The 72,089-nt window shown below is 42.3% G+C and overlaps 1 protein-coding gene across 1 annotated transcript; it reads right to left on the bottom strand.

The window, feature by feature from the left end:
• Positions 1-22,507: 22,507 nt before the first annotated feature.
• Positions 22,508-46,821, bottom strand: CDC42EP5 (CDC42 effector protein 5). The gene is made up of 3 exons (XM_075191579.1): positions 46,695-46,821; positions 45,958-46,270; positions 22,508-25,502 (listed from the first exon to the last, which is right to left on the bottom strand). The coding sequence occupies exon 3, from the start codon at positions 25,487-25,489 to the stop codon at positions 24,569-24,571; it is 921 nt and encodes a 306-aa protein (XP_075047680.1). The 5' UTR covers positions 25,490-25,502; positions 45,958-46,270; positions 46,695-46,821; the 3' UTR covers positions 22,508-24,568.
• Positions 46,822-72,089: the final 25,268 nt, after the last annotated feature.

Below are 72,089 nucleotides of genomic sequence, written 5' to 3'. Positions count from 1 at the left end.
TGTTTGATGGGGTTGAGGTCAGGATTCTGGGCTATCTGTCAAGTTCTTCTACACCAAACTTGGAGAACATTTTTCGATGGACCTTGCTTTGTGCACAGGCACACAGTCATGCCGATACAGGAAAGGGCATTCCCCAAACTGTTCCCACAAGGTTGGAAGTACACAATTCTCTAGAATGTCATTTTATGCTGTAGCATTAGATTTTCCTTCACTGGCCAATGAAAAACAGTCCCAGAACATTTTCCTCCTCCACCAAACTTTAAGGTTAGCAGTATGTATTTGGGTAGGAAGCAATGTCCTGGCATCTGTGAAACTCAGATTCATCCGTCAGACTGCCAGATGGTGAAGTCTCATCCGTCACTCCAGAGAACAAGTTTCCACTGCTCCAGAGTCTAGTGTCAGTGTGCTTTACACTAATCCAGTCGATATTTGGCACTGCGCATGGTCTTCTGAAGCTTGTGTCTGGCTGCTTGGCCATGGAAACACAATCAATGAGGCCTGATGAACAGTCCTTATGCTGACCTTGCATCCAGAGGCAGTTTGGAACTCGGTAGTGTGTGTTGCAACTGTGGACAGTTGGTTTTTATATGTGAAGTGTGTTAACACTTGGCTGTCTCGTTCTGTGAGCTTGTGTGAGGTCTACCACTTAGCTGCTGAGCAGTCGCTTTTCCTAGATGTTTCCATTTCAATATAACAGAACTTACAATTGACCGAGGCAGCTCTAGCAGGGCAGAAATTTGATGAACTAACTTATTGGAAAGGTGACATCCTAAGACAGTGCCACATTGAAAGTCACTGAGCTCTTCAGTACGACCCATTCTGCTGCTAATGTTTGACCATAGAGATTGCATGGATCTCTGAGGAAATCACCTATACGGTGATGAAACGCGTCAGTAGAGCAACAATAATCTGTTGGCTGAAATCGAGTGCCATTTTTATATACACAGTGCTTCTTTACCAGCAACCGCTAATCTCTCAGCAAATTTCGGAGAGTCCCGCACAAGACGGGTGCGCACCTCTATGACGTCATGAGTGCGCAAATCCATGCGCTACTGTTTGCTGACTACGTGGAGCGGATAGGGGCAGCGAGTGGAGCTTTGACTATATACCTTTGACATCTACTAACCGGAGGAGGTTCATTTAATACAGGAATCGGAATATACCGACAAGGTACTGGTCTTGCGTTATCATGCCAGGGATCTGGTAAGAGACTTTGATATACCTTTTACTATACCATTTGGAATCCTGTTACCATCTATGCAAGATATCCTCCAATAACACACTGTTTATAGCTCCACACTGCGGCTCCACGATCATTGGGAACTCTGTCTCCGTGCAGCATAGACCATATAGCGCTATATATCAACAAGAGAAGTGGTTGCAGAAGTTGCTGGACTGGTTATATACCAATATATATTTTCTTGATGATTTGAACATCGTGTAGGTGCACCTACTTTGTCATATGTTCTAATTGGCACTGATATCCCCAACATGTGGTTATATTGTGTTTACCATTTTAATGTGGATTTTAGAATGTTTTAATAAATATACCTTTCTATTGTATATACCGTGCATGAGTGCTTTGTGGCAGACCTGGTATTCCATCGCTTACCTTGGGTGTTTATACTTATACTTTTTTGGGGTGCAGATCCCCAGCGTTGGTACCTCGTCTGAGCAGTCATTTTTATTGCCGGAATAAGTTTCTATATTTGTTGATACTTGTGTGAATGTTTGAAATTGTTTCTGAAATTGTCATTGAATTTCTATTTTTATTCATACATTTTTAACATACTAATGTCACACATAACTAGAGATGGGCGGGTCCGGTTCTCCGAGAACCGAACCCACCCGAACTTTGGGTATCCGAGTACCGAGCTGAGCAGCTCGGTACTCTCCCGCCAATTCCGAATCCAAATCGAGGCCGAACGTCATTGTGACGTCGTCGGATCTCGGGACTCGGTTCTCGCGATACTTCAACTTTATAAATACACGCCTCCACAGCAATCCATCGCCATTTGACAGAGGGAGAGAGCAGGGTGTAGTCATAGGCTAATTAGAGCAGGGACAGAGAAAGAATACAATATTGTTCTTGCAATTGCTCTAACCAAAATCGCTAGTGCAGAGAGGAGGATAGAGGTTTATTATTTTTTCTTCATATTTGGCACTCCCCAGCGCTTTTGGGTTGTCCCCCATAATTGTGCATTAATATTTCTGGCTGTCAAAAGTCATATCTGTCAGCAGTATCTACTCAATAAATGTTAGCACTCCTCAGTGTTTTTGGGGTGTCCTCTCTAATTGTGCATTAATATTTCTGGCTGTCAAAAGTCATATCTGTCAGCAGTATCTACTCAATAATTTTAAGCACTCCTCAGTGTTTTTGGGGTGTCCTCTCTAATTGTGCATTAATATTTCTGGCTGTCAAAAGTCATATCTGTCAGCAGTATCTACTCAATAATTTTAAGCACTCCTCAGTGTTTTTGGGGTGTCCTCTCTAATTGTGCATTAATATTTCTGGCTGTCAAAAGTCATATCTGTCAGCAGTATCTACTCAATAAATTTTAGCACTCCTCTGTGTTTTTGGGGTGTCCTCCCTAATTGTGCATTAATATTTCTGGCTGTCAAAAGTCATATCTGTCAGCAGTATCTACTCAATAATTTTAAGCACTCCTCAGTGTTTTTGGGGTGTCCTCTCTAATTGTGCATTAATATTTCTGGCTGTCAAAAGTCATATCTGTCAGCAGTATCTACTCAATAAATTTTAGCACTCCTCTGTGTTTTTGGGGTGTCCTCCCTAATTGTGCATTAATATTTCTGGCTGTCAAAAGTCATATCTGTCAGCAGTATCTACTCAATAAATGTTAGCACTCCTCAGTGTTTTTGGGGTGTCCTCTCTAATTGTGCATTAATATTTCTGGCTGTCAAAAGTCATATCTGTCAGCAGTATCTACTCAATAATTTTAAGCACTCCTCAGTGTTTTTGGGGTGTCCTCTCTAATTGTGCATTAATATTTCTGGCTGTCAAAAGTCATATCTGTCAGCAGTATCTACTCAATAATTTTAAGCACTCCTCAGTGTTTTTGGGGTGTCCTCTCTAATTGTGCATTAATATTTCTGGCTGTCAAAAGTCATATCTGTCAGCAGTATCTACTCAATAAATTTTAGCACTCCTCTGTGTTTTTGGGGTGTCCTCCCTAATTGTGCATTAATATTTCTGGCTGTCAAAAGTCATATCTGTCAGCAGTATCTACTCAATAATTTTAAGCACTCCTCAGTGTTTTTGGGGTGTCCTCTCTAATTGTGCATTAATATTTCTGGCTGTCAAAAGTCATATCTGTCAGCAGTATCTACTCAATAAATTTTAGCACTCCTCTGTGTTTTTGGGGTGTCCTCCCTAATTGTGCATTAATATTTCTGGCTGTCAAAAGTCATATCTGTCAGCAGTATCTACTCAATAATTTTAAGCACTCCTCAGTGTTTTTGGGGTGTCCTCTCTAATTGTGCATTAATATTTCTGGCTGTCAAAAGTCATATCTGTCAGCAGTATCTACTCAATAATTTTTAGCACTCCTCAGTGTTTTTGGGGTGTCCTCCCTAATTGTGCATTAATATTTCTGGCTGTCAAAAGTCATATCTGTCAGCAGTATCTACTCAATAATTTTTAGCACTCCTCAGTGTTTTTGGGGTGTCCTCCCTAATTGTGCATTAATATTTCTGGCTGTCAAAAGTCATATCTGTCAGCAGTATCTACTCAATAATTTTTAGCACTCCTCAGTGTTTTTGGGGTGTCCTCCCTAATTGTGCATTAATATTTCTGGCTGTCAAAAGTCATATCTGTCAGCAGTATCTACTCAATAATTTGTAGCACTCCTCAGTGTTTTTGGGGTGTCCTCCCTAATTGTGCATTAATATTTCTGGCTGTCAAAAGTCATATCTGTCAGCAGTATCTACTCAATAATTTTTAGCACTCCTCAGTGGTTTGCGCTCAGAATGGATTCAAAGCAGTCCACATATGATCTAAATGAGCAACCAGGTTCTGTCACCAGTCCTGATGTTAGTGTTCCCAGTACGTCATCTGGCCAAGGCGATGTCAAACAACAGAGTGTTTTCAAATTAGTGCAAAAAACAAAAACCAAAAAAAAATTTACTGTATTGAAGCGAAAAAGAAGTGTAACTGAGCAAAAGTTAAGTGACGATAAAAAAAAAATTGCAAGCATGCCATTCTACACACGCAGTGGCAAAGAGAGAATGAGGCCTTCACCTTTGGCTATTAGTGGCAGATCCCAAAAAGTTACCCAGGCTACAATTGGTGCACAACTACTGTTACGCGTCAAAGCTGAGCTGCAAGATACCAGTGAGGCATTACAGGAGAATATTTGCTCTGATTCACAAATGACAACAATCCCTGTGGAGAGTCCATCCAACAGTGGGATGTCTAATCGTGAGCATTCTGCTGATGTGTGCCTTAATAGCCCGAGTGTAGCCGGTGATACCCAAATTGAGGATGCCACTTTGGAATTAGAAGAGGATGAGGGGGAGATTTGTGTAGGCGACGAGGGCGCTAATGATGATGTTGATGATTATGATGCAGACAGATACCAAATTGCCTTTCTCAATTTCTATTTATATTCTAGATTATATAACGGCTGAATAGTTTTCTATTTTACTCCTAGTGGAGAGAGGATCTGATGCAGACAGATACCAAACTGCCTTTGTCCATTTCAATTTATATTGTACAGTCTATAATGGCTGAATTTTTTAGTATTTTATACAAGTGGAGGGGGGGCTAGAGAGACAGAAACCAAACTGGCTTTCTCCATGTCAATTAATATTGTACAGTCTATAATGGCTGAATTTTTTGGTATTTTATACAAGTGGAGGGGGGCCTAGAGAGACAGAGTGACCCCAAACTGTCTTTCTCCATGTCAATTAATATTGTACAGTCTATAATGGCTGAATTTTTTAGTATTTTATACAAGTGGAGGGGGGCCTAGAGAGACAGAAACCAAACTGGCTTTCTCCATGTCAATTAATATTGTACAGTCTATAATGGCTGAATTTTTTGCTATTTTATACAAGTGGAGGGGGGCCTTGAGAGACAGAAAGCAAACTGGCTTTTTCCATTTCTTTACATATTTAACTATAAGTGTAGGGTGTAATATACATTCAAAGACGATGGCTGCATTGCCAATATGCATAGATGGAGAGGAAGACAATCTGTTTTGTGTGTAGAATAGGCCTACCAACGAAGAATTAAACTGTTTTTTTGGATGATTTATTACCTCAACAATTAGATTACTTGTCTCTAAAACAGTTGGAGCACTAAATTGGGTTAATTTAGGCCCAAAAACATGGATTTTCCCAAAAAATAGCAAAACAAAACCAAACAAAACCAAAACCAAAACCAAAACACGCAATGGCGGTTTTGCAAAACCAAAACCAAAACCAAAACACGACGGTAATCCAGATCCAAAACCGAATCCAAAACCAAAACACGGGGGTCAGTGACCATCTCTACACATAACTAATGCTTGTCTGTTTTAAAATGTTATGTGCGTGTTGTCTAGTTCCTTCATGCTTGCATACATTTTCATTGCGTGTTATGTTTTTTAATAGCTTTTAAATGTCTCGTCTATGTGGTCTACTATGTATGCCTATGTAGCACTATAACTTTAGAAGGATTTTTTTTTACTATTATTAATTAATAAAATTGTTCTGTTTTTTACATTTCATGTCATGCTTACTTTTATATATTTTTATAGAAATTTGAGGATGAGCCTTTGTAGATCCTTTCTAGTTGTAAATATGTCTCTAATGTTTAATGTGCAAGGAGATTACAAATTCCGCAAGGCATTAGGTAACTGATTTTGTCTTTTCCCATCCTTCTTTCTTACATATGGCCAGGCGCGGGCTGGCAGGTTTCAGCCCGGTGGGCGCACAGGCGGCCGCATTACATGACACGCGATGCGGCCGCCGGCAATATAAAGAAATTATTGCATACACGGGGGGGGGGGCGATGGGGGGCGGCGGCCGTCCCGAACAGCCATTAGACTGAGCGGCCCGGGTGCCCGCTGCCCCCCGGTCCAGCCTGCCCCTGCATATGGCCAGGCAATGGCATGATGAAGGGCCAAAATCTAGAGGACGACAGTAATCGTCCACTCCGAAGCCGGCTGATACACCGTTGCTGGCCCAGGGAGCGTGTCCTCAGGCCACTTCAGCCTCTTTGGGATGTCTGATGCTAAGATGATCCATCGCTATTGGTTGCCACCTCATGTCCTCATAAACACCCTGCACATTGAATACAGTGACCTATAGCCTTTGCACAACATCTTGACATCAATACCGCCGCTGACCAAACTATTGGCGGTATTGCAATTCTGTGCTTCAGGGTCTTTTCATATCACATTGGGTTAGCGTCAGGAATGTTCCAAGCCACCTTCAGTCAGGTGCTGAAATTGTGCTAAAGATTTCCCTGTTGCGTATCCGGCAATTCATCCAACCTGCACTCGATGAGGAGTCCCTTGTGCTCATAAAGCGGCGGTTTGCTTCGAAGTCAAATCAGAGAAGCCAAAGCCCTGACTTGGCCCTGGTTGCTGTGCCTCTGTCGGTATTCTAAAATTCTAAATAGGGGCTGGGGGGGGGGGCAGTCATTAGTAAAAAAGCATTAAAATCGGTCTAAACTGTCTCACATATGGCATTGTACTCACCAATATTACACATGAGGATATTAAAGTTATGCCTGAAAAAACTATGACAATATTTTAGAACTTCCACTCTGAGATCGTAAATCACAAGATGGCAGGGCTGAATGATTGCCTCTCCGGCTGTTATATAGACTATGCAGGTGCATTCTCCTGCGATTGTCTGTATTCAAACGACTCGATGTTGTCACACCCCTAACTGCCTGTATACGGATAATTATTAAGATTGACAGCTGAAAGTCAGCCATTTTAGATATGGTATATAATGGATTGTGAAGAAACGTGCCAACACTCATACGTGGCCTGAGAACCAATCAGCGAGGAGAATGCTGAAAAGTCTCATTCTCTTGCAAACATGCAGGCTGCTACCTTCTCCCCTGCCGAGCTGCGGGTACTGACTGTAACAATGGACCGTTGTTTTGAACCCACAGCTTGGTACATAAGCAATGAAGATAAAAATAATGCCTACAGGGCAGTGAAGGTATGTCTGCAGTGCAGGTTTGCCCGTAGACTCAGCATTGTCCAGTTACAAAGACAATGGAGCAACCTGAGTAGGCAGCCAGAGCTCCTCTCTGATTGGAGGGCTGAAATTGCAAGACGTAACTTCACAATTGGTATTCATTATTTTAAAATATTTTTCAAGCTAAGATTACGGTTATATCTGGCCCATTACAAAGCAATATGGCTTATAATAACCTTCATTGGACAAAGTCCAAAGCCTGCTATGTAATAGTGGTGTTTCAGAAGCAGTATGTGATTAATATAAACCTACCAGGTCAAGTTCGTATGAAAGAGGTGTAGAAATGTATTTATTTGACCAATGGTGGTCCATGTGTGGTAAGGATATTTTACATAACATTATCTGGATGACTCTATGTATGTGTGAGACAGAGGTTACCTTTAGAAATAGACTGTGTCATATTTATTCCAACAGAATACCTACACCAACGCCGCATAACCCACTGCCACAAAAACAGAATCAGGGTGGGCCTCGAAGTCTGATCAGGTGGATACTACCCCCAGAGAGGTAAGGAGTCTAATGGAAAGAGAGATTTTCACCAGGGATCCCCACAAGAAAATATGGGCTTAGCAGCTCTCTAACCGCTGATTGCTGTTCTCTAGGGGGCAATGAGTGAGACTAGATGGAGGATCAGGAGATATTGGTTATAGTAAGGATATGTCAGAGTGGTGGAGTCGAGTCCAACAGGAAAGTAGAAGTTCAGGATTATAGAAGAGAGCAATAGTCTGCAGGAAGCTGATGCACTGGGGTCCTGATGAGCTAGAAGCCCTGGAACAGGATTAGCAGAGATGCACAATGATCTGCAGCGTAGCAGCAATGTCTTGACTGCAGAGGTGATGCAGGTATACACAGGAAAGCAATAGACTGCAGGGTGAAGAAGCGCTGAGTTCCTGATGAGCTGGAAGCCCTGGAACAGCATCAGAGGAGATGCGCAATGATCTGCAGAGTAGCTGCAGCGACTTGACTTCGGAGGTGATACAGGTATACACAGATGAGCTATAGACTGCCGGGTGATTGCTGAATCATCATCATCATCACCATTTATTAATCCAGAGTACAACGAGGTGGAAGCAATAGAAGCCAGAAGAGGAGACGTCCTAACAGGTAAGGAGATTTGGAAGATCTGGAAACCATACTAAGGAGGCAGGTGCTTTAAATAGGCAGGCTGATAGGTACTTAGCCAATCAAGTGAATGTAGGGAGTTTTGAAAAGACCAGGTGTGTGCATGCTCAGTTCAGAGCAGCCAGAATGAGAGGTTAGCTGGTGAGGTGTGTGAAAGTACCCCTCCCCTTTAAAGGTGGGCACTCCAAGATAAGGCTTGTTGGAAAACTTGGAATGGAATTTTCTAACCAAGGAAGGAGCATGACCAGCAAAATCCACCCAGGAGGCAAAAACCCTTCCAGTCCACCAAGCATTTGATTTTACCCCGTAGGCTCTTTGAGGTCAGAATTTGGGAGATTTAAAATTCATCCAACTGCAGGGTGACAGGAGGTGGAGAAGGGGTTTTGCTGAAAGAGTATTGATTGACCATCAATGGTTTTAGGAGAGAAACATGAAAAGCATTGGAAATGCAGAGAGAGGTCTGGAGCTTGAGCTTGAAGGAGATTTGGGTTCATGACCCGAAGGATTTTAAAAGGGACAAAAAAATTGAGGTGCAAACTTCATGGATGGAACTCGAAGGTGAATTTTCTTAGTAGACAGCCACACCTTGTCCCCAACTATCAAAGGAGGAACAGCGCAAAGTTTCCTATTGGCAAAGCGTTTGTAATGAGAGGAAGCCTTCCTGAGGCATCACAGTGTCTGGGTCCAAATGGAAATAAAATCCTGATGAAGGTTATCAAAAGCTGGAACCTGGGTGGGAGGGTGGGAAGTAAGCCTGGGTAAATATGGATGAAGGCCGTGGACAATGGAAAATGGAGTGCAACCAGTTGACCAGGGCCTGATTAAGGGTTCTGGCCGCCCTAGGCTAATACGGCCGCAGCGCCTCCCCCCCCCCCCCCTCCTCCGAATATATAGGTGTATAGGAACACTCCTGAATATGAATGTTCAGGTGTATTCTCCAGCATTCAAATTTAGACAGATTGTGCCATTGTCTCTTACCTGTTCTTGCTCTTCTCTCTTGCAACTTTATTATCCTCTCTCTGGCTTCTGGAAAGTTGGCGTCCTGTTTTGAAAATGCAAAAATGTATTATAATGCAAACCCTGAATGATTAGGCCCTTTAGTTAAAACAAAACACTCCATTATGGCCAGCTAAAAGTACCCCATTGGACAGGCATATATAAGCAATATCTGAATATTTGTTGTCAATCAAATACAAACCTCTACCAGCCCCATCTCACTAATATTTAGTATTCTAGTGATTGCAGAGACCACCACACAATCATGAGATTCTGCCCCCCAAAGCTGCTCTATTTTTTAAATACCCCCTGCAGCCATTTTCCTTAACCACAACCCCCCCCCCCCCCACAGCCATTTTCCTTAACCCCTGCTGCAGCCATTTTCTTTACCTCCCACCCTGCATCCATCCCCGTTGCAGCTATTTTCCTTACCTCCACTCTGTAGCTATCCCCCCCCCGTCACATCAAAACTCCCCCAGTCACATATATCAGCCCCCCTTCTCTGCCCTCCTTCATACATATCAACCTCTCTCCCTCCCTATAGATTTTCATGGCAACCCCCCCCTCCCACCCTATAGATTTGTATGACAGTCCCCCTCTCCCTCCCTATACATATGCATGACAGTCCCCCCTCTCCCTCCCTATAGATATGCAGGGTAGTCCCCCCCCTCCCTATAGATATGCAGGGTAGTTCCCCCCCCCCTCCCTATAGATATGCAGGGTAGTTCCCCCCCCTTCCTATAGATATGCAGGGTAGTTCCCCCCCTCCCTATAGATATGCAGGGCAGTTCCCCCCCTCCCTATAGATATGCAGGGCAGTTCCCCCCCTCCCTATAGATATGCAGGGCAGTTCCCCCCCCCCTCCATATAGATATGCAGGGCAGTTCCCCCCCCCCTCCCTATAGATATGCAGGGCAGTTCCCCTCCCTCCCTATAGATATGCAGGGCAGTTCCCCCCCCCCTCCCTATAGATATGCAGGGCAGTTCCCCCCCCTCCCTATAGATATGCAGGGCAGTTCCCCTCCTCCCTATAGATATGCAGGGCAGTTCCCCCCCCCTCCCTATAGATATGCAGGGCAGTTACGCCCCTCCCCATAGATATGCAGGGCAGTTCCCCCCTCCCTATAGATATGCAGGGCAGTTCCCCCCCTCCCTATAGATATGCAGGGCAGTTCCCCCCCTCCCTATAGAAATGCAGGGCAGTTCCCCCCTCCCTATAGATATGCAGGGCAGTTCCCCCCCTCCCTATAGATATGCAGGGCAGTTCCCCCCCCTCCCTATAGATATGCAGGGCAGTTCCCCCCCCCCTCCTTATAGATATGCAGGGCAGTTCCCCTCCTCCCTATAGATATGCAGGGCAGTTCCCCCCCCCCTCCCTATAGATATGCAGGGCAGTTCTGCCACTCCCCATAGATATGCAGGGCAGTTCCCCCCCCTCCCTATAGATATGCAGGGCAGTTCCCCCCTCCCTATAGATATGCAGGGCAGTTCCCTCCCTCCCTATAGAAATGCAGGGCAGTTCCCCCCCTCCCTATAGATATGCAGGGCAGTTCCCCCCCTCCCTATAGATATGCAGGGCAGTTCCCCCCCCCTCCCTATAGATATGCAGGGCAGTTCCCCCCCCCCTCCCTATAGATATGCAGGGCAGTTCCCCTCCCTCCCTATAGATATGCAGGGCAGTTCCCCCCCTCCCTATAGATATGCAGGGCAGTTCCCCCCCTCCCTATAGATATGCAGGGCAGTTCCCCCCCCTCCCTATAGATATGCAGGGCAGTTCCCCCCCCCCTCCCTATAGATATGCAGGGCAGTTCCCCTCCTCCCTATAGATATGCAGGGCAGTTCCCCCCCCCCTCCCTATAGATATGCAGGGCAGTTCCGCCCCTCCCCATAGATATGCAGGGCAGTTCCCCCCTCCCTATAGATATGCAGGGCAGTTCCCCCCCCTCCCTATAGATATGCAGGGCAGTTCCCCCCCTCCCTATAGAAATGCAGGGCAGTTCCCCCCCTCCCTATAGATATGCAGGGCAGTTCCCCCCCTCCCTATAGATATGCAGGGCAGTTCCCCCCCCCCCTCCCTATAGATATGCAGGGCAGTTCCCCCCCCTCCCTATAGATATGCAGGGCAGTTCCCCTCCTCCCTATAGATATGCAGGGCAGTTCCCCCCCCTCCCTATAGATATGCAGGGCAGTTCTGCCCCTCCCCATAGATATGCAGGGCAGTTCCCCCCCCCTCCCTATAGATATGCAGGGCAGTTCCCCCCCTCCCTATAGATATGCAGGGCAGTTCCCTCCCTCCCTATAGAAATGCAGGGCAGTTCCCTCCCTCCCTATAGAAATGCAGGGCAGTTCCCCCCCTCCCTATAGATATGCAGGGCAGTTCCCCCCCCTCCCTATAGAAATGCAGGGCAGTTCCCCCCCTCCCTATAGATATGCAGGGCAGTTCCCCCCTCCCTATAGAAATGCAGGGCAGTTCCCCCCCTCCCTATAGATATGCAGGGCAGTTCCCCCCCTCCCTATAGATATGCAGGGCAGTTCCCCCCCTCCCTATAGATATGCAGGGCAGTTCCCCCCCCTCCCTATAGATATGCAGGGCAGTTCCCCCCCCCCCTCCCTATAGATATGCAGGGCAGTTCCCCTCCTCCCTATAGATATGCAGGGCAGTTCCCCCCCCCTCCCTATAGATATGCAGGGCAGTTCCGCCCCTCCCCATAGATATGCAGGGCAGTTCCCCCCTCCCTATAGATATGCAGGGCAGTTCCCCCCCTCCCTATAGATATGCAGGGCAGTTCCCCCCCTCCCTATAGAAATGCAGGGCAGTTCCCCCCCTCCCTATAGATATGCAGGGCAGTTCCCCCCCTCCCTATAGATATGCAGGGCAGTTCCCCCCCCCCTCCCTATAGATATGCAGGGCAGTTCCCCCCCCCTCCCTATAGATATGCAGGGCAGTTCCCCTCCTCCCTATAGATATGCAGGGCAGTTCCCCCCCCTCCCTATAGATATGCAGGGCAGTTCTGCCCCTCCCCATAGATATGCAGGGCAGTTCCCCCCCCCTCCCTATAGATATGCAGGGCAGTTCCCCCCCTCCCTATAGATATGCAGGGCAGTTCCCCCCCCCTCCCTATAGATATGCAGGGCAGTTCCCCCCCCCCTCCCTATAGATATGCAGGGCAGTTCCCCTCCTCCCTATAGATATGCAGGGCAGTTCCCCCCCCCTCCCTATAGATATGCAGGGCAGTTCCGCCCCTCCCCATAGATATGCAGGGCAGTTCCCCCCTCCCTATAGATATGCAGGGCAGTTCCCCCCCTCCCTATAGATATGCAGGGCAGTTCCCCCCCTCCCTATAGAAATGCAGGGCAGTTCCCCCCCCTCCCTATAGATATGCAGGGCAGTTCCCCCCCTCCCTATAGATATGCAGGGCAGTTCCCCCCCCCCTCCCTATAGATATGCAGGGCAGTTCCCCCCCCTCCCTATAGATATGCAGGGCAGTTCCCCTCCTCCCTATAGATATGCAGGGCAGTTCCCCCCCCTCCCTATAGATATGCAGGGCAGTTCTGCCCCTCCCCATAGATATGCAGGGCAGTTCCCCCCCCCTCCCTATAGATATGCAGGGCAGTTCCCCCCCTCCCTATAGATATGCAGGGCAGTTCCCTCCCTCCCTATAGAAATGCAGGGCAGTTCCCTCCCTCCCTATAGAAATGCAGGGCAGTTCCCCCCCTCCCTATAGATATGCAGGGCAGTTCCCCCCCTCCCTATAGAAATGCAGGGCAGTTCCCCCCCTCCCTATAGATATGCAGGGCAGTTCCCCCCTCCCTATAGAAATGCAGGGCAGTTCCCCCCCTCCCTATAGATATGCAGGGCAGTTCCCCCCCTCCCTATAGATATGCAGGGCAGTTCCCCTCCTCCCTATAGATATGCAGGGCAGTTCCCCCCCCCCCCTCCCTATAGATATGCAGGGCAGTTCTGCCCCTCCCCATAGATATGCAGGGCAGTTCCCCCCCTCCCTATAGATATGCAGGGCAGTTCCCCCCCTCCCTATAGATATGCAGGGCAGTTCCCTCCCTCCCTATAGAAATGCAGGGCAGTTCCCCCCCTCCCTATAGATATGCAGGGCAGTTCCCCCCCTCCCTATAGATATGCAGGGCAGTTCCCCCCCTCCCTATAGATATGCAGGGCAGTTCCCCCCCCTCCCTATAGATATGCAGGGCAGTTCCCCGCCCCTCCCTATAGATATGCAGGGCAGTTCCCCCCCTCCCTATAGATATGCAGGGCAGTTCCCCCCCTCCCTATAGATATGCAGGGCAGTTCCCCCCCTCCCTATAGATATGCAGGGCAGTTTCCCCCCCCCCCTCCCTCCCTATAGATATGCAGGGCAGTTCCCCCCCCTCCCTATAGATATGCAGGGCAGTTCCCCCCCCTCCCTATAGATATGCAGGGCAGTTCCCCTCCTCCCTATAGATATGCAGGGCAGTTCCCCCCCTCCCTATAGATATGCAGGGCAGTTTCCCCCCCTTCACTTACCTGTAGTTGTGCCAGCATCGCTCCTCTCCTCAGATCAGCAGATAGGAAGTGAAGAAGTCCTGCTTCCTGACTGCTGCATAGCAACAGGCAGCCTGGAATTGGCTGTGTGTTGCTAACCCCTGACCACCAATGCTTTTGATCGTCGAGCCCTCCACCCCCCTGCGGCGACCCCCCCCACCCCTAAAAAAAAATGAATAAAGAAAAAAAAAAAAAAGAATGAAAAAAATTAATAAATACCCGCAGCGCCGCGCCCCCGGGACCCAGCGCCCCAGGCTGCAGCCTGGTCAGCCTAGTGGTTGATCAGGCCCTACAGTTGACTCGTGGTAGAGATTATTATGGGTGAATTCAGCCCAAGGCAGTAGATCCGCCCAATTATCTTGTGAAGCGGAAGAAAATAGACAAATGAAGGTCTCCAAATCTTGGTTCACTCTTTCGGTTTGACCGTTGTATTGTGGATGGTAAGAAGAGGAAAAGCTAAGCTGGATGTCAAGAAGTTTAAAACAAGGATCTCTAGAATTTAGAAGTAAACTGCCCTCTGCGGTAGGAGACAATCTCAACTGGACATCTGTGGAGCCGGATGATTTCCTTAATGAATAAACGTGCCAGGAGAGAAGCAGAGGGGAGCCCAGTTAGGGGAATAAAATTTTTCAGAACTGGTCTACGCAACCCAAATGGTGTTGAATTTTTTTCTAGGAGGGAGATCAGTAACGAAATACATGAAGATATGTGACCATGGCCTGGTTGGCAGAGGATGTGGTAGCAAAGGTCCAGAAGGAGCTTGAAGGGTCTTCTGTTGTGCACAAGTTTTGCAAGCTGCTACAAATCATTTGACATCAGAGTTTAGGGTAGTCCACCAATAATTCCAGGAAGTAAGTTTGATGACCTTGAGGGAGCCTGCATGCCCAGAAAATTGGGAACAGTGGTACCAGTGCAAAAGTCTCTTACGTAGGTTAGGAGGAACAAAGCTTTTCCCCGATGGTGGTGAAGGGAAGACACATAAGTAGCATGTAAAAATTTTGGATCCAGGATAGGGTGCTTAGTGGAATCTACCGACTAGGAGTCACTGGAGAATGCCGTGAGAGGGCATCGGCCTTCTTGTTCTTCGACCCGGGTCAAAAAGTGACATGCAAATTAAAGTGGGAGAAAAAGAGAGACCAATGAGCTTGTCGTGGATTCAAGCATTGGGCCGACTGAAGATATAACAAATTTTTGTGATCAGTAAAAATAGTGATCGGTAAATGTGACTCCTCCAGGAGGAACCTCCATTCTGCTAGCGCCAATTTCATAGCCAGGAGTTCCTTATCACCGATGGAATAGATTTTCTGTGCTGCCAGAAACATGCGTGAAAAGAAGGCGCCTGGATAGAATCATAACTCTGGCGAGGTCTTCTGGGATCTGCCCCAACTCCTACTGATGAGGCGTCAACCTTGACAAAAAATGGCATAGAGGTGTTGGGCTGTCAAAGGACAGGAGCCATAGAAAATGCTTAAGAAGGCTAGAAGCAGATATAGCATCTGGAGAACAGGCCTTGGTGTCTGCTCCTTTCTGGGTCAGAGCAACAATGGGAGCCACAATAGATGGGTAGTCTCGGAAAAATTGTCTATAATAGTTGGCAAACTCCAGAAATTGTTGAATGGCCTTTAGTCCCAAAGGAACAGGTGAATAAATGATGGCCCAAACTTTTTCGGGATCCATTTGCAGGCCGTCTCCGTAGACAATATAACCCAGGAAAGATGTCTGAGCAATCTCGAACACACACTTTTCAGGCTTCCAGAACAGTTGGTTAGTCCGGAGTCTGGAAAGTACTTCCACCACCTGATGACGGTGGGAAGACAAGTCTTAGGAAAAGATTAAAATATCATCCAGGTATACCACTACTGAGGAGTAGAGAAGATCTCTGGAAATTTCATTGACGAATCTCTGAAATACAGCTGGATCATTACAGAGTCCAAAGGGCATAACCAGGTATTCATTGTGAGCCTCTCTGGTGTTGAAGGCGGTCCTCCACTCATTCCCTTCACGGATTTTGATCAGGTTGTAAGCGCCCCTAAGGTCAAGTTTATTGAAAATTCGGGCTCCCTTAATGTGATCAAAGAGTTCCATCACCAACAGGTGAGGATACCAATTATTGAGGGTGATGGCATTAAGACCCCTATAGTCGATAGAAGGACGCAAGGTATCATATTTTTTTTTCTTATAAAGAAAAACTGCAGGTCCTGTGGGGTGTTTCCAGTATGCAGTTGCTAATACCTACCAAAAGTGGTCCAAGTAAGGGTAACATGTGAACCAGCAACAGGCTCATGATCGTCCAAGGTTCACTGATGCATCAGGGGGACAGCAGGGTGTGTGTGCGTCATTTACCTGGGGAAGAGATGGCACCAGGATGCACTATGGGAAGAAGGTAAGCCAGAAGAGGCAGTGTAATGCTTTGGGCAACGTTCTGTTGGGAAACCTTGGGTCTAGGCATTCATGTGAATGCTACTTTGACATATACCATCTACCTAAACATTGTTGCAGACCAAGTACACCCCTTCATGGCAACAGTATTCCCTGATGACAGTGGTCTCTTTCAGCAGGATAATACATCCCACCACACTGCAAAAATTGTTCAGGAATACGACAAAGAGTTCAGGGCGTTGACTTGGCCTCCAAATTCTCCAGATTTCAATCCGATCGGGCGTCTGTGAGTGTGCTGTAAAAACAACTCCGAGCCATCGAGGAACCACCTCACAACTTACAGGACTTAAAAGGATTTGCTGCTAATGTTTTGGTGCCAGATACCACAGGACACCTTCAGAGGTCTTGAAAAGTTCATGCCTCCACGGGTCGGAACTGTTTTGGCAGCAGGAGTGGGACCTACACAATATTAATCAGGTGGTTTTAATTGTGTATCTATATATGGGTGGGTGTGTAAATGCCGTATTTCCCCATGTATAAGAAGCACTTTTTTCCCTGGGTGCGTCTTATACAGTGCCAGCACTATTTACCTCCAAGTCCACCGAGCTAATGAGGCCGAGACACAGGAAGCGAAGGGATTTACACGGCTGGGGTCCTACACGGTGCTGTCCCCTCCGCTGCCTGCAATTTGTCCAAGACAAGTACGAGCGTTCACCCATCCCGGTACTTGTCCCTTCAGAACCGATAAGCTCGCTCTGTGTATACACTTCTTTTTTGTTTCGTAGTTTCGGTATTAATCTAAAAGAACAAAGGTCCTTCAGGCACCTCCTGTACACTCGCTCTAGTCTCTTCTCTCTCTGAGCTGTCAGTCACGTGACCGACAGTTCCGATGACCGCCAATGATTTCCAATGAGCCAAGCCATTTGTCTACTGCACAGCGTTGATGACAAGAGACAAGTCACGTAGACACGCTTGGGGCGTGTCTACGTGACTTGTCTCTTGTCAACAACGCTGTGCAGTAGCGCTGCCTTCCTATAACTGAATGTGGGACTTTATTGTAAACTCTGCTCTAGACCTGATGTGAGATCTCTGACTAAAATCAGAACCAGACAATCCTCCTGCTTCCTACCATAAATGCAGCATCTTCAGTAGTGGGAGTCCCAAAATTAAGGTGTGTCTTATACATGGGTGCGTCTTATACATGGGGAAATACGGTAATCAAGCAATGCTCTCTATGACAAACCTTGCTGAATAAAAATAAGACTACTGAAATATCTGAGGTTTTATTGAAAGAATACTACACAACTGAAAGTTGTAATTGTTGCTTATTTTTGTACTAACTCTATACAATCAGATTTTCTACTCAGACTTACTGTGAGGAGCACTGATAAATAATGTAGCAATACAGTGAATGAGGCATATTAGGAAAATATTAAAAAAAAATTAAATGCGCTTTAGATTTTATGTGTGTTGCTCAAAATGACAGAAAAACCCATTGTCCACAAATCCTAAAAACCCAATTTTTCAGGTGTAATAGATGGCTCAGCATGGGGGCTCAGTGGTCAGCATTTCTGCCTCACAGCACTGGGGTCACGAGTTCGATTCCTGACCATGGGCTTATCTGTGTGGAGTTTGTATGTTCTCCCTGTGTTTGCGTTGATTTCCTCCACGTGCTCTGATTTCCTCCTACACCCCAAAAACACACTAGTAGGTTAATTGGCTGCTATTAAATTGACCCTAGTCTGTCTGTGTGTGTATGTTAGGGAATTTAGACTGTAAGCTCCAATGTGGCACTATATACATTAATGATGAAGATGATTAAACAGCAGTACTTGGCATTGTCATTTATCCCACGCTTAAAGATTAATATACAGAATATATTTTACCTGAAAATATCATATTCTTTTTATTTTTCAGTAGACTATGGACATATGAAATACAAGAAATTTACTATTAGATTATTCTTGGTGAAACCTTTTTTTCTTTTTTAAATTACTGGTTGTAATCTAGCTCAGGGACTCTTGGATGTTAACACGATCACTAGACATATTTAATGATCTAGTTGTACTTTATTTACAAAATCCAAATCTGTGAAATATTTTCTACATTGGTGGACCCGCTCAGTAAAGTAACTTCACATGCAACTGGAAATATCATGCGATTACTTCACCTCCCCAAAGTAAAGAGGAGAGTTTAAGGTTTAATGCAGGCCTGTCCAACCTGCGGCCCTCCAGATGTTGTAAAACTACAAGTCCCAGCAAGCCCTTCCAGCTATCAACAGGGTGTCTACTGGCAAAGCATGCTGGGGCTTGTAGTTTTACAACACCTGGGGGGCCGCAGGTTGGACAGGCCTGGTTTAATGTTTAATCGTTTGGGAATGTGAAGATGTGGAAGGGGGTCACAAGAGGAATACATTACCTGAATTAATGGTTATAATATATGTGTTAGCTTCTGTAAGCATATATATACTTTAGATTACATTTCTGGAGAGAACGCTAAATGCTTGGGGGTAACTAACATGTATAGACAAAGCAAAAAAAACTATACTTGGATAAGGCTGGCAAAGCGTTCACTTTTTGTTACACATAGGGCCTGAGTTATTAAAGAGAGCAAAGCAGGGAAAAAAAAAAAAAAGTAACTTTGCACTTTGGCAAAACCATATTGTATTGGAGGGGAGGTAAATTTAAAATGTGGAGATAGATTTATAGTTGGGGAATGGCCTGTCCTACATCAACTTTAAATTTCAGTGTAAAAATAAAGCTATCAAGTATTTGTGTGCTGCGTGAAAAAACAGCCAGTATTTATCTTACGTGCAAAATAATAAACTAATTTGCACCCCTTGCATTATAACAGGGGTAGGCAACCTGCGGCTCTCCAGGTGTTGTGAAACTACAAATCCCAGCATGCCTTGCCACCTATCTGCTGGCAAAGCTTACTGGGACTTGTAGTTTCACAACACCTGGAGAGCCGCAGGCTGCCTACCCCTGCATTATAACATCAAAAATGTACTCTTTTTGCCTTGCTCTCCTTAATGACTCAGACTCATAGCATTTATGTAAGTGTTTACAGCTGCGTTCAATCTGCATGTGTTAAAGAAGCATCTGTAATAAAATAGGAGGTTTTCTTATTTTAAGTCTAACACACATGAAAACGCATATGTAAACACTTCTTAACTATATCTCATTGTATTTACAATGTGCTCCAGTTTGACATAAATTTTCTGCTGGGGTGACATGTGTCATATGCACCAAAATGGAGCAAGTAGAATTATATATATAAAAATAAATAATTAAAATAAAAAAACTGCAGCACAACACAAGCAAAACAGACGCAAAAATGTAACGTCTACTCTATAGGGAATTAAAGTGTACTTTTAAATCAAGGAAACCATGCTTTTACATGCAAAAGCTTTGGTTGGGTTATACTGCTTCTATAGAAACATCAGTAATAACACCACCAAGGATTCTGGGAAAGGCGGGGGCTACCACTTTCTAAGTATAGCATGTTATACTGAAATTGTGCAGTTGCAATCTAAAACTCTGGAAATATTTGTTTTTATGGTCTCCGGCCATTACACAGGGACCAGCCATTGCCAGTGAACATCAAAGTCCTGTTGGGGAAAAGGCATTTTTGGTTGAATGTCAATAAAATTGGCTTCCACTAATAGACGTTACTATGCCATACTTGGGCACAGAATGGACACAAATTACAGTCTGAGGGAGCATTTCGATCCTGTCCTCTAAGCCAGGAATGCGTGACCCAGGGAGGAATCTGGTCAGGGCACACAGGTTAACGCTCAAACCTTCTGCATACTATCCATCATGGACGCTGTCTTCCTGTTACACAGCAATACTAGGCACTATTTTGAAGAGCAAGTAAAGCCACTATTTCACATAAATATATATCAAAGGATGTACATTACTGAGCTGAAGAACATACAGGACATAACTGGAGTGTTTATACTTCGGTAAATATCATCATATCCACCATGATCTCTTACTGCTCCGCAGTAGGTTCCCATTTCAAAAAGGCTGTACTGCTCTAACACAGTAGGCGAGAAAGACTAACAGCTTGGCAGGCTTGCTTTACAGTAGAGATTAAGGAATCTTCTACAACAGTTTAGAGTAATATATATATATATGTATATATATATATATATATATATATATATATATATATTATTCAGCTCACTAGAATTGCACTGTGGGGATTGGTGGATTCGTACACAGGGGCAGGACTAGTGATGTCACAGCAACTCAAATGACTGCAGTCTCAGATTTTCAACTTGTTTCATATCATATTACAATACTGTCCTAAAGATGTCGGAAATGTTTTACAGCGTTGGAAAGTCAGTTTAACACTGAACAATGTATTTCACTTTTATGGTTTCAATTCTTGTGTGTATTGGTCCCTTTGAACTCTGCAAACAAAAACGATCAGGGCTGAATGTTGGCCACATCAAATGCAAGTGGGAACATCATTAAAAATGGAAAGGAGTAGGCTATTCAGGGTAGTAAATTATTCATTAGAGTACATGGAGGCATCCTTTGCTGAAATCATAGCTAAAAGAGACAAATAAAAATATAAGTCACTTTCACCGGAAAGAACATTTATTTTACAGTCTAATCTATGGAATTTTATTTGTTTTTTCTGCAGATGAAATCGTACTTCCTTTAGTTTGCATATTGGGACAAATATCTTTTTATTTTGATATTACAGAATGACCAAGAGTTGTAAAAAAAATAAAATGCACTTTGGTCCTGCCCCTTGTTATTAGAAATTCAGTGTAACTCCAAAAAGGACATGCTGTAGAATAAATTTAGCAATATATTTGAAGGAATACCTAGTATATTTATTAGATTATTATAGATAACACAACATTTAAGTTATATATAAATGCTGTGAATAGGAGTCGAGACAATTTTTTTGTCTTGAGAACGCACCCAAGAGGTTTGAAACAGCTGCAACGGGAGCTTTGGTCTGGTTAATAATGTAATGCAGTTTCAGCCTTTGGTTATATGATTTTTCTATTTATTTGGATTGATGAGTGTATTATGCTTTGCAATTTCTTTCTCCTGGACTGTTCAGGTTGAGGTCTGTACCGCCAATACAGTACAGTCTGGCCTAATTATACACCAAACTTAATAATGTGTGAATGCAAAAAAAACAAAAAACACAACAGATGCTGTGTATATGAGCAGTAATAATCTGAAGTATTTGTGTAATTTAAATGTTGTGAGGTACAACATTTAAAGTCCCAAAAGAGGGACAAAATAAGCCACGCCCCCTTCAGCCGATGTCCGCTCCACCTATCTCCATGGTAAGTTCTGACTCTTGTGTACAGCAGGGGTCGCTCTTGTGCTCTGAGCATGCGCTGTATGGGGACTGGACGTCACTGTAAGTCACCCAACTGTCCCGATTCCAGCGGGACTGGTCAGCTGGGAGGTATGGTAAATGTAAAAATTTGGGAGGTGTGAGGCCTCTCTCTTGATTACTCTGCATTAAGCTGGGTACACACTACGCGGTTTTCGTCCAATAGTCGGCTCAATCAGCCGACATACCACCGCTCGTTCAAAAGTCGGGTCAGTGTGTACAGTTACACGATGGTCGAAAGTCTGCCCAAATGGACAATTGTCGCCTCATTTGGTTGGTCGTACCGATTAATATTTTCGTTCCAATCTCGTTTCCGTTGTGTATCGTGTATAAACTTCCGACCGATCCACCACAGTGAGTACGAAATTACAGTCATTGCTCACAACAACATGGCTGTAAAAGGTCGCTAAAGGGACGTCCGCTCTTCCCTTTATCGTTCTAACAAAGGCTAGTGTGTATGCAGTCCATGGACCGAGCGATCGGAACATTGATCAGCATAAAAAGTGGGTGGAAAACTTTGTAGTGTGTACCTAGCTTTAATGAGGCATAGTCCAACAAGCACACACCTTTGTGTGTAAATGAACGATTGTAGACTCCAGCATAACAGGAATGCTGGGTAGAAACTGGTTAAAATAAAAGCAATGATGTCACAGTTCCGCCTTTACAGCCTCTATTGTTCTGGAAAATGTGTTTATTTCCGTTGACCCTTAGATACCACAAACTTTTACTGTACACAGGTGCATTAGAAATCTATTCAGTACAACTCTGCACAATACATGTTTTTGTTTATAACCCTCCGATTTCCAGGTCTCAGAGTAGAAGGGACAGTAACGTCCCATTTTGGGCATGAAAACATAATCAAATACACAACAACAAAATAGAAACAGCTGCAAAACTATTTTAATGCAGAAGACATTTATAGAAAAAAAAATAGAATTAGACTATATGAAATACATTTTTGTGAAGCTTTTTTTTTTTTTTTTAAACCATATAGAGGCTCAAAATTAAAATATTTATAACGATGCACAGGTCAACTAACATAAAATTCAACGGCTTAGTTAGCAATAGTGTTAACACGGGCTGCAAAAAGGAAAATAAAACAGGATCTCAGGCAGGTTGAGATATATTTTCTTTTAGAAATAAGGGATATAAAATGGAGTGAGAAAGAGAGGACGTTATGTGAAACACCTGTAGTGTGCAAAACAATATTGACCATGGCACTGAAATCCATTTATACAGCTGAATTCCTCGAGACATCTGGGCTAGCAATCCACCATTGTTATCTAGTCTGTTTCCTCTTTCAAAGTTTCGTCGTATGCATGGATACACAGAATAAAAAGCTCTATTGTACTGCATAGAAAATACTATGTGGTCAATTCCTGTGCAACAAATAAAAAAAAATGGCAAGGAAATTTTGAAAATAAAACTTTATCTGGTTCACTCTAATGGGACAAGCAGCCACAGGTACAACTGTGTAGCACTTTGTGCGGAATATAAAATTATTGGAAGAAACATCTTCATAGTGTCTACTTCAAGAAATCCATAAGTAATGGGAAGTCTACATGCAAATTATGATACCCCAGCTGGGGATGTAGCACAGAAAGAGAAAACCCATTGCCCTGGCCAATATCTATAGTCAAAACTTAGTGTTTAAAACATTTCTAAAAAAAAAACAAAAAAAAAAAAAAACACACCAACAAAAATAGCAACAATCCTCTTCCAAAATTTTAAATGGGTGAAAATAGTTACAATTACCAGTGACAAAAACCCTCTCTATTTAAATAATAAAAAAAATATTTTAGCCAACTTGTTTAAAAGGGAAACGATTGGTTTTGACTTTAATATTTTCTAGCTAACAAGAAGACACCATTGTTACTTATGGACTTTTCCGCTCTAAGGGGTAAATTTATCAAGCCGCGAGTTTGAAAAAGTGGAGATGTTGCCGATAGCAACCAATCAGATTCTAGCTGTCATTTTGTAGAATGTGCTAAATAAACGATAACTAGAATCTGATTGGTTGCTATAGGCAACATCTCCACTTTTTCAAAGCTGTAGCTTGATAAATTTAACCCTAAGTATCGTTCTCCTCTCAGTTATAAGCGATTAGTGTGTGGCATTCTGAAATCTGAATTAAGAAAGTCGACTGTCCTGTACATGTGCCGTTTGAAAATAAAGTTGGCCTCTGGTGGGCGTAAAAAAAACAAAACAAAACAAAAAAAAAACAAGATAAAAAGAAATAGACGCCTAACCCTGTAGTTATTAAACACAGGTATATTTAAAAATTAAAGTCTTAACAAATACACTTTAGTATGCTGGCTATAAAAGATTTACAGGGACAATTATATTCACGGAAGTCTCCCGTTAACTTGGTTATGGGACCTGAGCTTCCCTAGTTGTCGTTGCACTATAACACTTTGCATTGCAGCCTCACAACAGCTAGGGAGCAGCACCTGTCCAGTCTCCATTGGAATACAACACTTAAATGGTGAAATGTATGAATGGAAATAAACCTACGTATACCCATACTCATCCGTGACATTGTGTCCATGTAATATTAACGCAACCATTTATAGCAAACAATGGGAAAGTTCACTTCCTCCAATTAATGAGAGTCAAGAACATACACAAAACACTTTTTGGCAAATCTGCAGCATTATCCAACTGGAACAAATTACAATGAGTCCAATGAAAATTTAAGCTTCCAAGTCTTTAGTTAGAATAATAGGAACAGGTCAAATGCATAAAATTGCCTCTGTACAAAGTATATTCTTTTAGAATAGTTTAATTAACTAAAAAAAAAAAAAAAGTCTATTCTTATTCTCTTGAGAGTCCAATGTATAACATTTATACCATTTGCACTTGTTGACCTATGCCTCACAATGTTTATCATAGAATCATGTAAGGGAGGGACCATCAAACAGTTTTACAATATATTTTATATTCCTATACGCCAATCTCATCATCAAGGTCGTCGTCAAATGTATAACCCTGGCCGACTTCCTCTTCATCTTCGTCGTCCTCATCATCATCTAGGTCCACACACTGGCTGATGTGCAGACTGCCCTCATGTTGCTCTGGACTGTCAGCGATACCTTCATAGATGGAACGTTTTTCTTCTTCGCTGTCCCCTTCATCAATGGATCCGTTTCCTTCTGGATTTTCTGAAGTGGTACTCAACTTATAGTCCAAGCCGTGGTTTGTAATGGGCAGTGTGCTGGGTAGACTATAATGGTTTTCCTGGGGTTCTAGAGCCGTGGAGGTGTGTGTGTGTTTATCTTTGTCTGTGGTATTGACAGAGGGATATTTGAAGCCGAAATCATGTTGGTTATCTGGACTGCTCCACTCAGATGTGGGAGGATCTCTGTCCATTACACCTAACACTTCATCCAAAATGGACGGACCCAAGTCAAGGTGGAATGACAGAATAGATTCTGCATGTTTCAGCCCGCAATCACTTCCAGGCGACAGCCAATCAACTTGATCAAAGTTCCCTACAGCACAGCTGTTGTTCCATAAACTGTCTTCTTTAGTTGATACGTTATTGACTGGGCTGGAGGAAACACTACCTGCACCAGAGCCTATTCCTGACGATTGCGAGCGTTGACTTAAAGAGTCTGCCATTTTACATTCCTCATTATCTCCTGTACCCAGTTTCGTGAGGCCATTTTTCTTGGAAGCTGGCACCTCCGCTGGTTGAGCCGAGGAAGGACCATGGTTGCTAAGGAAGGAGGTATCCCCAAATACATCACCTCCTCTTCCAACATGCATGGTGTGTCTAAAATCCCCCAATGGGGCACTGATCATCTCTCGATCAATGCGGGTTCGCTTTTTGGTATGAGAGCTGGATTGCTTGAGGATAGGCATCTTGTAATGGAATCTGCAAGAGAAAGCACAGCATTAATAAACTTGGAAAAAGAGAATTACAGGTATTTGTAATAGGTTCATCACTTTGTGTTTATATTGCTTTTTTTTTTTACTTTATATTAATTTATCACACAGTTTATAGCTATATCACATCCATGCTTTTATGTTGCTCTTAGTTTTCCAATTATCATTCACATAATTTACTTTAGAAGATCAAAAAATATATCTTTGACAATTCTCTCCTTTATTACACCAGTGAGTTTAGAGTCATGATTTGAAGTAGCCACAGTAACACAATTTAAAAGAAGGAAATATATTAAAAGCAGCAAAAATATGACGTGTTTTCTTGTTAAAATAAACTGTGTCAGGCTATAAGAATGTTGGTGTTTATCAATTTATCTTGGTTTGTTTCCTCATTCTACTATTAATGATTTACAATTCTGCACTGTGTTATGAACTAGCATGGCAACAACAATGACATGGCACATGTTGAAATGAGCAGAGAGGCTTTGGAACTCTCCTCTGAGCTCTGTCTGTGTACTGTAAAATCCACTCCATTCCCCCCTCTGCCTTCACATGGCATGCTGTGATTCTACTTGTGTAACTGGCAGCCATATTTTGCAACCCTCATAGAGATTTTGAAAAGAGGATAATGATTTATGGGCGGACAGCTAAGAAAAAGATGCATGCTTAAAAAGGTACTTAGGTTGCAATTTAAAGAAAAATAAACAAATCTTCTATTTTCTCTGCTTTAAGGGCCCAGATAATAGTAAGAGGAAAACATAATGTATTCCTGTCATCACTTATTATAGCTATTGTTTAAAATAAATCTGTGAATTGAGTACTTTCTCTTCCTGCCCTTTACAGTCAACTTCTCTCAGAAAGATCATTATTGTTTAAAGAACTGGAGGGTAGGAGAAAAAAAAAAAAAAGTCCCCACAGATTCTCTCTAGAACAAAAATACACAAGCATGTGAAAGTTAAATCATTTTTGTTTGCCATCATGCCACTTCCTGTTGATGCCATGAACGAACAGTTGCAAAACTACCGATAAGCATCAGATCGGGGTCATTCATAAGTCGTTCAAAGCAAACCGTAAATTCAGTTAGTCTGACAATGAGCACATCTGACAAACGTGTATGTGGTTATCATTCAACTGTGCTAATGGTGCCCTAAGTGTTGTTAACTAGATCCTTAATTCTGCCTCATGGTTATATAGACACATCTAAAAGAGAGTCAAGTGGGCCACTTTAAGACTCATCGTTACCACGATTAGCAGTTTGCTATCGTAGGGAGAAGAGTTGTACAAAACAAGTGCATTTACCATACTTGCCAACTCTCCCGGAATGTCCGGGAGACTCCCGAAATTTGGGTCAGTCTCACGGACTTCCGGGAGAGCTGTCAAATCTCCCGCATCCTGCAACAACGCATTTGGTCGTGCCTCTCCCCTCCCACCATCTAGACACGCCCCTCTCCCGGATACCGCTTGCCAAAAGTAGGCAAGTATGGCATTTACAGATGTTGAGTGTGGCACTGTGTTAGTCATTAGACCAGTGATTCCCAAACTGTGTGCCACGGCGATATCACAGGGGTGCCGCGGCCAGGGTCGGTGGCAAGCAAGACTGGGGACTACTTGGTAATTATTTTGGCTTAGGGGTGCCTTGAAAAAAAATATTGAGACCCTAGGGGTGGCTCGAACTGAGAGTTTGGGATCCACTGCATTAGACTAAAATGTAAGTACAATTCAGCAGTGGAAACCAACACATGTTGCATACAATTGATACACCAGAATGTCCATGTTTGGAGGACATCTTTAGGTATGTGTTCCAAAAGCTTGTAAAATCTATGTAGCCATTTATATATGGCTTTTGCCGATTATCAATGCTAAATTTATCCTACAAGCATTAGATAAATCATACTTCCAAATGTAGTTACAAGATAACGAGCATACCGTAATTGGGATGAGTAACCTTTGACACTGCTGCTGAACTACATATCCAGTTATGTTCAGCTGAGCTATGTCAAATGCTGTTCATTAGCAATAGATGGATTGTATAACATTGCCCATCACTGGGAAATACCATTGTGTGAGCAGGAAGGGGGATAGTGTGGACTGCACAAAAAAAAATAAAAAAAATAAAATACTACTTAGTGACCTCACATAATCAACTAAACCATGAAATGTTCCTTTTTAATTAAGCCTGTAATTTACAAAACTCAACATGTCATGGAAACCTTTTACATCTGTTAATTGATGACAAACAAAGTTGTGGAGGTCAGAAATCTCAAACTAAGTAAGGCGTATGATCGACTAGGCTCTAAACAGATTTTTAAATGTGTTAATTGAGAGTAATTGGATGGAACAGGTACCGTGGTAGACTGATTTCAGCATAAAAAGTTGTTTTAAAAACATTTAATGTTCAGCAGTGCTCTTTAATGCCCCACTAAGCCTATAAAAATTAAAAACAATACCAAATATTTTGTGTGTATGAAACTATGGTTCTCCAATGCAACACAATCAGATGTAAAATAACTGAAATTCTGGCAAATTCATCCATTATACATATGAATATGGTTGGAAACTTGTTAAAATAATTTAAAAAAGTGAGCCAAACCCAATTTTAATTTATCAAATGCAGATTTTAAGGGATGGACGTGTAAAATATTTCTTGCCATAGGATGTTATCCAGTTAATATACTGCTGCTGGTAGGTCCATTTTGTAGCGTTCACCAATCAGTACAGTTGCCGTTTGACTTCTCTTCCCTGTAATCCCATAATCTCCTCCCACTGCCCTCCTGACAATCTTATTGAGAACTGAATCTTCTCAATAGCCTGGAGGTGTAGCCTAGTGGTAATGGATGGGCAAGACATCATTGGGGTGTAGGTAGTTGTGGGAAAACACCAAATATATGACAAAGCATAGATCTTCATTTATTTACATAGCGCCAGCAGACGCCATAGCGCTTTACAATTAAATCCCCTGAGTTTGCTTGGACAACATAAAAGCACAATGAAGGCAATAAAAAGTTTGAGGTTACAGTCCCTTTACATGTTTCCCAAACCTCCCTCTCAGAAGGTAAAGAGTTCTACATGTATATACGGTGGCTAAGTGGTTAGCACTTCTGCCTCACAGTGCTGGGGTCATGAGTTCAATTCCCGACCATGGCCTTATCTGTGTGGAGTTTGTATGTTCTCCCTGTGTTTGTGTGGGTTTCCTCCGGGTGCTCCAGTTTCCTCCCACGCTCCAAAAACATACTAGTAGGTTAATTGGCTGCTATCAAAATTGACCCTAGGCTCTCTCTCTGTGTCTGTCTGTGTGTGTGTGTGTGTTAGGGAATTTAGACTGTAACCTCCAAAGGGGCAGGGACTGATGTGAATGAGTTCTCTGTACAGTGCTGCGGAATCAGTGGCGCTATATAAATAAATGTTGATGATGATGATGATACATTTCCCATCTCTATTCTGTGTCATTACAGATAATACTATGAAGAAACACAAACAATGGTTGGCTATACGCGGCAGATCCTACATGTTCCTCTTACATCACTTTGTGCACGCTGTTCATTTCAGCAAACACCACCCACCGTTCAGATCACAACCATGCTGGGTCTCCAATCCTGCCAGCTGAGAAAGCTTCAGAGTGGCGTGAGGCCTTACCCTCATAATCAACCTATTTAACTCAAACAAATTACAGATGTCAGCTAATAGCAAAATGCAGTCTTACCATGTAAACATACAAGGCGAACAAAGAGGGTAAGTGAACAAGAAAAGTATATGTATGCTATTAAAAAGATATATCGCAGGTCTCACTGTTTATCATAGCTCTTCTGTCTCCAGCTTCTACCCAAATGCCAAAATCAACAACATGGGGTACTGCCAAATCTGCAAGACTGCAGAACACTAAAAATTCACATTTGTCAATTGCAGCTACTTCAGCACATAGGAACGAGGTCTTCAAGCTGCACAACTCAAAAAACTCACTGACGTCGGCCTGATGATGCAGCAGCGGTGGGATCGGGTGCCACCCCCTTCCCGTATATACAGTACTTGAACACCAAAACAGCAAGAGGATTTTTGTCCCATTCAAACTATGTTAGATATACTAAACTAGAGAGTATCTAACAAACAATTGTAGATAATAACCAAGTTTAGTTTGAAAAATGAACCTGTCTTTTATATGTAAATGTTAAAAACAAAACCTCCATAAAAAGGTAAACATATTCTAATAACAGCCTCAAAAAATGTTTCAAAGGGCACCCGAGGAATGTGTACTTACCCTTCTCTCTCATTGAGTGTGTACGTAGTTTTGTGAAGTTGGGCAGTTATTGAAATAAATTAGTAAAATGTAGATCTAGGTGGAGATACCCTTAAACTGATCTCTACATTAGTGCGCTAACCACAGACTTTATAATTAGTTCGATTTTGATTGGATTATATTTGCAAAATTCAACAGTGTGTGGAGAAATTAAAATTATACAATTATATTGTATCACATTTAGAGTCGGAGGGTTCCAAATTATTTATATTATATACAATACAATTATTGCATCTGTATTGTAATTGTACAATGATACGATTGCTTGCAAGTTGTTCAGCCAAAAGAAAAAAGGAAAATCTTTGCGGGGGATTGATCTTTGTATTTTTGTTTTAGCTGCACTCCATTAATTCATTTCTGATTGAACGTCAAAAGTCAGTGCGCTGCAATATATACAGTCTAAAATGGAAAATGTAAACTAGTTTCTAAAAGATTGTTGTGTGTGGGGGTGCTTTACTTTGATACACACACACACACACACACACACACACACACACTATGGCTAAACTGTGCAAAAAAATGTATGTAGTTTAAAAGTGTAACCAGTAGTTCATTGTTAAAGAGCTACACCCATGTGACCAACATTAGCCTAAAGCCCCTAAAAGCCAAACCATGCTTCCTATTGGGTGTCCGATACTGTAAAACAACTATACTTCTTTATTCCCCACCAGTCAAGTTAATCTGGATGCACCAGCAGTGCGTATTCTAGTAAATGTTTAAGGGGGTATATTCACTAAACTGCGGGTTGGAAAAAGTGGAGATGTTGCCTATTGCAACCAATCAGATTCTAGTTATCATTTTATAGAATGTACTAAAATAAATAATAACTAGAATCTGATTGGTTGCTAGAGGCAACATATCTCCACTTTTTCAAACCCGCAGTTTAGTAAATCTAGCCCCAAGAGTCCAATGTTATGGATTCCAAGCAAGAAAGATCAGGACAAACTTGTGAAAACTGATATTTAAGCGGTATCCCATCTATCATTAATTGTGTAAACAAGAGTGATCAGAGGCACAAACCTAACAAATGGACCGGCGCACATTTAAGTAATGCGCACATTTATTAACAGTGCATTGCAGCAGATATCAGATGTCCCTTAGATTGTACGCTCCTCTGAGCAGGGCCATCTCTCCTCCTGTTTCCACCACTTCTAACTCTGCTCTCCAGCTATTTTGCCCTCCTCCTCGAGGGCCCTCCTCCCCCCTCTGGGGGTCTCCCTGTCTTCCGCGCCCTCCTTTTGGGCCCCGTCACTTGCGGATACTCCCCCCGCCCTCACTAGCTGTGCATTGAGCTTACTGAGGTACTGTGCTTCATGTTTACTGTACTGTGCTGTCTTACCTTGTATTGTAATTCGTTTTTGTCCTTGTACGGCGCCACGGACACCCTGTGGCGCCCTATAAATAAAAAATTAATAAGAATAATAATAATAATAATAATAAAGTCTATGGGGACTTCTATATACCGCAATTTAATACATTTCAAAAATTCAAAAAAAAATAATTATTATATATTTAAGTACTACTGTCCCTTTAAAGCATAGTTGCCAACATTGGCAACTTGTGTCCTGGCAGGCAGGCAGGGTGTGTGGGGGCGGTGCTCAAAGAATCGCATCGCTAGCCCCGCCCCCAAAGCGGACCTCACTGTTGCGGCCAAAAAAAATAGAGGGCGGGCCAAAATGACACGTACACGGCGCCACTAAGCCCCGCCCCCTCTGTTTAATTTGCAGAGCCAACGGGAATCGGGAGAATTGCCTGCTCTCCTGGGAGTCCAGGGGACAGACCCGAATTTCGGGAGTCTCCCGGACATTCCGGGAGAGTTGGCAAGTATGCTTTAAAGACTACACCGCTGACTCCATAAACAGTCAGTAATAAAACTACAAAACAGACACTGAAAATGGCTCATTTATCAAGGCCATTGCCAGAGTTGTAACCTCCTAAAATGAATCACCAGCACATGTACAGAGTGTCTGATGTGACGTGCATACGTAAATATGTTCAGCCTGCTCGGCATCCTGTAGGAATGCAGAAAGGTCCCTGAGGTGATGGCAGCAATACAAGAAAGGATGTGAAACTGGAGTCACAAAGACCAAGCACAGCGTGACCCTTTTTTACAGACAGGCCATAGTTAAAAATAAAGAAACTTTATTTTAGGTGAAAAGTCATACAAGTCACATTAGTCAACGTATCTCTGCCATACTTACCAACTTGATAAAGTTGGTTTGCGGGAGAGGTGGGTGTGATGGGGGCGGGGCTCCAAAATGTGCATCGTTTTGGGCCCGCCCCTCGTGACGTAATGACGCAAATGCGTCATTTGACAGCGGAGGGCAGGGCCAAACGCGCGTTTGGGAGATAATTCTGCCCACTGGGCAGATCCGGGGTATTGCCACACTCTCCCGGGAGTCCAGGAGACTCTCGCAAAATGCGGGATTCTCCTGGACATTCCGGGAGAGTTGGCAAGTATGATCTCTGCTAGTCACAAGTCCTAAGGAGCATATGTAGGGCTAAATGCACCAAAGAGGCCTCAATTGTAATAGATGTAAAGATCTTGTAGGGCTTGCATACTAAAATATAAATTCTATTTAGGCTACTTCATTCTTGGAGCAATCAGCATTATCTTCAGATACGCAAGTTGGGTTTTAAGCTATAAAGCGGTCTTGGGGCAAGGAAATTATACATATTTCACGGATAGTGGCAGGAAATGTAAGCGATATGGGTAAGAGACAGCATTGTGGTAGAACGGTACCATTAAATTATTTTTTTACAAAAATTCTTTAACACAGGCTTAGATATTATAAACTGTGTCTACCAGCTGCAGCTAATCTTGTGCACACTAGATCGGAATCTGGATGTGTCTCCACACTCTTCAGATCTAAAGATACACTTGTACATGCATTTTTCTATGGTTACACTGGCGAGATGTCAAGGGTACAGTTATAATATTTATAGTTCTGCTCCCTGAACAGATAAACCGGTTATTTGCTAAGCTCAGCAGAAAGCTAGATTTTAAAGATCTCCCATAAAACTCAATTTGTCCTCCCAACCCCCCTCTCGCTTTGAACAGGGCCACCCAATTGGAATGTTCGATATCAGAATGTTTATACTCATAATAGTACTGAGTATTATACATGCATCTTTGTCTACCTATATATTCAGTAGATCTATTATAATAACCCCCCACCCCACCCCAAACTAAATATTTAACAGATCCTGGCTGCAGCACAGTGTCTGACACTTGAATAGGGAACAAAGCACCTTCTGTCTGGTTTTGGCTCATGAAATACGACTTCAGATGGGACCAGAGTCCCCCTTTTCCGCTTCTCTCAGAAATGAGAAACAAAACCATTCCAAGGAAATAGGAGGTGGTGTAGCTGCTCTGGGAGCCCTTGTCTATTCTTTGTAATCGAGCAGAAATAGTAAATTAAAGTGGATCTGTCAGCCCAGTCTTATACTAGGTAGGTATCGTTCAAATATCTCAAAGGGATTTGTCTGTCTGCGTGTTACAATACACTACTGTAATCATCATTTTATTCCCATCTCTCATTAAAGTGGCAGGAATCATCGCCAATTCTGTTCTGATCTGCCAGTCGGTGCCCGTCCACGTGTACCCTATAATCAAGCCACTCCCACGAGTAACATTATATTCTGTAAATGAGTAACAGAAAAAGCTAGGACAAAACTCAGCTTGAAATAAGTTCCACTTCATGTAAATCATCATCATCAGTTATTTATACAACGCCACTAATTCCGCAGCGCTGTACAGAGAACTCATTCACATCAGTCCCTGCCCCATTGGAGCTTAAAGTCTAAATTCCCTAACATACACACACAGACAGACAGACTAAGGTCAATTTTGCTAGCAGCCAATTAACCCAATAGTATGTTTTTTGGAGTGTGGGAGGATACCGGAGCACCCGGAGGAAACCCACGCAAGCACAGGGAGAACATACAAACTCCACACAGATAAGGCCATGGTCGGGAATTGAACTCATGACTCCAGTGCTGTAAGGCAGATGTGTTAACCCCTAGGCCACTGTGCTGCCCTATACACTAATCTCAGAGGAATCCTTTTCCTATCTCACATTTTCTGAATGCAGCATCTGGGGCAAATGAGTTGGATGAGATAGGTAAAAATGTGCTCAATAATGATTGGTTGCTACTGTTTTAATATTTTTTTATGCATATCCCTAGTAATACAATCATTTGCTAATAATGTTTTCTGCTGCCTTCTTGTTGAAATAAAGCATATAGTAAAGCTGTTTAAACATAACTGCTTGCCATCAGCGGCAGAACTACCATTGGTGCGGTGCTCCGGGGTGCATGGAGATAATGGGGCCCGATGCAGAGGGTTGGAAGCAGTGAGCTCTGGGCCCCGGTTCCCTCCTCCCAGCTTCCCTGCACTGGGGCCCACAGCTCGCTAATTCCGTCCTCTGCTTGCCATACAGCATATATTCTTGAGTGCTGTAGAAATAACTTGATCTGTGTTACAGCCCTTACCATTGCCAGTGGCGGATCCAGGGGAAGGGGGGGGGGGGGGTGATCGGGGCAATCGCCCCCCCTAGCAGGGGCTTACTGCCGGCGGCTGCACACTGTGCAGGTCCGTTCAGCAGTGACAGTGTGCTGCCCGGCTGCTCTGATTGTGTTTTAAACACAATCAGAGCAGCGGGGCAGCACACTGTCACTGCCGAGCGGACCTGCACATACTGTGCAGCCGCCGGCAGCCTTAGAAATTAGAAAGGGGGCGGGGCCTAAATCGCCTCCCCTAAAATCGCCCGGGGTATAGCAATAGTCTGGATCCGCCCCTGACCATTGCGTTATATATATGGTCGAGAAAGAGGGGCCAATAAAGGACACTCCATTAACACGTTAGCACATGGGGTGGATCAGGGAAAAAAAAGTGCCTCAGTGCAGCCACTACCGACTGCAAGTGCAAATGGTTGTGGGTACGGTGTCAATGGAACCCATGGGTTTTATTCCATGACCCATTTACATGCTTTTATTGGTGTTAAAAACACTAATAGAACCATGGATTTTGACACCAAGGGGCAAGGGCCCCTTCGGGCAGAGAACCTAGTGCATCTTTGTCATTCAATTAAGTTTTTAACACATGTGCATAAAAATGCGTGTTGACACTAAGAGGGGCAGATTCAACCGGTGCTTGGTGACACAATGTGTCTCGGAACAGTCAGCAGAGACACACATTGTTTCCCTTGCTGTCCCATAGAAGTGCCAGGGATAATGAGTGGAGATTTCTGTAATGTATTAGCAAGCCGCAACTCACGGCTAATCGAATCGGTCCCTTATAATCCAAAATATAATATAAGTTAACGGAGCCAAACACACACGCTCCCTTCCAAACAAGCATTTGTTTTACTTTGCTTCAACTATGACAGCAGCACTCAGACGTCTTAATGCTCTGTAAAATACATTGTACACTATGCTCCATAGAAGCTTTAAAGTCATGTTGTTAAAAGAGTGCATTGTACAAGGTTTTGTTTAGGCTGAATCTAGTTGTCTTTCAACACCTACATGCTCACTCCCTAAGGCAGCAGAAAAATTAATATTACGGAATTGCAAATCGGCTTACAATCAATTTGGGGATATGAATGAAAATAAATGACTGGTAATCTCCTTCAAATCATAATGGCAAGTGAACGTCAGAGGGTAAATACTATAAATGCTTATGCACCAATTCTAAAGGATCTAAAAATAAGAGATTATTTGTGAACCAAGTTCTCAATAGGACGAGTAGCTTTGAAGACGGCTAAAAATGGCATCTTATGCAAAGAAGTTACACATGCAAGTTACAGTAGGATCATTTACACACAATGTTCTGCTATTTCCTCAGGACAAGAGACATGTAGACCCTGGACAATAAGGACATCCCATGAGAGTCCACAAACACATATTCACAATAGTTCCTGTTCCAGCTATTATGAAATGATTGTGTTTTTTTATACACACAGCTGAAGAACATTTGCAGACATTGTTATCAAATTTATATAAATATCACGTTTAATTGTGTATAAAGAGATGTAAAGCAATATTCGGATATCCTCCAATTTCCTGCCTCCAAAGCGGTTAATATGGCCACTAGCAAAAGAAAACACAATAACTAAACCTCACAAAGGGGCATATTTAAGAAATCACGGTAGTGCACGCTAGATCAGGTCCCGATGTGCCGTCCGCAAATTTATTAAAGGTGCATCGCAGCAGATATCATGGATATCTGCTGCTTTGCACTCCTGATCGTTTTTGCGAGCAGTCACCATTCAACAGTATGGTGACTGCTCTGGCCGCAATCTAACAAGTCCCGAAAAACATTTTTTTTCGGGAACTTGTCATGCTGAAGCTGACGTACATTATCAAAATTCAAAAAATCCAAAGCTGTCAGCTCTGCTCCGAAGAGCAGAGCTGGACAGCGCATGTGTGGAGGGATCACATGATCCCTCCCTGTCACGCACAGCTCTCTCTCTGCAACAATAGTTGCAGAGACAGAGCGGGGATCTTTGTGCACATGCGCAATTGAAGAATGAAAAGGAGCGAAGAACACCTGGAGGAGATCCTGAGACAGCGCGTCCCGAAGAGGGGGGTAAGTGCGATTTATTTTTTTTAGCACAGAAACAGCAGTTTTTTTGGAACTGCTGTTTCTGTGATCCGTTTTTAATAAATTTGAGAAATAGTTCAATCCTTATCCATGCGATAAGGATTGATAACTATTTCTCATTTTTGCCGATGAATGATAAATGTGTCCCATAGACAGATAAACTGAGCAAAATAATTATAAAATGAGAAATCCGTGTAAGTTTTCGCAACATTACTTCTGAGAGTAAAGCTTACTTGCCATGGGGCAAGAAAACTATCCCTTGTTATCACATGCATATTCTGTCTTTTAATATTTGACCTTACTGCGGGTTAATGTCAGACGAGTACCACTCAGGATCTACTGATCTGCTGTGGTCACATTTAAAGACATCAAATAACAGACTAATGAACCGTGAATAAGAGCAGCTGAAACTCATGAAGCGCGGCAGACACTGGTAAGCCATGTGCCACACATTATCACCGCAGAGTCTGTTCTTGTGTCTGGTGTTCAACAGCTCAACACTCACTCAGAGATTAGACACACGGAATCAGCATGTTTCAAGAGCAACTTTCTCCAACAAGCTGGATGTATGTAGAGACATGTTTCACATAGACATTTTGTTAACGTTTCTATTGTTAAGTGTTGTTATGAATGTACCGACTGCAGGGGGCGGAGCTGAAATCCACCTGTAGCCAAATTCACTTGCACAGGAGCTCACATTCCACAGAGACACACCTAAAACATTTTTTGCAAAAGAGATCATTCTGTCAAAATCAGAGAAAACTACTAGGGAGAGATGGTTAAACACCGATTACTGTCCACAATTGTACATTTTAATTTTCAATAAAACATTTTAGCAGAAAAACAAACAAAAAAAAAAAAAAGAGGAAAGACCAAAACAAGAATTAATGAGGTGAGTGACTTTTGAGAGAACTAGTGAGGACCTGCCAAATATTTGCACGTATCAATCCACCTGTATTACAAAAGTAATATTTCCTGCTGTTACATAGGCTCTTTAAAGCTCTGCAAATCAGCTGGTGAATCTCTTGAGGATGAAAGGTAATATGGGAGGAGGGCTTGTGTAACTCTTAGCCTTCCTTCATCAGGTGTGGCATGTTTAAATAGTTCCCATCAGTGGATCCCAAACTTTTTCAGTTCCAAGCACCCTTAGGGTCTCCATAATTTTTTCAAGGCACCCCTAAGCCAAAATAGTTACCAAGTAGTCCCCCGCTTTGCCTACCACTGGCCCTGGCCGAGGCATCCCTGTGAGATCACAGAGGCACCCCAGGAAGCCTAGGCGCACAGTTTGGGAACCACTGGTTCACGTAGCAGAATAAGCCTCATATAGAGAAATTACATTGCAAGTGAAGATGGAGACCTAGAATGGTTTTAGAAGGGTCTTTAATAGAGGACTGTGTTGGGCACTAAGGTGCCCCTCCCCTAACTGGAGCCATTGGTGCTGCTACATGTAGCCGTTTGTATCGCAATAGAGAGCTGACAACCAAAGTTTAAAACGGTGGCAGAGTTTTTGAGGGAGCAGCAGTACGAATCACAAGCCACAATCTCTTGACTGAAGTTTAATGGAAGTGCAGCCACATATATATAACCCAGACCCTCCCACAACATCTATCATTGGTCGGGCCAGAACTGATGTTAACCCTTAAAGGCAAGTGTAAGTTCAGTTGCAAACACAGTCGCCCTTTAAGTGCGTTCGACTAAGTGGCCTCACTTGTCATTTCTTCATTCTCCGGTTTGGCAACATAGGTGCTGTTAGAGTCCCCTGAGTTCAGTGGCGGATATAGGGGTGGCGATCGGGGCGATCGCCATCCCTAGCAGGGGCTTGCTGCCGACAGCTGCACACTGTGCAGGTCCGTTCAGCAGGGACAGTATGCTGCCCGGCTGTTCCGATTGTGTTTTAAACACAATCAGAGCAGCGGGACAGCACACTTTCACTGCTGAACGGACCTGCACATACTGTGCAGCCGCCGGCAGCCTTAGAACACAGAAAGGGGGCGGGGCCTAAATCGCCCCACCCTAAAATCGCCCGGGGTAGGGCAAATGTCTGGGTCCGCCCCTGCCTGACTTAGAGCGTTTAATTAAAAAAGGAAGAAAGTTTTTGATGGGACAATGTTTTGAGTCACTGGGGGGGGGAATTCAATTGGCCGCGTTACTTCAAAAAGTAACACGGCCTGCGCACTATTACCGTTAGTTATTACGGCAGTTTTATCGCCGGCTTTTTGCTTGCAGCTCCCTGAGCGGCGAGCAGAAAGCTGGTTTAAACTTACCGTAATAACGGCAATAGCTGTAACGCGGCGGTACTTCTGTGTCTTTTGTAGTTTTTTTGTTGTAGTTTAATGTTCTGCCAGCTGGTTATGGTTAATGATTAAGTAGGGGGGGGGGGGAGAAGGGTATGTGGAAACTCCTGTAAAGTCTGCCCCTATATTTGGTGCCTAGTAATGTAATTACATATATCTGATCAGTAGCGATATTTGTGTCACATGACATTTCGAAAGTGTTCGATGAACACAACGGTCAGTGACAGCACAATGCCCCTGGATTACAGGATTATCTCATACAAGCTTTGTTCCATACTGAAATTTGTGTATGATAGGGAGTAATGTTAAGATGATATTAGAAGTCACTGACCGCCAAGTTCCATAACCTGCATAAATCATTTATACTCTCTTCTAACATCCATCTATTTTACAAACAGGTAGTAGATTATTCTAGTGGAATTGTAATGTATCTACATTACTAAGGTTAAACATATAAATAAAGTTAAATCACAGATGAGGCATCTGTTCCTCATTTTGGATATTTGGTCATTCCACATACATTACCCTCCCCACCCCTATAAAAATTCAGATTTAACCGGAACCACTTATCTAAAAAGGACCCAAAGTCATTAATCTGTTTAGACAGCCATATAAAACTACAATGCATATTTCCGGTCACCCAGCTGCCATGCCGTGTAGAACACATGGAGAAATCATTTTCCTATTAATGGTCATTTAATAGAGTGTTCGCATATTGGGCTCTCTTATTTTGACAGTCACCCTTGAATATACTTTACAACTGGCAATGAAAATAATAGATTTCAGCTCTGTGTACGTTGAGGAGTTATAAAAATAGAAACAAAGGTAAAAGGGGCAAACATAATGATCTATTACAGCCAAATTAACATATGATGCCTTAGACTATGTATACTTCAAGGTGAATAACAGTGTGTCTATTACTTAAATCAACTGAGATTTTCTCCCTCCCACACTGTTTCCAATGTAGACAATGACAAATGTACTAAACCAAGCAGAGGCAAGCGAAAGCAGGTGAAATTGACACCAGAACCAGTTGAGCAAGTTTATAATTTCTGCAGTGACTTATCTATGACTTCCAGTTTATTTCTACACTCTCATATAAAACGGCGTGAGACTCAGGAATGGGGAGGAGCAACGAAGGGAGGGGGGGGGGGGGTGTTTAAGGGTTGGTCAATGCGTCAATCTTTTATTCCTGGCTGGAGGGCTTATCCGGACACCAGTAGGAATGACGTGACATAGTTCCTTATAAGCTTAACATGTTCCTCATGAGTGAACCATTGTTTGTAGTATTTATGACAATGTTGGCTATAGTTCCTTTTTAGAAACATCCCATAGTATGCAGCAACGCTTAACACCTTAAAAGAGTCACTCTAATTATTGTCTTGCATGGCTTAACAAAGACAAATGAGAGGGGAAACTTTTCAGCCACAAAGCCATGTATTGTGCCACTTGCTGCCGTGTAGAGTCTCCTCTCTTATTTGTATTTGAATTGGGGGATCAGCATGGTCCAAGACATCTGCTGCTGTCCTCTACCCAGGACAATACAGTGGGAGTGTGTCGAATTCTGACAGATGTCTTGCATGAATTAAATAAGGAGACATCAATGCCTGCCCGTTGGTCCATTCAAAGATTATCGCTCAGAAGAGATAGGCAAGCGTTTTATCATTGTCCATAAAATTTGTCTCTAGAGCCACTGTTACTTTAGAGTCTATGGCAAAAATATAATTTTTGTATAAAGTAGTATAACACCACCAACTAATGCTAATAAATGCAGAAAAATAAGTTGGACAAGCTCCTTGTTTTAATGAATATGAATAATAAAATAAAGCCTTGTATATAAGTTATAAATCCCTATTAACATACAGAGCGTCCACAGTTCACACATTAACTTAATCTAGCCCCCAACCCATGGTAATATATATATAGCTATTCCATGTGGTTCACACCCTTAGACCCCCACCATTACCGATATTTATATCTGGGCTGGGAAATTCAAAATTCTGCATGTGAAGGTGTGTAATAAATATGGAACCTGATTGGACAGGAGCCGCAGCCAATCCAATGTCATGCTTTGCACACCCCAGTCAAACCTGCTCTCTTCTCAACGATGCAATAAATAACCAAGCAATCAATTATTCCACAAGTTATTACATATGGGAGATAATTATTCCTTAAACATGGCTTGCTGGGTCTATCTACAGCCATGTTATAGAAAGTAACACAGCGGTCTAGAAAGTGACATGTACCTAAATAATATAGTAGCCATTTAGAATTAAGAAAAAAAAAAAAAAAGTGTCTTGTATTTTGTATGGAGACAAGCCTATCATTTACCTTACTCGGATTACGCCTGTCAGGTATCAGCAAAAGTCAGTGACCTCTAACAGAAACCATAGCTAATTCTATACAGTTGAAGAGGACAAATATGACACCCTTGTAGTCTCGCAGTACATGAAGTACTCCAGCCTACATTGCTTCAAGCAATACTTTAACTGTCTGATGTTGCCATGACAACAGAACAAAAATACAGATAACACAGAAGTGACTGCTTCACATATACCTGTGCAGACAATGCACTTTGAACCAATTTCCTATTGGCCAGGAAAAAAGAAAGACAATAAAAGTGACAACGATAAGCATGTTAATAAAAAGTTTAACTATTTTTTAATTGTGTTTGTTAATGGATGGTTTGTAAATATTAGATTTGCAAAAATACCCAATTAATATTGAAAAGTGAGTTCTAAGCCTGACTGACTGGACAATGGAGGTCTGGATTCAATGCGTTAAAATACCATTTGCTTTAGAAGTTGTTGGGGTTACCAAAAGTTTCTAACCCCTATTCACAGCTCCAGAGAACATGGAGATTGCAAACTTTAAGTAGGCCTAATGCAGGGCTGAATTCATTTTCTCTATACTGATTTTTTTTCAATTTCATTGAGTGCATAGGGTTAAAACACATCTCTGTACTGCAGCCAACATTGTGTGGTGGAAAATAAAAAAACAGTTATGTTCTACTAAGCAATTCCAGGGATTATAGGTAATTATACACCAGATAGGCAGCAGGTTTCCACACAGCAGAAAGGTATGTTTAAGTGTAAACAAAGGTATGGAGAAATGAGGAGTAAGACGACAAAGCTGGGAGAAACCCTCCTAGATTCAGGAAAAATTTTAGAAAGTACCCCGGAGCTTGTTTTCAAAAAGACACTCATAATAAATTGCATTTAATTGTACACAATTTTAATAAGCCTAATCTAGGCCCTATTATCTGGCACGCTTGAGACTTGGGGGTATATTTACTAAACTGTGGGTTTGAAAAAATGGAGATGTTGCCTATAGCAACCAATCAGATTCTAGCTGTCATTTTGCAGAATGTACCAAATAAATAACTAGAATCTGATTGGTTGCTATAGGCAACATCTCCATTTTTTCAAAGCCACAATTAAGTAAATATACCCCTTGGGGTTTTCCTATTATTTGTAACACCATACCTAAAATCATATTGTCTTCATGGCTGGTGCTGGCCATACATGGGTTGATCCTGTCACTCAGCTCAAGCGTCAGGATGCTTTTTTCAATTTGGACACTCAGTAGTTATGTGTATGCCTGAACCAGCTGTTTGGTACCCGGGTCTGCAAGTACAGTTGACAGATGACTGCACACACAGGCAGACAGGATGTTCATGAAAACAATAAGATCAATTATTGTGTTGGCGCCCAACACGCTGCTGTAATGGGTGGATTGCTTATATCACTGCAGCATGGTGGCTTAGTGGTTAGCACTTCTGCCTCACAGCACTGGTGTCAAGAGTTTGATTCCCGACCATGGCCATATTTGTGTGGAGTTTGTATGTTCTCCCCGTGTTTGCGTGGGTTTCCTCTGGGTGCTCCGGTTTCCTCCCACACTCCAAAAACATACTGGTAGGTTAATTGGCTGCTATCAAATTGACCCTAGTCTCTCTATCTGTGTGTGTATATTAGGGAATTTAGATTGTAAGTTCCAATGGGGCAGGGACTGATGTGAATGAGTTCTCTGTACAGCGCTGCGGAATTAGTAGCGCTATATAAATAGCCGATGATGATGATGTTTGGTCAGTATTACTTAGCCTGAGCCCAGCCACATAAGTGAATGGAACAAGAAATCTAATAAAGTAAGACTTAGCGGTGGTCTTAGAAGCTATGGCGATTTGCATACCCTGAAATCCCAAATCACTAAAACTGAAAAAAAATAAAAAATATCACAGACTTGACATTTTATAGCTACAATGCGATTACAAACAGGGCCCTGTATTTAAAATAAATGTATTTATTTTTTTGGTTCATCATGGTGTCCCTGTTAGGACAATGTTGTCCTACCTTTTTTTACGTTACCAGCCCTACAATGTAAGGATTTTCACCGTCCTTGACAGTACGTTCACTAGGGTTTAAGCTGCTGTGCTTTAATAATGCCCTGTTGCTAGTGATTTCATAAGTTGTCAGTTCATGGCTATTGGTTCGTCCCACAAAATCGCTGCCTCCACTGTGTGTAAGCAACATGCATACTTCAGTCCAGCAAAAGCTTGCATGCCAAAGGCTGCTTATCCTAGGATTGTGATATTTTCTTTCTTTACTATTTTAGTTGGTTGCAGTTGTCCCACATACGCAGGACAGTAAAGCATGTAAGCATTAAAATGTCATTCTTAATCTCCATTGCTCGGTTAGTGTAAGCCAGAGCTGGCCAAATGCCAGCAGCCAGGTATAGCCACTGCATCTAAGGTTTGAGAGACATTACTGTTTATAACAATGAATATATACCTTCTCAGCTCGTTAAAAAAAAATATCTCATGGTTTCCCAAATTTACTGACTGTCTCCTGAATTCCACATTATTTTTTGTGTCTACTCCTGGTGTAGTACAAAAAAAAGTCATTAAAAATAAAAGTAAAAAAAAACAAAACTATATAGCCACATTAATGGTTTTATCACACAAGCATACTGGCTTTCATGTCCTTATCTACCACCATTCACTCCTCCCCCCTACCATATGTTAATCACTCCTCCTATTAATCTGGTTCCCATGGAGGGGGAATCTGCATTAATTTGATTACTATAAGTGGCAGAATAATGATAAACAATGGCTGCTTTCTCATGTTCTGGTGTAAATGAAATGTAAAAACCAGATGGCAAAAATTTCACCATGACACTTTTAAAAACAACATCCCCCTGCTTTTAAGTTTAATAGGATCTCTCTGTACTGAACTATTACCCTGGAACGTATCCTATGAGCAATAACTCAGAGCAGATATGTTTACACGATACACTCTGACAGCTAGCTTAACTATGGGATTTGTTTATGAGGATGGAAAGCCGGAGTAGGAATACACCACCGAATGACATACATGTATTCCCAGCCAGCACACGTAAACATGATTATTGAAGGATCTATAGTCTAGGAAAAAACAAACACTTATCTGGCACATGCAAACACACACACGCAAACACACACACAGGTGTTTTAACAGCTTATTCTTTCAATAGGCAATTACTGAAGCTCATACATATTTGAGATAGGGATCATTGATCCTTATGGTAAATATATTGCCTGTACTCAGAAGCATTTGGAAAACACATGGGGGTATATTTACTAAACTGCGGGTTTGAAAAAGTGGAGATGTTCCTATAGCAACCAATCAGATTCTAGCTGTCATTTGGTAGAATGTACTAAATAAATGATAACTAGAATCTGATTGGTTGCTATAGGCAACATCTCCACTTTTTCAAACCCGCCGTTTAGTAAATATACCCTCATGGGACCATGTCCAGTCAAGCATCTGCAATTAAAGTATCCTATATACAGGCAAAACATTCAGCACAGGAATCAATGATCCCTCCAGATCCATTTACATTCTATTCACCATGTGGTGAGCAAAACACACCTTAGACCCGGCTAAAGTGTTTGTACAAGTCCAGCTAAAAGCAGACAGAAGCTGGGGAAAAGCTGTAATAACCAATAAGCTGTTAGTTTGTGTGCGTCTACACCACGTTTGACATGAAAGCCAATATCTAATTGGATTCTAAGGCTCCCGAGCACATTTGACTTTTTATCCATATTAGTAAATGAAGCTCAAGAGCTTCAGAGAGTTCAAATAAACACTTTGAAGAGTTGGGTTGTGTGAACTTGACACACTGTACAGTCATGGAAAGAGCATGTTTATAACCCAAATACAGAGGTTTTTTTTTTATTTTTATTTATTTTAATGTGGACCAGAAAACAAAACTCCTATGTCATGTTTTACACAATATAAGCTAAGGTATCATAATCTAGACATCTTGTTAAAAATTCCAAAACCCAAAGCAAATAATTGTGGAGATTAGGGCACTCCCTATAGTATTATGACATTTGTGAGTGTCACATTCATAATGCTTAACAAGCTGTACAAAATTGCATAAGCAAAGAAAAGTAAACATGTCCTAGCAGAGCAGCATACAAGTAAGTCAATGCCATACATTAGGGTGCTCGCTGTATTTCTGCATTATAAACTATAAAAATGTACACAAATGACTTATTTCTGTTATAGTTAGTATTGCCTGTACTCTGTCGGACTATTCAGTTTAATATACATCACGTATATTATCGTACAAAACTAACTCTGCTGTTTATTGTGAGTTGCAAATAAATTAACCATCTATTTCACAATATTTGCCCATTCACATGGCAATCTGCCTCTTTCAACACCATCAGATGTATCACAATAATTTCCCTTTCTGATGTCACATTGGATCCAGACCTGTCTACTTGACTGGATGGTTGTCCGCTTGCTAATTAGGATACAATAAACCACCTACAAACACATGTTGCACAATTTAAGCCATTGATGCTAATACTATTACAGGCTTTACACCACCAGTCTACAGCAATTCCCAGCACCACGCGTCAGCACTTACTTCCTGTGTTAATGATCTCTGAGTCTGACTCCCTATATCGGGCCCCACCAGACTCCAAAAACTCAGGAAGCCCCCCTGGCTGTGCCACTGAGCCGCCCATACGGTCCAACAATTAGCCCTGAGCAACAGCATATTCAGTCCATCAGCATGGACTGTACCTATATATTAATTATTAAACGCACACAGTGGGCTACGTGCGCGCCCTACAAGTCCCTATTTACTAATTTATAGTTATATATTTACAAACAGCACGAGTTAGTTCTCTTGTTGTTCATAATGTTACATTATTTCCAAACAAAAAGCAACGAGGCAAGGCTGTAAGTTAAAAAGGTCAACTCACCTTCCTGAATTTAGTTAAAAGATAATTTCAGTTGAGGTTACTTTTCAGCCAAGATCCCAGTTCTTTGTTTTGTAATCCAAGGTCCAAACAGTTTGTCTGGAGCGCAAATCGTTAGGGGTTGATCCAATGACTTTCACTCCAGCTTCCAGGGAGTTTTCAGATCCCCCTCTGCACGCACTTTATCCAAGGGCTGCTCTGTGTCCTTTACAGCGGGTGTTGTATGTCAACCAGCAGAGGCGCCTCGTATCCCTGTTCTATCTGATCTTGGCGTTAGTGTATGGGCGGGGGCTTCAGAGATAACTCCTTATATCAGCTGTAAAGATAACTCCTTAGATCAGCTATCAAATAAAACAATGCAACTCACAAATCTAATCAAGAAACAAAGTCCAACTGTCTATCACTTAATCCACCACCCCAAACTATTGTCTCAAGCATATAAAAAAAAATTGGCAAAATGCGTAAAAGCGCACAACAAAAGGTTAACTTTTTTTTTCTTTTTTTAAACATACTCAAAAAAAATCAGTATACATCTGCCACGTAAGTTTAGAGATGAAAAAATCTTAAATGCAATTTAAAAATAGAAAAAAAACACAGTTAAACAGTTCACAAAAACGCAATTAAGTATCTAAATAAAATGATTTTGCTGATACATACGTTTTTCTAAACAACAGACGTGTTATGTTATAAGCTTTGCTCTTGTGTTCTTTAGACTTTGCATAGGTGATGTAGTAACTTACCTGACAGTCCCTATGGATCAGAATCCATCCTTAAGGCACCTTTGCCACGATCTCTACTTAATGCACTGTGAGTGTGTCACTATGAATGTATGGGAAGGTAATACAATCCCCACTAGGCATCGAGTGAGCTAAACTCTCGATTCTCCTCCCTCTTCCTGCACTGGACACATTATAGAGTTAAAGGGGCGGGGGTGACGTCACACATCCAGAAAGTTTCCCAACTTTATGCTTTTAGCTGGAAGCGTGTCTGAAAAAGCCCTGAGCCTTAGTCAATGGTATTATCCAACAAGATTGCCAAACAAATGTCTAGTTGTGCCTCCGTAAGGCTCGTATAGATTGCAGAATGATGTGCAAGAAAATAAATGTGTGTAAATTCAGATTGGAAAATAATAGGACTATAGAGGAAATGATAGAAATTCCTAAATGGGTTTGTCGACCCTTGCCCTCCAGACCATTGTTGGAATTTCCTGAAACTGTTTTTAAAGTAATTTCTTCCAGATTGAAAGATCTGCATTGTGATGCATGCCTCAGGGGCTGTGTTCAAGAAAGTCCCTTAACTGTCTTCAGAAAATGGGTTCGGCTAGAAAACTATATTTTGCAAAACAAAACAAAACACACACGCATATATATATATATATATATATATATATATATATATATATATATATATATATATATATAGGAGAGGAAGTCCCCGCCCTGAAATGTTTGTAATATATAAGGGATATTGGGGAAAATTTGGGAGGAAGTAAATACAAATACAGCATAGATAAGATGGATGAGGAAGGGCAATAAAGTTATGACGGATTTACAAGAGATCTTGGGCCTGATTCATTAAGGATCTTAACTTGAGAAACTTCTTATTTCAGTCTCCTGGACAAAGCCATGTTACAATGAAAGGGGTGCAAATCAGTATTCTGTTTTGCACATAAGTTAAATATGTTTTTTCATGTAGCACATAAATATCAACTTTAAATTTTAGTGTACAAATAAGCTATCAAGTATTTGTGTGCTACATGGTAAAACAGTCAGTATTTAACGTATGTGCAAACCAGAATGCTAATTAGAACCCCTTGCATTGTTACATGGTTTTGTCCAGGAGACTGAAATAAGAAGTTTCTTAATGAATCAAGCCCCTAGTTTTTATATTCAAGTGCCTTGAAGAATTCTGCAAATGGTGGAGCTTCATATGGTAGGACAATCATTTGGGCCAGAATCTGCTATTTTATAAAAGACAAAAAAAAAAGTTGTAGTTGCAAATCATTATTGAATGAAACAACTTTTAACACAGGGGTGTATTTAGATTAGACTCTTCTTTTATGGGAACAGTTTAGCACAGAACCCCCCCTACCACTCCCTAATCTTTACTGGTGTAAAAATTGGTTCTCAGACCTGTGAGGGTGCCCCAATTAAATTACTTTCCCCTGCTGTGGTCCCTTGGTGTCACCCAGTCTGCTGTACAGGAAATGTGACAGCATCTTGAACTCTGATTGGTGGATAGTTCAAGCCCTTCACCCATCAGAGTGACCTCCCACTATTCTGATTGATGATTGGCCGGCAGTGGGGGTTTAAGACCCTAGGCAACATACTGATTTGGGTTTTGGTAATCTAGCCCTAGGCAGGAGCCTAGGTTCACTAATAGATGATCCGGCTATGATGGCCAGTGCCATCCACCAATCAGTGTGCCAATATGTATGACAGAAACATACCCAGTAACTGTGGCCACACACTGCTGCTTGGCCCTTCCCGACTGTGTTGTGCTGTGCATCAATGGGATCATAATACAAACAAGTTACGTACAACGATTTGAAACAGAAGATAAAGATAAATATAGATACTATAATAACTATTTTAGTTCCATAAAGAATCAGACAGAGGCACCCACTAAATACCTTCACTATCCCTGTGTCACTAACCTTGTGATTTAATTTAAGACATGCGGTTCTTTCAGATTCTACATGTACAATATTTCCATTCACAGCTCAGAGGATTGTAGGAATATACTTCACAATTTTTTTTCATTGATAATGATAAGTATGACATTGAAACATAAGCTCACAGTTGTCTCTTCGGGGATCCAGAGATGATGCCAGTGGACTAATTCATTTGCACACATGTGAAAGCACTGCATTGTGTACCAGAAGCATGCTGATTGGTTAGACATGGGCTAATGTAGTGACCAGCAGGGGTGATTACTCAAATGTTGTCAAAATACAGCACAATTCCCATCGTACTGCACTGTCATGCTGGGTTTATGGTGTAGAGCGTAACCAAAATCTAAACAGAGATCATGGGGCTATTTTTCAAACCCTTATCGCTGCCAAGCCATGGGTAGCTGCCCAAGAGCGGCAAGGGTTAATTCTCACTGGATCAGTCTCTGTGACCCAGGCACAGAGTTCTACTTGATGAAAAAAAAAGGTTAAAAATACCTTTAAAAAAAAAAAATCTAAAAAAAATGTAAAACTTGAGACATGAAACAAATCACCAGTTTTTGCCAGGAATAGGGCTTTTCATCCTTTGATAAATAGTCCCTCATTCCATATTAAGCTAGAAACGAACCTCAAGCAACTAAAGTTAGGGGAGGAAAGGTAACGATTGTTTTTTGGGCTACCACAAATAAATGGCCCGTGGTATAACAGAACCACTTTGTACGTTATTATGGAAAGGGATGCAGAGGTAGCCACTCACGGCTCTCATGTAAAATCATTATGACTGTACCAGTGCTTTTTTTGTAAGTAAAAAGGTGCTGGGAACTCACGTAGTCAATCACTGCACACACACCCACACACGTCAGTTGTGTAACGAAACATAACGATGGCCGCCAGCAGTAAGCTCTCGGCGCATGACCACACGACCAATCACAAGCTGAGCAGTGCCACAAGCTAAGCAGTGCCATCACAACCAGCGCGGACGAAGTATGCATGCATCGGACTCGACACACAAGCAGCCCGCATGCACCGTTTTAATGATTTTGCAGCCGACCTGATACGCTCGATAAGGCGACGTGGACCGAAACATCAAATGTTCAAAGGTTACTTTAAAAACTTGGAAAATCAGTTGAAAAAAGGAGCCAGAACTCAGTTCCGGTGAGTTCTATGACAAATAAAGCACTGGATGTACCTATTTCCTTACCTAAAAACATGTGGACAAATGCTGACTATGAGAACTAGTAATCAGCCACTCAGCCACGCAGGCAATATTTACAGAATTTAAGGTATTTCAGTGTTAGCTTCACCTGTACAACAAGAGAGGTTTAAGGGGCAATTACCCTTTCAGCACCTTACCAGCCATGTACTGAGTAAGGCAGGGTTTCCCAAACCCAGTCCTCAGGGCTCCCTAACAGTGCAGGTTTCCATATCTCCTTGCTGGAGCACAGGTGTATTCATTACTGACTGACACATTGTAACAGATCCACAGGTGGTCCTAATTATGTCACATGTGATCCAGAAAACCTGCACTGTTGGGGAGCCCTGAGGACTGGGTTTGGGAAACCCTGGAGTAAGGTGTGATTCACTCTTTACCCTTCCAAAAAAACGCACATAAACAAAACTTACCCTTAAGGAACACCATATTTGAGAGCCAATCTTCCCGCTTGGCCCGAACCGCAAGCAACAGGATCAAAGTGAAAACTTGTCCACACGATGGTAACAATCCCAACCCATTTTGATTGGATACTATTTGGCCATCACAGTCATTTTGGGCCACTAACAGGCACTGCTGGAATAAGATTGCAAAAAATCATTGGTGCACAAAAATGGTTTGGTCACCAAACAAAGCAAGATTGAATTAATTTACTGATCCAATAAAAACTGTAATCTGTGTCCTGATTTTGGGGGTAAAACATGAGCAATACAGCTTTGAGTCTAAATCAGCTTACATTTGCTTTTTGGTCCATTCTAGTGGATGGCCTAAAAATGTGTCTTTTTTTTCAATGGAATTTCCCAGAGTTCTATTGTTTCATATTGTGGCTTAGTCTTTGGGATTCTCAAGCATCTGTTTTGGAAATTTGATATAGAATGGCAGTTTCATGAAACGTAGAAGCATGACCGAGGGCCCTGCTACATTTTTAATGTGAGACATTTATTACACTTGGTACACAGGTAACTGATATTATTATTACTTTCATTAACATCTATTTATATAGCGTCAGTACATGCAACGGCGCTTTACAATTGGAAACAAATGCAGTGATAGTACAAGACTGGGAATTAACAAACAGGGAAAGAGATAAAAGGCAAAAGAGCCCTGCTAATGAGCTTACACACTTTAATAAAATAGTTTGATATATGAGGTTAAGGGGCCTACTTATTAATGGTTGAAGAAGTCAAGGGATGATATTTCGCTGCCATTTATTAAATAATCATCCCAAGACAGCTCATCCAATAGGTTCTGTTCCTGTACATGCTTGACATTAGGTCTTAGGTCGCACATGCACAAGGGCATTTTGCAAAAGTTACGGGAGGGAGAGCAGGAAGGCAGCGGAGAGGAATCTGAAAGGAGATGATGACCTGGAGATCCCACTACCGCAGTGTTCTTCCCATAGGGTAGAATGGCTAATGGTCTGTAAAGCTATTTGCAGCCTGTTAAATTGTCCCAAACCGCAGTAACCATTTAAATTATGGGGAATGCGGTTTAATGCGAAACTTAGCCTAATGCACGAGATATCTATGATATCTTTTGTTAGATACAGGTGATACTTAAAACTACCTAAACCATGCGGAAACAGCCTTTTCTGCATAGTTTATGGCGTAATAAAAAGGCCCTAAGTACTACATAGTCACAAAGCAAGGTTGGTTTGGAAATCAGAGGATTGTTTGAGTGTAGACGGAGAATAAATCTACGTTTGCGTCAGCTACGGTGGTAATTGTGTAGAATCGTCTAGGGAAGTTAAGGAGATGGTTCAGGAATTTGATAAGCTTGCCTGAAGAGGTGAGTTTTCAGGGAACTCTTGAAGTCTTGGAGGCAAACACATAGCCACTAGCTAGACAGTTGTTGTCATTTTCTAAACTGTGCTACAAAAAACACAGAATCTGGTTACTTGAACTACAGCTCCACTTTTTACATAGTTCATGTGAAAATGGTCAACAAGGTATTGCCATAGGGACCAATGATTCATATATTCATCTACAGTCCTGATTTAAATCCTGATGTATATTGCTCTTCACTGAGTGTATGTAAACGCAGGATGAGCAAAGTTAGACTGCAGCAAATTTTTTTCTGTACTCAGGGATGTCAGTCACATACATTGAAAGTGCCCACTTTTGGCACCAACTCCAAATTCTTTTGGGTCTGATAAATAGATTTCTGATGAGTATAATTTGTAGAGAAATCTCCTGTGGAAATGTGTTCTATGGATACAAGTGTGTCATTTAATCAAAAAAATTACCATTTGAATAGGATCTTTTCTGTGTCTTGAACAAGCACATTGTTGATATACAAGGAGAACCTATGAATAGAGACACAACTAACCTCAGACTTATTACTGACTGCTATCACTAGGGTGACTGACTGCTATCACTTCTCTTTGATCCAGGTCCACCTACTTCCCTCTTCAGACCCCCTATTCTTTTCTAATCTCCATTTATTTAATGGCAAATTCAAATGGCTTCTGGGCAGTTGCCTCCAACTGAGAAGTACACAAGTCTGTATGTGTATTGAAATTAACAGCAATGCTTTCATTTCAGTATGAGGGTTTTTAATTACAACACCTCACTTACTGGGAAGGAATGCTTCCATAGAGTTGGTTAAAAAGAAAAAGCCAATATCCACAAGAGCTTTTCTGCTGGCAGAAAAGCAACTAGGGAAAGAAACTGTGATATTTCAAAGCGTTTTTTCTGCTGAGAGGAACGACAGTGTCCATAATTGTATACTCTCTCAGAATGTTCTTGAGGTTTCAGAATCTTGGCGAGTGCTCACGGTCTCCAGCAGAATAGGCCAACATACCGTATCCTGCTTCACTTACTTTAATCCGAATCACGTCATCATGGCAACTAGAGATGCTCAGGCTCGGTTCCTCGGGAACCGGACACACCCGAACTTAGGGGGTCCGAGTACCGAGCTGACTCGGCTCGATACGTCGCGATTTTTCAGATTTGAAAACGAGGCAAAACGTCATCATGACGTTGTCGGATCTCGCTAGTTTTGAATTCCTTTTTAAGATCCAGCATAGCAGGGAGTGGGAGGGAGGGAGGGCGGACTCCCATTTTTCTTTTCTGCCACTGCTGTGTGCCAATGTTTCCTAGATGTGCTATAAACTGCTGTGTGTTTGAGTCATTGCTCTGTCGCTTACCATCCAGCCAGGTCACTGCAGTCTTTGTTTGAAAGTGTATGAAAATAATATTGTGATCTGTGAGGTGGTCAAAATTGACTGCAAAGGACTTGAAATTAGTGTTAGTGAGGTTAATAATAATGAAGGAACAAAAAAAGAGCAAAATTATGTGATTTTAGCATATTTTAGGTTTTTCCTAAAAAATCCAAAACCAAAACCAAAACACACGAGGGCGATTTTGCCAAAACCAAAACACGAAGCTAATCCAGAACCAAAACCAAAACCAACACCAGTTCACGGGGGTCAGTGAGCATCTCTAATGGCAACCCTCCCCAGTTGCACAATGACGTATCTTGCGTTGATGCGCAGAAGGGGAGAGGGAGCAGAGGATTGCAACTACCAAAGACATAACAGACAATGACATTTATGAACATGCAACATTGCAAATCTGATGTACTTATACACACTACTCAACGGAAAGGAGATTGGAACGATAATATTGAACGGTACGACCAACCAAATGAGGCGACAATCGTCCATTTGGGCAGACTTTCGACCATCGTGTCACTACACACACTGACCCGACTTTCGAATGAGCGGTTGTATAGTTGAGCAGATTATTGTACGAAAACCCTGTAGTGTGTACCCAGCTTTAGTAGCCACTAGAGCGGTAATTGCACGACTTTGGAAACAGCCACCCCCCTACCCTTCACAAAATAATTACGAAGATCCATTTTAGTTTTCAAATGGAGACATTAGATGCTCCTTACTCTATGTCACCGTCCTCCCCGATAGTTAAGTGGATGTCTTAGCAAGACTTCAAAACTGATGGCGAAGGGTCTAGATTATTCCACCCTCTTAAAACACATAACCTTCTAACTCCGGCCCCACCAGATCCACTCCTAACACTGGGCTAAACATTAGCATACGGTGTGCGTTCCCACCCCACTGAGATATAATTGATATATCTTTGCAAAATATGCTGAATGGTTTAATATACAATGTTTTGTCTGCTTCCCACTATGTATCCCCCTCCCCCCCCCACTTTTAAAATAGTAATAAAAATGATTGATGTTAAAAAAAAAAATGATTCTAATTTCCAGAGCCACGTGACATATTTTTACTAATAATTTGCAATAATGATGTATTTACAGTATTTTATTTTGTAAACACTGTACATATCTGCAAAACATTGCCGTAAGAAAAGATACGTTCTGCAAAATATTCCAAAGTTAAAATAGCCCTAAAACTGAATTGATTTACTTCCTCAACACCTGAGACCTTCGTGAGAACTCTCTCCCTGCTATTAATTTCTTACAGGAATTCTGTACATGTTATTTGAACCCTTGGTAATAGATTATAGGCATATTTAAAATGTCAGCAACACCTAAAGTTAAATACATTTCCCTCAGCGAATTTGCTCTCAAGGTACAGAGCTTTACTTAAAACTTTAATATTTTATAGTATAATATTTAACTGCAATAGAAACGGTAATGTTTTCTGCAGCAGTTAAGCAGAGAAACTCCCTGGGTGGAGTGTCAAATATATGCAGCATAAACCATACAAGGGTTAATGAATATTAGTGACTACTTGGCATAGAATAATCAATTGTGCTTTATCCTATTCCCTAGCACAAGGAGATGCAGTTTCCTTATAAAGATAATATAAATACATAAAAGGTTCATATTTATTAGTTCACTGAGTGGTTTTCCAAGGGCAAAGGGAGAATGACTGGTGAATAGCTAGAGTTTGCTACTGTTTAAATCTTGGAGCTAGTATAGCTCTTTGTTGCGAAGTAATGAAGACGTATAAGTAGGGGAAGTCAGATCAGTGGAGTAGTGAGACAGGATTAGATTGGCACAGCTGGAAACTCTCAGGATTACCTGAACCTGAGATTCTTGAATAAACAATAAACCCTCATCATAATGTTTATGTCTGAGCAGTCACAGCTTCTTCTGGCAAATCAATATACAGTATGGTGCTGGCCAGACATCCTCCTCCTGCTCACCAATTATTTATATAGCGCCATCAATTCCGCAGCGCTGTACAGAGGATATTTGTCATTCGCATCAGTCCCTGCTCCATTGGAGCTTGCAGTCTAAATTCCCTAACACATAGACAGACAGACACAGATGGACTAGGGTCAATTTTGTAAGCAGCCAATTAACTTACAGGTAGGTTTTTGGAGTGTGGGGGGAAACCCCACACCCACACAAGCTTGGGGAGAACATACAAAGGACACACAGATAAGGTCCCCAGCGCTGTGAGGCAGAAGTGCTAACCACTGAGCCACCGTGCTGTCCAGACATGTATCAATATTAACCTATTAGCCGCAAAAGGATTGCCATGCCTGAGAGTGAGCCAGTTGTAGTTGTCCAGATCTTTTGGGCATACATATAACCGCTATCTATGTATGTTGACATCTACCAACAGCATTAAAAGTCCATCTTGCTAGGCCCAATCAACGAACAGTCAGATCATTTCTCTGTGTGTGTGGTCAGATGGGATAGAAGCACATGTAGCCAATCAGATCACCAACGTCTTCACAGCAGCACAGATTATTTCAGGATATGAGTGTATTGATCTTATAGGATGACTAAGTGAGGACAGGACTGAATATGTTTGGAGTAGAGTAATGAAATAATGAGGGGAATGGATGTAAGTGGGATTTCACAGACTGGGAATTAGATGCAGGAAGGAGCAGAATCCTCCAACAGCTCAAAGTAGCAATGGACGGCTCCTGACACTGATAAGAAGAGATTGTGGTGTCCACATAAAGTAAAGATCGTACATCCGACTTTACAACCCAATTGTAAAGCGCTACGGAATCTGCTGGCGCTATATAAATAAATGATGATGATGATGATGATGGTGTGTTGTGCACTGAGTGACTCCAAAATATTGGGTAATTAGAAGCATTTGGCTGATTCATGATGTCAAACTATTAACACTGAGACCTGTGTCATCATCATCATCATCACCATTTGTTTATATAGCGCCACTGATTCCGCAGCGCTGTACAGAGAACTCATTCACATTAGTCCCTGCCCCATTGGAGCTTACAGTATAAATTCCCCAACATATGCGAAGTGGTTAGCACATCTGCCTCACAGCGCTGGGGTCATGAGTTCAATTCCCGACCATGGCCTTATCTGTGTGGAGTTTGTATGTTCTCCATGTGTTTGCGTGTGTTTCCTCCAGGTGCTCCGGTTTCCTCCCACACTCCAAAAACATACTGGTAGGTGAATTGGCTGCTATCAAGAAAAAAATTGACCCTTGTCTCTCTCTCTCTATGTCTGACTGTGTGTATGTTAGGGAATTTAGACTGTAAGCTCCAATGGGGCAGGGACTGATGTGAATGAGTTCTCTGTACAGCGCTGCGGAATCAGTGGCGCTATATAAATAAATGATGATGATGATGATGAACATACACACAGACAGACAGACTAGGGTCAATTTTGATAGCAGCCAAATAACCTACCAGTATGTTTTTGGAGTGTGGGAGGAGACCAGAGCACCCAGAGAAAACCCACGCAAACACAGGGAGAACATACAAACTCTACACAGATATGGCTATGGTCAGGAATTGAACTCATGACCCCAGTGCTGTAAGGCAGAAGTGCTAACCACTTAGCCACCGTGATGCCCTTAACCTGTATGCTGGAGAATTCAAAAATTTAGACTGCGGTAGGTATAGAGCTGTGCAGGAATGACACAGGTCACTGTTAGGTATAGCTGACTCGAAGGTTGCATGTGATTCCGGTCTGTAGTCACGTGCGTCACAATCAAAGGACTTGATAGGTGACCTAATATTGGTCATGCAATAGCAGATCTTGCACAGGCTCAAAGTGAGCAGAGTTTTGTGTTCATTAGCCACAGCTAGAGCTGGCCTTCATAGGTTCAAGGCACACAGCTGGATCCTAAGGGGCTTTCTGTGATGTTGCACAACATACTTTTAGGGCACAATGATAGTCTGACAACATCTTTTTCAACCAGTTTTCGATTAATATTTCTGATTTAGCCTAATCAGATCTAAAAGCACCATATTGTTTGCTTGAATTGCAGTATTTATGGCCAGTTTGAAACTCAACAAATTGCAATTATATTCTGCCGATATAGCAGTTTTCACAACTGGTAAAATGTAATCTGGAACAGGGTTTATTCATACTTACCAACTTTCTGTTGGTGAAATCCGGGAGCCTGCAGAGGAGGTGGGCGTGACGGGGGGGGGCGGGGCTCCAAGTGACGTCATTTTGGACCTGCCCCCATGACGTGATGACGCAAAATGCGTCATTTGACAGCGGGGGGCGGGGCCAAATGCCGCGATTCACCGGGAATCGCGGCGTTTGGGACTTAATTCTGCCCACTTCACTAGGAAGTGGGCAGAATTATCCAGATGCGGGAGATTGCCACACTCGCCCGGGAGCCCGGGAGACTCTCGCAAAATGCGGGAGTCTCCCGGATATTTCGGGAGAGTTGGCAAGTCTGGGTTTATTTGTCTGGAGATAAAACATGAAAAGAAAAAACATGTAGATCAACAACAGACTGTGTTTGTAGCAATTCTTACTGGTGCTAATGTTATTCTGATTTTAGGCGAGGCCAATAATTCAGTTTAGCTATTATATAATAAAACTTAATTGAGTTGCACAGTATAATGATATAGGGAAAGGAAAAGCTTGCCAGACTCTCCAACCTGTAAATTAAATGTAATTAGTGGCCAAATGTGTAGCTGACAACCGTGAATTACTCTGGTGTGACTAAATTCAATCTAATGAATTTTAAATTTCAATATGTGATTTTTTTTACATTTAATGTCACTAACTGGTGCTCACAAATTACACTGTGTGTGTGTACAATGGTCTCTATGTCATTGGAATTACAGACAACCTGTAGGTGTTTTAAGCTCAAAGTGTATTCCAGTGACTAGCATTGTGTTTATCACTGAAGATAAAGTTTCACATGCCATACACTATTGTTCCTAAGTACTGTCAGGCTGCTGATTGTCCAGGTATTCAGAAGAATATGCACTTCACCTTATCAAACACTGTGTTAATTAAAGAGACAAAAACTTGGGTCCTCAAAGACTTTGGCTGGGTACACACTACAGGTTTTTAAGCCGATTATCGGACCAATCAGGAGATAAACCACCCTTCTACAATATCCGGGGTGGTAAGATTACAATGTAAATAATTGATAAAAAATATTGTAACACGCAGACCGTTAAATAAAAGCATGCATTCAATTATTTGCAACTTGGATAACAAGTACTAATTTAGTGGTTCTCCTAGTAACCTATTATGTGGTCCATTCACACAGTGCTGTAAGGTTTGCCCAACTAATGACGCATGGACTACATTTGACATTTCATGGCTTTTTTATAGCCCAGGCCTAGGAAAAAAAGTGGTCTGACATAATTCTATGTAAGTATTACATCATTCTGTGACATGTCTTAGTATCACTCCATTCAGTGGTACATTTCTTAGTATGACATCATTCAGTGACACATTTATTGGTATGACATCATTCAGTGGCACTTACTTTAGTATGACATCATTCAGTGGCACTTACTTTAGTATGACATCATTCAGTGACACATTTCTTGGTATGACATCATTCAGTGGCACTTACTTTAGTATGACATCATTCAGTGACACTTACCTTAATAGGACATCATTCAGTGGCACTTACCTTAGTATGACAGCATTCAGTGGCACTTACCTTAGTATGACATCATTCAGTGGCACTTACCTTAGTATGACATCATTCAGTGGCACTTACTTTAGTATGACATCATTCAGTGACACTTACCTTAGTATGACAGCATTCAGTGGCACTTACCTTAATAGGACATCATTCAGTGGCACTTACCTTAGTATGACAGCATTCAGTGGCACTTACCTTAGTATGACATCATTCAGTGGCACATTTATTGGTGTGACATCATTCTATGAGATTTTAATAGAAAGTCTTTCTAATTGATTACTTGTTTAGCACAAGTCGAACTTGTCATTTGTAAAATTCCAGGCCCAAACAAGCCATTTGTTGTTGTTTAAAGACCACTAAAAAACTTTTTTTTTATGAAAGAACAACAGGCAGCATCCACAAATACATATGTGAGTTTACCAGACTCCTTCTTAGCCACCACTGAGAATATTTGACATAAGAACCTGATTATGTGGAAGTAGTTTTGCTTGCTGGCATTACCAGTTATGGTATGTGCGTGGTCCTGCAGAACACTGCAGGGGACGATGCAGAGAACACAATTGTTTGCACAGCTACATAAAAGGTTTGTGCAGACGAGGGCCTTTGATGCAGACACCATTCCGTGTTTTCGTTGCTGTTGGCGTGGATAAACAAGACATTGCGAACTGTATTTTGTACGTTACACAATATCATATGAAGTCCAATAATAACAGCTTATGTTACACTCAGGAGTCAAAAGCCAATAGATTCCATGTCCCAAATCAAATATGAGCCATAAGGGAAATTCACCCGGAGAACCTTGGCCCGGAGAAGTGATTATATGTATGAAACAAAAAGCTTACCCGGCATTTAATGATGCACATACGGTTACTCTGTTTATCACTTCATAGTGCATGAGTCTCTAAAACTAACAGGTAGAGGAGGGGGAGCAAAAGGATCCAAACAGTTAAATCCAGACTTGATTCTAAAGCTTGGTACACACTACAGAAATTTCGACCAACTTTTTATGCCGAGCAATTTTACATGCGATCGATGTTCCGATCGCTCGGTCCATGGACTGCATACACACTAGCCTTGTTTAAGACGATAAAGGGAAGAGCGGACGTCCCTTTAGCGACTTTTTACAGCCATGTTGTCGTGAGCAATGACTGTAATTTCATACTCACTGTTGTGGATCGGTCGGAAGTTTATACACACTACACAGCGGAAACGAGATTGGAACGAAAATATTAAATGGTACGACCAACCAAATGAGGCGACAATCATCCATTTGGGCAGACTTTCCACCATCGTGTCACTGCACACACTGACCCGACTTTTGAACGAGTGGTCGTATGCCGGCTGTTTTAGCCGATTGTTGGGCGAAAACAGTGTAGTGTGTACCTAGCTTTACCATGAATAGTCAATGGTCTGTCCTTGTTCCCAACTGTTTCTAATTAGCAGGGACAGTGACGGGCTTTACAGGTTCATCATCATCATCACCATTTATTTATATAGCGCCACTGATTCTGCAGCGCTGTACAGAGAACTCACTCACATCAGTCTCTGCCCCATTGGAGCTTACAGTCTAAACTGTTAGCTTTACAGACTAAAAAGTGAGCGTTGTATACTTCATATAAAAAGTCAGTGTTGTATACTTTTATTATTCACATCACATATTCAGTTTTATTTCACCTTTAAAACCTGATACATATGTAATAGATATTCTGCAAATGCATTTGGCAAGGCTTTGCCTTTTACTATGTAGACAAACAGCAGAGCAGCCTGCCTATAAAGTAAATGCAATGTATGTCATATCTGTCCGGTTGTCATTATTTGTCTTTTAAAATCTGACCTGCATAAAATGTGTCATAATAATAATAATAATAATAATAATAATAATAATAATTTTATTTATGTAGCACTTTTATCCCAATAGGTCTCCAATCGCTTTATGTGGTTCCCTATTTGTAGAGCACTAAGGAGTAGGCTGGTGGTATATAAATATATAAATAATTATAGCAGCAATAATATGTGGTTCCACATGTGCGTTTGGAAGGGTTTTGAGGTTGTTGAGTGATGTGGCTCTGCGCTATAACTGGAGACTACTTCACTTGCTCTTTGGATACAGCTGTTTTTTCCTTGGAGCACGTTGATTAAAGTGAGTAAATATAATCAATTTTAAAAATATTAATTGTAAATTATAGAGAAAACTATTAAAAAAGTATCTCATAGATAGATAGATGGATAGATAGATACAAAGAAAAAATATACTTGTCCACTCTCCCGGAATGTCCGGGAGACTCCCGAATTCCAGGTAGGTCTCCCCAGGACTCCCGGGAGAACAGGCCATTCTCTCATAATAATAATCCCCCAAAAATAAATATTCCACAGGTGAAGGAAACAAATGTTCTTTCCTTGCATCTTGAAGAACCCTAAATAATCCACTGGCTCTGACTTGGCAAAAAAAAACCAAACCCCTCACAGATGACGAGAACTTTGTTCCCGCTGCATAATAAAATATGAAAGACGAGAGGTCTATTTATAACCTAGGGGTTTTCCCACGCTGCCAGTGAGAATGCCCCCATGTCCTTCCAATTTTCCTCAGACCATTAACCATATGTTACCCCACACCCACCACCCAGGGGTGCAGGAAGAGCCCTAATGCTTTCAGCATGTGGCTGGGTATCCCTAGGGGGGGCGCCATTTTTTATCTGCGGGTTCCTCTTCTATAGTTCTAACAGTCCCAACTGGCTTGCCTAGTGCTGGTTGGAGTAAAATGGGAAAGGGGGTCTAGCATGTTTTTTTCCCCCCTGATTGTTTCCCTGATTTATCACAAGGGTTCATTTTGTTTTGAGAAAAAAGAAAACATCCATCTTTTACAACTGTCTAGTGCTAGACCAGGTGCAAGCACTTAGACTAGACTCCTTGCTGGAGATACAAATTAAGTCAGCGCAATCAGTGCTCTGGAAGCTCTGCACAATCAGTGTTCTGGAAGCTCAGCGCAATCAGTGCTCTGGAAGCTCAGTGAATCAGTGCTCTGGAAGCTCAGTGAATCAGTGCTCTGGAAGCTCAGTGAAATCAGTGTTCTGAAAGCTCAGTGAATCAGTGCTCTGGAAGCTCAGTGCGATCAGTGCTCTGGAAGTTCAGTGAATCAGTGCTCTGGAAGGTCAGTGAATCAGTGCTCTGGAAGCTCAGTGAATCAGTGCTCTGGAAGCTCAGTGAATCAGTGCTCTGGAAGCTCAGTGAATCAGTGCTCTGGAAGCTCAGTTAATCAGTGCTCTAGAAGCTCAGTGAATCAGTACTCTGGAAGTTCAGTGCGATCAGTGTTCTGGAAGCTCAGTGAATCAGTGCTGTGGAAGCTCAGTGAAATCAGTGTTCTGAAAGCTCAGTGAATCAGTGCTCTGGAAGCTCAGTGAATCAGTGCTCTGGAAGCTCAGTGAAATAAGTGCGCTGGAAGCTCAGTGAATCAGTGCTCTGGAAGTTCAGTGAATCAGTGCTCTGGAAGCTCAGTGAATCAGTGATCTGGAAGCTCAGTGAAATCAGTGCTCTGGAAGCTCAGTGAATCAGTGCTCTGGAAGCTCAGTGAAATCAGTGCGCTGGAAGCTCAGTGAATCAGTGCTCTGGAAGCTCAGTGAATCAGTGCTCTGGAAGCTCAGTGAATCAGTGCTCTGGAAGCTCAGTGAAATCAGTGCTCTGGAAGCTCAGTGCGATCAGTGCTCTGGAAGCTCAGTGCGATCAGTGCTCTGGAAGTTCAGTGAATCAGTGCTCTGGAAGTTCAGTGAATCAGTGCTCTGGAAGCTCAGTGAATCAGTACTCTGGAAGCTCAGTTAATCAGTGCTCTGGAAGCTCAGTTAATCAGTGCTCTGGAAGCTCAGTGAAATCAGTGCTTTGGAAGCTCAGTGAATCAGTGCTCTGGAAGCTCAGTGAATCAGTGCTCTGGAAGCTCAGTGCGATCAGTGCTCTGGAAGCTCAGTTAATCAGTGCTCTGGAAGCTCAGTGAAATCAGTGCTCTGGAAGCTCAGTGAATCAGTGCTCTGGAAGCTCAGTGAATCAGTGCTCTGGAAGCTCAGTGCGATCAGTGCTCTGGAAGCTCAGTTAATCAGTGCTCTGGAAGCTCAGTGAAATCAGTGCGCTGGAAGCTCAGTGCGATCAGTGCTCTGGAAGTTCAGTGAATCAGTGCTCTGGAAGCTCAGTGAATCAGTGCTCTGGAAGCTCAGTGAATCAGTGCTCTGGAAGTTCAGTGAAATCAGTGCTCTGGAAGCTCAGTGAAATCAGTGCTCTGGAAGCTCAGTGAATCAGTGCGCTGGAAGCCGACTTGGATGCTCCCTGCACGGGAACGCCCTTACTGTACATTGCCTACGTTCATCCACCCATTCCCCACCTCGTTCACTTTCCTAAAACATAGGCTGTAGTAAGCCTTTTTTGTTTAAACAAAAAATAATCCGGCTCTGCACATACATAGACAGATGTGTGCCTTCATGACTAAGGCCGATATGTTTTTGTTTGAATTAATTCTATAGACAAAATACACTGTTAACATACGGCACCACATAGCAGAGCTCTGTGACTGTGGGAGGAAACACTAAGTGATCACATCTGTGTGTAGGACATTCACATTCAGACAGCAATTACGGACTTTTTGTTTTTGTGGTTGTCGGAACTTTCTGGATAACAGATCCCACAACTGTCTATGCTGTATATCTTGAGAATACAGTAAAAAGTATCCATCTCGATGCATTACTTTCCTTTGACCGTATAATTACTAAATAGGATGATAGAAGACAAATGGAAAACCAGAAGTGAAGCAGACGAACTACGAATCTTCTAGAGAGTATGTACAGAATAATTGTACTGGAGTAGACTAATCAGCAGGCTGGGATAATGCCAAGGGAAGGAAATAGGGAGGGGGTGGAAATAGTGGAAACTTCTTACAAAGAATTACAGTTACAATACAGGACCACATTAAGGTGTTATTGCTTCATTGTTTTACAAAGTACCAGAAGAACTGGCTTTGAAATAAAATTAAAAAGCAGCAATGTCATATCCTTCCTTTCCCTAAGAGTATTTGTGGATTGAAATGTGTCTATTTCTTAAGTAGTTACTTCCTTTATTGAAAGCATCAAGGAAAAGGCAGGCAATACACTGGCAAACAACACTTTACGGGCTGTCATTTATGTAAGTAGATGCTGTGAATAGCAATTTCTAAGCATGTACCTTACCAGGAAATTAAACACCTTAAAATGGTTAAATCGCTTGTGTGATGTTGCGGCTAATGATACCCTCACTACATTCTGTGAATGCCCAGAGGTCATTTCTAAAGACCCACCCAAGTTTATAGCTGCGCAGGTATTATGTGCAAAACGAGTTTTCATACCTTATCAACCGAGAAAGGAGATTAGTAAAACTATTCACTGTGGTTCAAAATGTGTTTGACTTTGGAGTTATTTATTAACGATTGAGAAAGTGTCACTTCCTTGTTTGATTTAATTCAATCATGTTTACAGCACCAAAAGCTTCCTGCCTCGTTTTACTTATTTAAAAACCATCGGAAGTGCCTTCAGCACAACTGAATTCATTCTTAAAAGATCCTCGGGGTAGTCCTGCAGACTTTTTGACTTTCCCAGTGGTGTAAAGCATACTTGCCAACTCTCCCGGAGTCCCGGGAGAGTATGGCAGTCTCCCGCATCTGCCCACTTCCTAGTGAAGTGGCCAGAATTCGGTCCAAAATGCAGCGGCATTTTCCCCACCCCCCACTGTAAAATTACATGTTTGCGTCATTACGTTGCAGGGGCGTGTGCGTAACGACTGTGATTATTGGAGCCCCGCCCACCTCCCCCCAGCTCCTGTACGCCAACTAAAAGAAATTGGCAAGTATGGTGTAAAGTTAGTTCTTAGCATCATATATCAGGGGAAAACCAGTGAAATGGGGTAAACAAGGTGAGTTTAGTGTCCATTTAAATAATAATAATTTGCCAAAAGAGACAGATTTTTACAGTTACTAAAAGAAATTACATATCAAATAAATAAAATATTTCTAAGGGGGGAATCCAATTGACAGCGTTACTTGTGAGAATAAAGCGGCCTGCTCACTATTACAATTCCTACGGTATTAGTGCGTATTATTACTGTCAGTACAGTAAATTCAACGCTGACATTTTCTCGCAGATCTGAAATCCGCGAGCGGAAATCTGCAATAAAATTACCGTACTACCGGTAATAGCGCGAGGGTCGCGTTATTCTCATGAGTATCGCTGTCAAATGAATTCCCCCTAAAAGTCTAAATAAACAATATCTATCTGAATCAAAATTGTTTTACTTTCCACCTTGAAAATATCTAAGTATTTCCATGATAGAAGTTTTCCTATGCAAGATAATGAATAATGCCTGGTAAATTCCTGGAGCATTTTTCATAAACAACACAGTTGAAAAAGAAGCATAAAGACACTGTTATGCTTTGTAAGTAGGTTGAAATAGGCAAAGTATATCTGAAGAAAGGACTTTAAGTTAAAACGAAAATCCGTGATCAACCTTGATATGGGAAAAGTACTCTGCAACCTGCTTTTGTTAATTAGTGAATCATCATCATCACCATTTATTTATATAGCGCCACTGATTCTGCAGCGCTGTACAGAGAACTCATTCACATCAGTCCCTGCCCCACTGGAGCTTACAGTCTAAATTCCCTAACATACACACACACGGACAGAGAGACAGACTAGGGTCTATTCTTGATAACAGCCAATTAACCTACCGGTATGTTTTTGGAGTGTGGGAGGAAACTGGAGCACCTGGAGGAAACCCACACAAACACAGGTAGAACATACAAACTCCACACAGAAAAGGCCGTGGTTGGGAATTGAACTCATGACCCCAGCGCTGTGAGGCAGAAGTGCTAACTACTTCGCCACCGTGCTGCCCCAGTGAATAAGATCAAAGTGCTTTTTCATTTGAGAACCTTAACAAACTGACCCGTTTGACTGTCTCTGGGCTTCAAATTTTGGGGAAGATTCAACTGATATCCTCTTCATCTTTGCTGTGGTGCGATCAAAAATAATCAAATATTTCAGGTCAAACACTGCCGCAGATTGTCTTCACAGACCGTTCCCAAGGAGCGTCACGCACATTGTGCAGAAATGAATTATTTGATGAGTGGAACGGCTAAAAGTGGTAGTTTAAAAGGGTTGTTTTTTTTTTTGAGCAACAAATTCTAAAAAAAACACAACAACTTGAACAAAATTACATTATGAATAATGCAAAAAAGGATTATTTCCTCTCTAGAATATAAAACCAGCTCACAACCAATACCTGCAGATTTCCTTTGACATTTTTGACCCTATATAACAGGCCTGGCCAACTTGTGGCTCTCAAACTACACGTCCCAGTATGCTTTGCCAGTAGATAGCCAGTCTATAGCTGGCAGGTCATGCTGGGTTTCACAATACCTGGAGCGCCACAGGTTGGCCAGGCCTCCTCTATATCATGGGGCAATTCAGACTCCTTACCTGTGTTTACAAGGCCTTATTCGCTACCTCCCAAAGTAAAATAAGATTGAATATTAGTAAATTATTATTATTATTATTATTATTATTACCATTTATTTATATAGCACCACAAATTCCGCAGCGCTGTAAATAATTATCTTTATCTATAAGTATAGGTAGATCTATTCTATGTGCACAAATATCAGGTCACGTCTGACTTTGTTGACTTCCCTTCTCCACTGACCACCTGTTGCTTATTTCCAGACTCCCACACAATCTCCCCTAATTGATTCCATTCATACTCCCCAGAGCCAAGGGGTTATGTCATTCCCACAACAACCTATTTTGCATTCCTGTGTTTATAGTTATCGATTGACTGCTGTATGGTGGAGTATATGAGCATATAATACATGTAAGTATACTTATTAGGAACCTTGAAATATGTTGTAGAAAATGCACAAAGGGTTTTGTGTTTGGAGAAGTTTGGCATCATATGTAATATTTAGTTATTGCGTATGTCACAGTTCATCATCATCACCATTTATTTATATAGCGCCACTGATTCTGCAGCGCTGTACAGAGAACTCATTCACATCAGTCCCTGCCCCATTGGGGCTTACAGTCTAAATTCCCTAACACACACGCATACAGAGAGACTAGGGTCAATTTTAATAGAAGTCAATTAATCTACTAGTATGGAGTGTGGGAGGAAACCGGAGCACCCGGAGGAAACCCACGCAAACACGGGGAGAACATACAAACTCCACACAGATAAGGCCATGGTCGGAAATTGAACTCATGACCCCAGCGCCGTGAGGCAGAAGTGCTAACCAATTAGCCACCGTGCTGCCCAGTTCTGTTAAACTACGGAGCACAGGTGACCTTGGTGCTTCAGAGGTGGTGGAGGATTTCGATACAGGAGAGATAGAGGGACTGGTAAAAAAGATGAATGATTATAATAATTACCATACATGTACATCCTCGCTCTGCCCATCGGCCGCACAAGGCAAATATGGAGGAAAGAGTAGAAGTGCACTGATCTCCCCTCAATATTTGCCTTAATGCATAGACACCAAAGTGTCCATAGACTGCTGATAGAGATTGTTAGGGTGGCCAATTAAAAATCAATGCATGTGCCTACAACATAACTAACACCTCCAAACATGACCTACTGCACTGGGGATACATTGCATAGGCAAACCAGGGGGGGGGGGAGGGGTGGTTCCTAGTGCCTGGAAACCCCCCTCCAAGCCTGGGGCACTGTATAATTTAGGTGGCTGGACCCTGCTCCTGCTCCCCACGGCTCTGCTTGAATAGGGATAGCTGCGTGCACCTAACAGTAGTACACGATAGGAAGGGGTGGAGAGCAGCCAAGCACTGTCTAAAATTATAGCCACGCCCCATGTATGCTGGTCACGCCCACTGGCGCCGTTTTGTGGAAACCCCGCTCTACAAATCCTGTGTTTGTCCCTGCATTGCCTTGTTGCTTCCACCCCCCCACCAAATTCCCAATTGCATTACCCCTTGTGTTGAGACAAGTAGTTCATGAGTGTAGTAAGAAGTTTCTTGCACAGCTGCTCTGAACATCACCTAAAGTGTCGTATTCAGCTTCCGCAGTCCACCATGGGATTATTATTCAGGGGTTCAATATTTTTTTTGTTTTCAAGACATATGTCAACAGTTACTATATTTATAGCATACTTGCCAACATTTTTTTTTCTTTTTCCGGGAGATGCCGGCTGGGACGTGGGCGTGCAGGGGGCGGGGCTGCGAAATTGCGTCATTTTGGCCCCGCCCCCGTGACGGAATGACGCAAATCGCGTCATTTTACAGTGGGGGCGGGGCTAAACGCCGCGATTCCGGGTGAATCGCGGCGTTTAAACTAAATTTTTCCCCCTTCCTATCAGGGAGATTGCCACACTCGTCCGGGAGACTCTTGCAAAATGCGGGAGTCTCCCGGACAATCCGGGAGAGTTGGCAAGTATGATTTATAGACCTTGTCTCAACAGCAATGAAAGCAGAATCCCCACTGTCACTTTAGCTATTAATATTTTGCCAAACCGGGTGGCATTAAGCCTTATAACACTCAGCTCAGTCATTAGCTGTCTGGACAACATAACTAGCCAAACCATTTGCTGCACTTCAGAAAATCCTCATTAAAATAATTAAATTAAAAAGTGGAGCCTTTCAGACAACCACAGCTGTAATTTGAATATCTACAAACCAGCTTAGATGATGCTCATCTAACAATTAAAGACAAGAACTGAATGTTTCTTTGTAAGTATCTTGGCAAGCTGTGCTTAACTCAATTTCCATCTGAGAGGACATGTTAATTGGAGACCCCCCCTCTCCCCGGGGTTCTGTCTCCGCTTTATCTATGTCCTCCTACAGAGGTTTAAAAAACATTTTTACCTAATATAACTCACTGAGAACTGGAGAAGCATAATGCAGAAATAACATTGCCCCATGATGGTGACTGAAGGGGGAACCTGATCTCACGGCTCCTTAAATTGCCTCTAAGTCTCTTCTAAGTCTCACAGTCCCGCTGCTAATAAGCCAAGTTTAAAAAGGCCTTAATAGCTCAAACCAATAGTTCACACAAAGACAACATCCTGTTTCTATAATAACAGAACAGCAAGCGGTCTTTAAAACAGATTGTGTGATTTGTTAATACATTTGATTAACAAGCTGTGTGTGCTTGCATTTACATCTGTGTAACAGTCTGGAGGTGTGAAGAGGTAACCCTTTGTGTGCTGGTGTGGGTCTTGCTAGTCTGTGAATAGCTAGAAGCCTGTGTGCCAGTTTGGGACAGTGGATTGGGGTCCTATTGCCCCGTATTCAATAGGTGGTGGCAAACCTGAAGTGTCTGGGGGTGTGAGAGCGCTGTGTTTGGGGGCGATTCCGTAGGTCTATAACCTGTGTGATAGGTAGAGAGAGACTGCGGGCTGAAATTGTGTGTGACCTCATACAGCAAACACCCCAAAGTCACAGCAGCTGGGGGCGTGTTTGTGACAAATTGGGCAGCACGGGGGTGGCTAAGTGGTTAGCACTTCTGCCTCACAGCGCTGGGGTCATGAACTTCAATTCCAGACCTATGGCCTTATCTGTGTGAAGTTTGCTATGTTCTCCCCCTGTTTGCGTGTGTTTCCTCCAGGTGCTCCGGTTTCCTCTCTCACACTCCAAAAACATATTAGTAGGTTAATTGGCTGCTAGCAAAATTGACCCTATTCTCTCTCTGTCTGTGTGTGTGTGTAATGAAATGTCGACTGTAAGCTCCAATGGGGCAGGGACTGATGTGAATGAGTTCTCTGTACAGCGCTGCGGAATCAGTGGCGCTATATAAATAAATGGTGATGATGATGATGATGATGATGATCAGTAGATGTTTTCTCCTCTGTGGAAATTTGTTCTCGCTCAAAGTCCTGCTTTGACGTCACACATTGATGTAGCGTCAATTTTCCTAAAGTATCGCAGATCATTATCTAATGGTACAAAGGCCGAAGAACAACATTTTGGTTTTGTGGATTTGCTCTTAAAACTAAGGATTTGTTGTTTGATGTTTAAATTAAAATAATGTTTATTGTCTATAGTCATGGTAGGGATTGCGTAACAATGTCTGTCCCCTACGAAGACTGTGGCTATGAGCGGGGGTTTAGAGTTGCTCAGTGAAGGGGCTTTACCGAGCATGAGCTGACCTGAGAGTAACGTATTTTTTCAATTATTTTCTTCTGTTATCGTCACCCTTAGGTGGGACCATCTTGTACCACAGTGATACTTGTTTAATAGAATTCTCAATGCTGAGGCATGGGTAAACTCTCTTACCATTAGAGGGGGTTACTACCAGCGATAACAAGCCCTATCTGGCAGTGTTTTTGCCGGCTTTCATCATCATCATTATAATCATCATCATCATCATCTAGTTATTTATATAGCGCCACTAATTCTGCAGCGCTGAACAGAGAACTCATTCACATCATTCCCTGCCCTATTGGAGCTTACAATCTAGATCCCCTAACATACACACACACAGACCGAGAGAGACTAAGGGCAATTTAATAGCAGCCAATTAACCTACCAGTATGTTTTTTTTGGCGTGTGGGAGGAAATCGGAGCACCTGGAGGAAACCCACGCAAACACTTTAATAAAGCTTTGACCCCTTATTAAATATGCCCCTTTATGTAGTTAAAGTACAACAAATAAAGAGGTTCCTCGCAGGAATAAGACCATCATCATTAATTTACATAGCGCCACTAATTCCGCAGCGCTGTACAGAGAACTTATTCACATCAGTCCCTGCCCCATTGTGGCTTACAGTCTAATTTCCCGAACACACACACACACACACACACACACACACACACACACACACAGACTAGGGTCAATTTGTTAGCAGCCAATTAACCTACCAGTATGTTTTTTTTTTTTGGAGTGTGGGAGGAAACCGGAGCACCCGGAGGAAACCCACGCAAACACGGTGAGAACATACAAACTCCTCACAGATAAGGCCATGGTCGGGAATTGACCTCATGACCCCAGTGCTGTAAGGCAGAAGTGCTAACCACTACGCCACCGTGCTGCCCGGCAGAAAGCAGCTAGTGTGAGAGGGAGGGGAGGAAAACATTTCACAAAATATAGATGACAAATCTTAATACATTGTGCTTTTCCCTTCAAAGTATTGGTTGTTCCTATTCAGTTTGTGCTTTCTGTTCTTCCCACAGAATAAAGTTTAATATTATGCAGTTTTGTGTTTTCTACGGACTCGCTGAATGAAGTTTCTGTTTTGTTTTTTTTATCTCTACAGACCCCTTGAGCTGTAATATTTAGTCATTGTAACATTGTATACCAGTCTGACAGAAGCTGAAGGCCAATGCTTTAGGCTCTCCACAAGCCTGGGAAAAAGTGCAGATTTAATGAAGCAGGTGGTCCTTATCTGTCATCGGTTTACTTGTTATTGTGTTGCTATGTTGACCATTGAGAGGAATTACTGGTTACCTGATGTTTGTTTAAATATTCCTTCCCCACCTTGTTTTGCACGTGTGGCAGAATAAACTGAAATACGATGTCTATTGTATTTCCATGGGGAGACAAATGGAGTGTTTATACAGTAACAGGTTTCGCAAAAAGGGAATAGTTATAAGATTAGCCTTGTAAATTCGGTTATTTAAAGCTGGCCACGCACATGGCCTGAATCAAGTCCGAACGCAACTCACAGGCAGGTTGCATTTTAAATAGGAGCATAGAAATTAAGCGTAGTTCCAACCATATTCAAATTGAAGCGGATCTCAAGATAGGTTTCGCCTTGAATCTGGGTGTAAGTACACTCTGCCTAAATGTTACTTTGATGTATGTAGGCAGCAGGGCCCTCTTAAGAACATCTTGGGCCCCCAGGCACAGCAGTGCACCGGGGCCCCTATATATACATATATATATATATATATATATATATATATAATTATAAAAAAAAATGATTATATATATATATGGGCCCTGCAGCCCAGGGGGGCCCGTCGGAGGCAGCAAAAAAAAAACCTGAAAAAAAAAGACAATACTTACCTTGCGGTCAGCTGGCGATCCGGCTCCCTCCATGGTCTCCTCCTCAGTCGCGCTCCGCAATGGATGTCGGGCGGGCGTGATGACGTCACGCCCGACATGCACTATGAGCACCGTACGGAGGAGGAGACCATGGAGGGAGCCGGATCGCCAGCTGACCGCAAGGTAAGTATTGTCTTTTTTTTTTTTTCCAGGTTTTTTTTTTTTTTTTGCTGCCTCCGACGGGCCCCTCTGGGCTGCAGGGCCCCCGGGCACCTGCTCATTGTGCCCAATGGGAAAAACGGCCCTGGTAGGCAGAAAGAACAGACGTCAGTATATGCACAAGCAATATAAAGTCATATCAGAAAACAGAAATTCTATTATAGAATAAATGAATAACACTATAACAGTATTATCATTAATATAATCAT

The sequence above is a fragment of the Mixophyes fleayi genome, chromosome 11 (genome assembly GCF_038048845.1).
Source record: "Mixophyes fleayi isolate aMixFle1 chromosome 11, aMixFle1.hap1, whole genome shotgun sequence".
In the NCBI taxonomy this organism is placed as follows: Eukaryota; Metazoa; Chordata; class Amphibia; order Anura; family Limnodynastidae; genus Mixophyes; species Mixophyes fleayi.
Note: the sequence above shows the minus strand (reverse complement) of the source record. Positions and strands in the feature narration are given on the sequence as shown.

Coding starts and splice junctions, on each gene's coding strand:
- CDC42EP5 (XM_075191579.1), bottom strand. CDS start 25,489: ATGCCTATCCTCAAGCAATCCAGCTCTCATACCAAAAAGCGAACCCGC.